The sequence below is a fragment of the Tachyglossus aculeatus genome, chromosome 1, assembly GCF_015852505.1.
Source record: "Tachyglossus aculeatus isolate mTacAcu1 chromosome 1, mTacAcu1.pri, whole genome shotgun sequence".
NCBI classification, from domain to species: Eukaryota; Metazoa; Chordata; class Mammalia; order Monotremata; family Tachyglossidae; genus Tachyglossus; species Tachyglossus aculeatus.
Window position 1 is genome coordinate 26156614 of NC_052066.1, and position 72089 is coordinate 26228702.

At 44.5% G+C, this 72089-nt stretch overlaps 3 non-coding genes across 3 annotated transcripts; 1 reads left to right on the forward strand and 2 right to left on the reverse strand.

Moving 5' to 3' along the window:
• Positions 1-39390: 39390 nt before the first annotated feature.
• LOC119934452 lies at positions 39391-39528 on the reverse strand. Its single transcript, XR_005452938.1, has one exon. It is a non-coding gene; the product is annotated as a small nucleolar RNA SNORA7 (small nucleolar RNA).
• A 2267-nt stretch (positions 39529-41795) lies between these two features.
• Positions 41796-41932, forward strand: LOC119933736. The gene has a single exon (XR_005452614.1). It is a non-coding gene; the product is annotated as a small nucleolar RNA SNORA7 (small nucleolar RNA).
• A 29053-nt stretch (positions 41933-70985) lies between these two features.
• LOC119938306 lies at positions 70986-71089 on the reverse strand. Its single transcript, XR_005454396.1, has one exon. It is a non-coding gene; the product is annotated as a U6 spliceosomal RNA (small nuclear RNA).
• Positions 71090-72089: the final 1000 nt, after the last annotated feature.

Here is a 72089-nt window from a genome sequence, read left to right on the forward strand (position 1 = left end):
AGTTGGCAACATATAGAGACGGTCCCTACCCGACAATGGGCTCACAGTCTAGAAGGGGGAGATAGTCTAGAAGGGGAAGACAGTCTAGAAGGGGGAGACTGCCAACTTGCCAACTTGTACTTCCCAAGCGCTTAGTACGGTGCTCTGCACACAGTAAGTGCTCAATAAATATGATTGATTGACAGTCTAGAAGGGGGAGGTTAAGACTGTGAGCCCCTTGTGGGACAACTTGATGACATTGTAACCTCCCCAGTGCTTTGCACATAGTAAGCGCTTAATAAATGCTATTATTATTATTATTATTACAATGTAACAGAGTTGGTAGAAACAAAGACCACAAAAGACCTTACAGCCTAGAGCCGAATGGCTGATTATCTTGTATCCATATCTACTCCAGTGCTTAGCACAGTGCTTGGCATGTGACATTAATAATAATAAATGTTAATCAATCAATCAATTGTATTTATTGAGTGCTTACTGTGTGCAGAGCACTGTACTAAGCGCTTGGGAAGTACAAGTTGGCAACATATAGAGACAGGCCCTACCCAACAGTGGGTTCACAGTCTAGAAGAGTGGGCTCACAGTCTAGAAGGACTCACACTGTTAAGTGCTCACACTGTATTAAGCCCTGGGTAGATAATAGTAAGAAGAAAATAATAAGTATTTGTTAAGCACTTACAAAGTGCCAGGCACTGTACTAAGCCCTGGGATCCATACAAGCAAATCAGGTTGGACACAGTCCTTTATCCCGTGTGGGGCTCACGGTCTCAATCCCCATTTTACAGATGAGGTAACTGAAGCACAGAGAAGTTAAGTGACTTACCCAAGGTCACACAGCAGACAAGTGGAGGAACCGGGATTAGAATCCATGACCTTCCAATTTCCAGGCCAAGTGCTCTATCCACTATGCCATGCTGCTTGTCATAGTTAGAGACATAGATATATGTTGCCAATTTGTACTTCCCAAGCGCTTAGTACAGTGCTCTGCACATAGTAAGCGCTCAATAAATACGATTGATGATGATGATGATAGTTATCAGATTGGACAGAGTCCATCTTTCACACAGGGTTCACAAGCTATGAAGACCAGAGTGGTTAAATGACTTGCTCAGTACTGGACTTCCAGTAGGCTAGTGGCACAGCCAGAACTAGATTTAAAATCTCCAGATTCCCAGTTTCGTGCTCTTTCCTCACCCCCTTGCTGCCTAAATACCATCATAATTATGATTATTTCTTGCTCAAAATGTAACTCTCCTTGCTACCATTCTGTAGCCCTGAATAAAATATATGAAGTGTCGAGTTATTCTCACTTCAACTTCCAACCTATAGATAGTGGAGAATTATAGATGGGAGGATTTTAGGGAAGAGTTCTGCTGACTAGGCCAAGGACTATTTGTAAAATCAGCAGCCTCTAGCCACAAAATATGTGTCCCTTGAGGGACAGGTTCCATTTCTAATTCTTACCTCTTAATCAACCAATCAATGGTATTTGTCGAGGGCTTACTGTGGGCACAGTATTATACTAAGTGCTTGGGAAAGTACAATACAATCAAATCTGTAGACCTGTTCCTTGCCCACTATGAATTTACAGCCTGGAGGGGGAGATCGACATTAATGTAAATATACATATACATATATATATATATGTATATGTATATGCATAGATATGTATGTAAGCATACATACGTATATATGTATAATGCATAAATATGTGGCTCTGAGGTTTGGGTGAATTCATTCAATTGTGTTTATTGAGCTTTAACTGCGTGCAGAGCATTGTACTGAGTGCTGACTGCTGAATGCCCAACCTATGTATCATTTTCTGGTGCTTAGCACAATAATAATTATAATAATAATGATGATGATGATGACGATGGTATTTGTTAAGCGCTTACTATGTGCCAAACACTGTCACCTGTCTACATGTTTTGCTTTGTTGTCTGTTTCCCCCTTCTAGACTGTGAGCCCGTTGTTGGGTAGGGACCGTTTCTATATGTCGCCGAATTGGACTTCCCAAGTGCTTAGTACAGTGCTCTGCATACAGTAAGCACTCAGTAAATATGATTGAATGAATGAATGAATGAATGTTCTAAGCACTGGGATACATACAGGGTATTCAGGTTGTCCCACGTGGGGCTGACAGTCTTAATCCCCATTTTACAGATGAGGTAACTGAAGCACAGAGAAGTTAAATGACTTGCCCAAGGTCACACAGCAGACAAGTGGCAGAGCAAGATTAGAACCCATGTCCTCTGACTCCCAAGCCTGTGCTCTTTCCACTAAGCCACACTGCTTCTCTGCAATGCTGTGCACACAATAAGTGCTTAATAAATACTATTATTTTATGGTGGTTATTATGGTGTTTGTTAAGTGCTTACTATGTTCCAGGCACTAAGCACTAAGCCCTGGGGTAGATACAAGTTAATCAGGTTGGACATGGTCCTTGTTCCACACTGGGCTCCCAATAATAATAATGATAATAATGATGGCATTTCTTAAGTGCTTACTATGTGCAAAGCACTGTTCTAAGCGCTGGGGAGGATACAAGGTAATCAGGTTGTCCCCCATGGGGCTCACAGTCTTAATCCCTATTTTGCAGATGGGGTAACTGAGGCTCAAAGAAGTTAAGTGACTTGCCCAAGGTCACACGGCAGACATATGGCAGAGCTGGGATTCAAACCTATGACCTCTGACTCCAAAGCCCATGCTCTTTCCACTGAGCCATGCTGCTTCCCCAGCCAGCACAGTGAGTTAACTGAGGCACAGAGAAGTTAAATGGCTTGCCCAAAGTCACACAGCAGGTACGTGGTGGAGTCAGAATTAGAGCCGAGGTCCTTTGGACTCCCAAACCTGTGAACTATTCACTGCTTCTCTTCTATTACTATTATTACTATGTCTTAACCCAGAGGGAAGACACTTGATCCTAGAGAAGCAGCCTGGCTCAGTGGAAAGAGCCCAGGCTTGGGAGTCAGAGGTCATAGGTTCTAATGTCGACTCGGCCGCTTGTCAATCAATCAATCGTATTTATTGAGCGCTTACTATGTGCAGAGCACTGTACTAAGCGCTTGGGAAGTACAAATTGGCAACACATAGAGACAGTCCCTACCCAACAGTGGGCTCACAGTCTAAAAGGGGGAGACAGAGAACAGAACCAAACATACCAACAAAATAAAATAAATAGGATAGAAATGTACAAGTAAAATAAATAAATAAATAAATAAATAGAGTAATAAATATGTCAGCTGTGTGACTTTGGGCAAGTCACATACCTTCCCTGGGCCTCAGTTACTTCATCTGTAAAATGGATATTAAGACTGTGAGCCCCCCGTGGGACAACGTGATTACCTTGTAACCTGAACAGTGCTTTGCACATAGTAAGCGCTTAATAAGTGTCATTATTATTATTATTATTATTTCTCCTCACAAAGCCAGAGTGAGTGATGTGAAGAGTCATTCTGATCTGGATTCTTCCAGGAGCTATGCTACTGTTCAGTTGTATAGACAGCAGCTACTCCTCTAGACTGTAAGCTCCTTATGGGCAGGGAATGTGTCTACCAACCTCTGTTATATTGCACTCTCCCAAGCACTGATGCTCTGATTGAGGCACATGTACATTATCATCATCATCAATCGCATTTATTGAGAGCTTATGATTGAATGAAATCTGTGTTTCCTTATTCAGGTAGTGCTTAATAAGTTACTGAATGCACTGACTTGTCCCACCAGCAAAGCACTGGGGGAATCTCATTTTCCAGGTGAGAGAATCTTGGCAGGGAATGTGTCAGTTTATTGTTATATTGTACCCTCCCAAGCCTTAGTACCGTGCTCTGAACACAGTAAGTGCTCAATAAATATGATTGATTAAGTTCATTCATTCATTCATTCAATCGTATTTATTGAGTGCTTACTGTGCAGAACACTGTACTAAGCACTTGGGAAGTACAAGTTTGCAACATATAGAGATGGTCCCTACCCAACAGTGGGCTCACAGTCTAGAAGGGGGAGACAGACAACAAAACAAAACATATAAACCAAATAAAATAAATAGAATAAATATGTACAAGCAAAATAGAGTAATAAATATGTACAAACATATATACATATACACAGGTGCTGTGGGGAGGGGAAGGAAGTAAGGCAGGGGGGATGGGGAGGGGGAGGAGGGGGAGAGGAAGGAGGGGGCTCAGTGTGGGAAGGCCTCCTGGAGGAGGTGAGCTCTCAGTAGGGCCTTGAAGGGAGGAAGAGAGCGAGCTTGGTGGATGTGCAGAGGGAGGGCATTCTGGGCCAGGGGGATGACGTGGGCCGGGGGTCGATGGCAGGACAGGCGAGAACGAGGCACGGTCAGGAGATTAGCAGCAGAGGAGTGGAGGGTGTGGGCTGGGCTGGCGAAGAAGCAGCACACTGAAGCAGCATGGCTCAATGGAAAGAGCCCGGGCTTTGGAGTCAGAGATCAGGGGTTCGAATCTTGGCTCCTCCACATGTCTGCTGTGTGACCTTGGGCAAGTCACTTAACTTCTCTGAGCCTCAGTTCCCTCATCTGTAAAATGGGGATTAAGACTGTGAGCCCCATGTGAGACAACCTGATCACCTTATATCCCCCCCAGGGCTTAGAACAGTGCTTTGCACATAGTAAGTGCTTAACAAATGCCATTATTATTATTAAGAAGAGAAGGGAGGTGAGGTAGGAGGGGGCGAGGTGATGGAGAGCCTTGAAGCCCAGGGTGAGGAGTTTTTTCCTGATGCGTGGGTTGATTGGTAGCCACTGGAGATTTTTGAGGAGGGGAGTAACATGCCCAGAGCGTTTCTGCACAAAGACGATCCGAGCAGCGGCATGAAGTATGGATTGAAGTGGGGAGAGACAGGAGGATGGGAGATCGGAGAGGAGGCTGACGCAGTAATCCAGTCAGGAAGGATGAGAGATTGAACGAGCAGGGTAGCAGTTGGGTTGGAGAGGAAAGGGCAGATCTTGGCGATGTTACGGAGGTGAGACCGGCAGGTTTTGGTGACAGATTGGGTGTGAGGGATGAACGAGAGAGCGGAGTCTAGGATGACACTAAGGTTGCAGGCTTGTGAGACGGGAAGGATGGTAGTGCCTTCAACGGTGATGGGAAAGTCAGGGAGAGGGCAGGGTTTTGGAGGGAAGATAAGGAGTTCAGTACATCACCCACCATGATCCGAGGTGAGGGTGGGCAGAGAAGGGGACAACCTGCTACGTCCCTGCTCAATCTCCACTTGGAGGGTGACCTGTTCCCCCTCGCTACTTGGCACAGTCAATCCCCTCCTCCTCCCCCAATCCCCATTTTACAGATGAGGTCACTGAGGCACAGAGAAGTTAAGTGACTTGCCCAAAATTACACAGCTGACAACTGGCAGATCCAGGATTTGACCCTATGACCTCTGACTCTCTTGCACTGTGTTAATTGACTACCGGTCAGTGCTGGTAGGTTTTGATGATTAGAAAAGTACATCTTCCTGGCCATAGTCCTGAAGACTATGAAGTTCATTCATTCAATTCATTCAATTGTATTTACTGAGCACTTATTGTGTGCAGAGCACTGTACTAAGCGCTTGGGAAGCACAAGTTGGCAGCATATAGAGACGGTCCCTACCCAACAGTGGGCTCACAGTCTAGAAGGGGGAGACAGAGAACAAAGCAAAACATGTTAACAAAATAAAATAAATAGAATAAATATGTACAAGTAAAATAGAGTAATAAATACGTACAAACATATATACATATATACAGGTTTTGCGGGGAAGGGAAGGAGGTAAGGTGGGGGGGATGGAGAGGGGGAGGGGGAGAGAGGAAGAAGGGGGCTCAGTGTGGGAAGGCCTCCTGGAGGAGGTGAGCTCTCAGTAGGGCCTTGAAGGGAGGAAGAGAGCTAGCTTGGCGGATGTGGGGAGGGAGGGCATTCCAGGCCAGGGGGATGACATGGGCCAGGGGTCGATGGCGGGACAGGCAAGAACGAGGCAGTGACTCCAGAGGTTGAGAGTGCTAACCTTCTCACTGCACCTAGATCTCCCATAGCTCACTGCCGACTTCTTGCCCCCATCCTGCCTCTGGCCTGGAATGCCCTCAATCCTCATATCAGACAGACAATTGCTCTCCCCTGCTTCAGAGCCTTATTGAAGGCTCCAAGAAGCCTTCTTTAATTAAGCTCTCCTCTCCTCTTCTCCCATTCCCTTCTGGGTTGCCCTGACTTGATCCCTTCATTCATCCCCCCCTACCAGCCCATGGCACTTATGTACATATCTGTAATGTATTTATTTATGTATTCATTTATTTATGCGTATTAATGTGAATGTGAGCTAACTGTGGGCAATGAATATGCCTATTTATCGTTATATTGTACTCTCCCATGCGCTTAGTACAGTGCTTAGCACATAATAAGTACTAAATAAATATGATTGAATGAATGAATGAATACTATCTGCCCCTTTCTTCTCCCTGGGGACAACTCTTTGTTACTATGTCCATGAGATCTGGGTGTCCTGATGAAAGACAGATAATAGTGTGGCAAGCCCTGCTCAGTCAACAAGCTGGGTATTCAGTCTCTCTTAAATGCTGGTGCACATTGTTACACTGTATTCCCCCAAACACTTAGTACAGTGCTCTGCTCACAGTAAGTGCTCAATAAATACAATTGACTGATGGATTGATGTGCCTTCATCTTATTCCCATTTATCTATGTCACACATAATACTACTAATAATGTTATTTGTTCACTCATTCATTCATATTTATTGAGTGCTTACTGTGTGCAGAGCACTGCACTAAGCGCTTGTGAAGTACAAATCAGCAATATATAGAGATGGCCCTACCCAAAAATGGGCTCACAGTCAAGTCACAGTCTTGTTAAGTGCTTACTGTGTGCCAAGCACTGTTCTAATCGTTGGGGTAGATATAAGGTAATCAGGTTGTCCCACATGGTGCTCACAGTCTTAATCCCCCTTTTACAGATTAAGTAACTGAGGCACAGAGAAGTCAAGTGACTTGCCCAAAGTCACACAGCTGGCAGGATTAGAACCTATGATCTCTGACACCCAAGCCCATGCTCTTTCCACTATGCCACGCTGCTTCTCCATCCTTGCTAGTCTCTAATGCAAACCAAGCTTTACATCCAGAGGGCCTTTCTAAACAAATAATAGTGATGGCATTTCCCCAGCAAACACTAAAAGAAAGGGAATATAAAGGAGACACACAGTATTCAATCTTTCAATCATCATATATATTGAGTGCTTACTGTATGCAGAGCACTGTACTATGCGCTTGGGAAAGTCCAATACACTATGCCAATTCCTTTTTCAGTTATGTGATTTTCATGTGGTCTGGTAGTAGTATTAATTGTATTGAGTGCTTACTCTGCAAAGCACTGTACTGAGCCCTGGGACAAAAAAACTATGTGGATATAATAACGATTTCATTTATTAAGCACCTACTATGGGCAAAGTACTGTTCTAAGTGCTGGGGAGGTTACAGGGTGATCAGATGGTCCCACAGGGGGCTTACAGTCTTCATCCCCATTTTACAGATGAGGGAACTGAGGCACAGAGAAGTTAAGTGACTTGCCCAAAGTCACACATCTGACAATTGGTAGAACTGGGATTTGAACTCATGACCTCTGACTCCAGAGCCTGTGCTCTTTTCCACTGAGCCACGCTGCTTCTCTGATGAGCTATCGATACAGTGTATGGCCTAAAAGGACCTCTCAATCTAAAAGGAGTGGAGGGCAGAGGTGGGGTTGGTGCGTAAGGGTAGACAAAAATACAAAGGACGGTGACGATAATGAATATGAAAGGAGCAGCTCAGTCCAACAGTCCCAGAAGTCTTAGCTGAAAGTTTGACAGTGACCTCAAAAGTTCTGAAAGTTGGGATTGCCCTTGTGCTACCACTGACTGATGAGACTGATGGGGAAATGGGAGGCCTAGTCTCTCTGGACTATAAGGTCACTGTGGGCAGGGAATGTGTCTGTTATCTTGTACTCTCCCAAGTGCTTAGTATAGTGCTCTGCACATAGTAAGTGCTCAGTACATATGATTGATTGATTGAGCCCCAGAAGTCAGTAGATATGTGGCACATGCCTGCTGGTCCACTAATTGTCTTCACACCTGGTTTTCTTAGGCATTAGACAAATGAAGACCTAAACATTGTCTAGAGGCAGTCTTTGGGTGATTCTGGATTGTTCATCTAACAAAATATAAAAATAGTGACGATCATGGTATTTGTTCAGTGCTTTCCATGGCATAATGGACAGAGCACTGGCCTGGGAGTTAGAAGGTCGTGGGTTCTAATCCTGGCTCCACCATTTGTCTGCTGTGTGGCCTAGGGCAAGTCACTTCACTTCTCTCTGCCTCAGTTACCCCATCTGTAAAATGGGGATTGAGACTGTGAGCCCCACGTGAGACAGGGACTATGTGCAACGTGATTATCTTGTATCTATCTGATCTTAGAACAGTTCTGGGCACGGAGTAAGCCTTAAGAAACATCACAATTATTATTATTATCATTAATTGCTAGGGCAGATGCAAGATGATCAGGTCCCACATGGGGCTCACAGAACAGGTTTTGAATTCCCATTTTGCAATTGAGGGAACCAAGGCACAGAGAAGTTAAGTGACTTGCCCAAGATCACAAATAAGAAAAGTGATGGAGCCGGGGTTGGAACCCAAACTTTCTGCCTCTCAGGCTCATACTCATTCCACTAGGCTATGCGATAAACTGAGCCATTTGAGGTGACTGATTGACATACATTTCTACCTCAGTCTCCACACCTGTAAATAGGGCCATAGCATTCACATCTTCCGTCATTTAAAGGCCATTCTGAAGAATTATGAGATAATTTAGATACTGTGCTTTGGGCTCCCTGGAGGAAGCCATTATTTTTATTACCACTTCTATTTCACTTCTGCTTGCCCACACCAAAAGAATTGTCAACCAGAATGCACCTCTTTCTAATCAATATTCTGGAAGAAAAATCATGGGTTGTGTCTTTGAGAAGGGTAGTCCCGGGTTCCTAATCCAGCTCACTAAAATCTGCAAGTCCACGGTTTGAATTTCTCAGCAAGGAAGACTTTGATCTTTCCTGAGTATACATTCCTGCAGCAGGGGACTTGACAGAAGCAGTAATATCTGAATTCTTCTAAGACTCTATAAAGACCTCATTCCTGGTGAAAGGATTCTTTAAACATTCAGGATAAATGTATGTGCAATCTGTCACATGTTCACACATTCATTCATACACACACACACACACACACACACCTACTAAATCACCCGCCAAAGAAATGAGACATTAAACATTACGTGGAAATGCAACGTGCAAGATGAATCCAAGCTGAGGAGATGAGCTCCATTTCTTGAGGAAGAGAACACGGATCTCTCCTGAAAGAAGAGATAAACCTAGACTGTGAGCTTGTTGTGGGCAGTTAATGTGCCTGATGTTATATTGTATTCTCCCCAGTGCTTCAGTGCAGTGTTTTGCACACAGTAAGCACTCAATAAATACGATTGAATAAATGAACCTGGAACCAAGACAAAACTGAGAGAGGCAATTCTCCTCATGACTTCACTTCCAATGTTGAAACTGGACCAAGAAGTGATTAAGAACAAGTCTGGGGAAACTCAACATTGAATGGCGTGGAAAGTGAATTCTCTCACTGGGAAGTTTATTCATGGGAATAAACTTTAATGATACCCAGTTCTTCCAGAACACATGTTTCTGCAGCGTGGCTTAGTGGAAAGAGCACGATCTTGGGAGTCAGAGGTCATGGGTTCTAATTCCTCCTCTGCCGCTTGTCAGCTGTATGACTTTGGGCAAGTCACTTAACTTCTCCAGGCCTCAGTTCCCTCATCTGTAAAATGAGGATGAAGACTTTGAATCCTACATGGGACACCCTGATGACCTTGTATCAATCCCAGAGCTTAGAACAGTGCTTGGTTTATAGTAAGTGCTTAACAAATACCCTCTTCATCATTTTCAGCGCTTAGAACAGTGCTTGGCACATAGCACTTAAATATTATCATCATATATTCATTCATTCAATTGTATTTATTGAGCGCTTACTGTGTGCAGAGCACTGTGCTAAGTGCTTTCATCATCACTGGATTGCTCACTGTGGGGAAGGAACTTGTCCACCAACTCTGTTGTACCCTCCCAAACGTTTAGTACAGTGCTTAGCACACAATAAGTACTCAATAAATAAGATTGATGTTTTATTGGCAAGAATTCAACAGCAAAATCAAGCTGTGGGGTGCACACCACAGTATGAGTTTTCCTAAGGGTGGGATTCTGCAGGAATGTCATCCTTGTGTTCTAGAAGAATGGGGTGTGTAGTATAGATAGCTTTGGTTGGGGGTGGGGGAAAGGATATCTTCCAATCTCCATTTCCACTGAGACCCCAGCAAGAGGAAATGGGCTGTAACTGGTTTTGTACTAATTAAGACTTGGAACTAGCATGGCTTAATAGAGCACAGGCCCAGGAGTCAGAAGGATCTGGGTTCTAATCCTGAATTCCATTTGTCTACTGTTTGTTCTTGGGTAAGTCCCTAAACTTCTCAGTGCCTCAGTTACCTCATCTGTAAAATGGGGATTGAGAATATGAGCCCCACATGGGACAGGGACTATGTCCAACCTGATTTGCTTGTATCCACATAGTGAGTGCTTAATAAATACCATAATAATAATAATAATATTGATGATAATAATAATGATAACTGGGTATGTCAGATGCGCACTTACTTGCCTGGTGCCGTGACCCATTTTAGTGCCCTGCGTTGGATGGCTAAATGATCTACCACAGGAGGGATTGAGAACTTTCCATAAGGAAGAAGTTCCCGACAGGGTGGATTGTTAGGTTGTGAACTGGAAATGTGAGAACCTCACCTTTTTTCTGGGGTTTTTGTAAAATAGTAGGGATTCTCATTCATCTGGGAGGGGTTAGATGAACTACTGTGGGAAGCAAGGGGCGGAGAAGATAGTTTCTCTAAGCCCCCTTCAGCCTAAAGCTCGTTCGAGCCTATGATTATTTTCTCATCCTTTGAGGAAACTTTGGAAAAATCAAGGTCAGGACTCCACAAATGAGACCAGAGTCTGAATTGCAATCTCTGGCCCAGATCCCTTCTGGGGAGTTCTGTGGGATTAGGCAAAGAGAATCCTATAACAGCAGCTTCTCTTTCCACCCATGCAATCCTGAGGATAAATACCCTTTCACCTTCTGTACTAATTAAAATTTCAGCAACTTGACTAGGGAGTTTTGAAAGAATGAATCCTACCTAAATTGGCTCTGCCTTGCTCCAGCCTATAAAGATGTCAAAACGGGTATCCCGTCCTTTTCATTTTTCCTTTTAATTTCCTTTAAATTCCAGGCCAGAGGTGGCTAGTGGGGTGATTTTTTGCTTTGATGGACTGATGGATTGCCATTAACTCCCAAGTGGGTGGTCACCTGGTAGAATAAGGAGTGGGTTCCTATAACTCCCATTCCCCCTCTACACATTCTCTCACCCAGAGAAAACTTTCCCTCTATCAATATTTGATGAGGGTAATTTCAAAGACTTGTTTAGTATGATCCGCACATAAGGAGTCCTTCAGAGTATTTATCACGTTCGGGGTATAATTACATTCAAATCCTGAGACACTGTTGCTAGGTTACTGGTGCTTGCAGTTCTATGGTTTTGTATGTGCTCTCCCTCTCTCTCTCCCTGCCTTTGCTCATTCCAGTATCAGGGGCAGGGGAATGACTAGAATTAAACTTAAAAATTCCCTTTAATGAGGCAACAGAAGACTGGCATGTTTTCCCAGAGCACAGGGTCCAGAGCTCACCGCTTTGGGGGGAAACCCACCCGGTGATGTGAGGAAGGTGAGGTGTGAGGGCACCGCTGCTTTGGACCCGATAAGCAGGGAACATGGGAATACTGACTGTCAGAGTGGGAGGCAAAGGATGGAGAGAGGGCACATGGCTGCCACATAAGGCCCCGGAGGGAATCGGAAAGTCCTTGGGAGGAATAATAACCATGTCTCTCCTTCAGCTGTGGAATTCTGATGGGGCGTCCCGGTACGAAGCCTCAGAGGGAAGTGAGGATCCAAGTTGGATGCCCTTTGTGAGGATGTGACTGGCAGGACAATAGAAACCCAAAAATACTGCCAGGGAAGCGACCTTACCTTGAGGAGAAAGCACAGGCTTGGAGTCAGAGGACTTAGGTTCTAATGGAACCCATGCTTCTAATGGAGAAGCAGCATAGGTCCATGGAAAGAGCCTGGGCTTGGGAGTCAGAGGTCATGGGTTCAAATCCCGGCTCCTCCAATTGTCAGCTGTGTGACTTTGGGCAAGTCACTTCACTTCTCTGTGCCTCAGTTACCTCATCTGTAAAATGGGGATTAAGATTGTGAGCCCCATGTGGGACAACCTGATCACCTTGTATTCCCCTAGCACTTACAACAGTGCTTGGCACATAGAAAGTGCTTAACAAATACCATTATTATTATTATTATTATTAATCTTGGCTCTACCATTTCTCTGCTGTGTGTGACTCTGGGTGAATCACTTAACTTCTCAGTGCCCTGGTTTCCTGCTCTGTAAAATGAGGGTTTAATATCAGTTCTCCCTCCTATTTAAACTGGGAACCCCATGTGGGACAGAGACTGTGTCTGATCTCATAATCTTCTATCTAATAATAATAATAATAATGATGGCATTTGGTAAGCGCTTACTATGTGTGAAGCACTGTTCTGAGTGCTGGGGGGGATATAAGGTGATCAAGTTGTCCCATGTGGGGCTCACAGTCTTAATCCCCATTTTCCAGTTGCGGTAACTGAGGCCCAGAGAAGTTAAGTGACTTGCCCAAAGTCACACAGCTGAGAAGCAGCGTGGCTCACTGGAAACAGCATGGGCTTTGGAGTCAGAGGTGACGGGTTCAAATCCCAGCTCCACCAGCTGTCAGCTGTGTGACTTTGGGCAAATCAGTTAACTTCTCTGGGCCTCAGTTACCTCGTCCGTAAAATGGAAATTAAAACTGTGAGCCCCCCATGGGACAACCTGATCACCTTGTAACCTTTCCAGGGCTTAGAACAGTGCTTTGCACATAGTAAGCACTTAACAAATGCCATCATTATTATTATTATTATTATTATTATTATTATGTGGCAGAGTCGGGATTAGAACCGATGACCTCTGACTCCCAAGCCTCTGCTCTTTTCACTGAGCCACGCTGCTTCTCAAGCACGATGCTTATCTACCCCAAGGCTTGGCATAGAAAGTAAGCACTTATCATTTATTATCAACACCCTCCCTCTCTTTACTAGCTATCGTTTGGTGTCCCCATTTAGAGAGAAGGCACCAGACTGACGGTTCAGTCCAGGTTCAGGGACTTTACTACCAGAGGACAGAGACCAGCAAGGAAGAGGCCCGCTGAGATGGGAAGAAAGAGATGCTTGGATAAGTGGGTTGGCTGAGGTAAATTTGGATTGAGTGTGGACGTCTCCACAGCCTCTCCCTGACCTCAACCCACTTCACTTTGCCCTATTGAAATACACTGTATTGAATTCTGTGTTTCCCTTTTCAAATTTTAAATAAGATAGAGCACACAATAAGCCTCAATATTGACAATCCCCTAAGTACAGCTGGAAATAAGCTTAAAAAGCGCACAGCAATTTCTACAGTCGCTATGGAGCAATAATTGCTCTTAAAAAAAATTCACACAATGTCCTCAGTGCAGTCAGCGGGGAACATCGATTGTTGTCAATTTATAATAGCAAAAATAATTAAAGGCTTAGCAGATGGTCATAATATTTACCAACACTCAATATTAGTCCTATACTGGGGCTCAATAATCCAATCGAGGATCTCAAAGCGTAGTACAGACCTGCCCTCGTGGCTTATATTAGGCTATAAAGTAGTCTGATATGCAACTTTAAAAATAAAGAAGTCACCTATTTTGCAGTGCCTATCGAAACAACATCTTACAGGACCTAAATTCAAAGACCTCGCGGCCTGAATGAGTCACCAAGGGAATTTTTGAAATCGACAATTCATTTGTTTATTTATTTTACTTGTACATATCTATTCTATTTATTTTATTTTATTAATATGTTTGGTTTTGTTCTCTGTCTTCCCCTTCTAGACTGTGAGCCCACTGTTGGGTAGGGACTGTCTCTATATGTTGCCAACTTGTACTTCCCAAGTGCTTAGTACAGTGCTCTGCACACTGTAAGCGCTCAATAAATATGATTGATTGATTGATTGATTGACACTCTCTCTGAAGGTTTTAAAACCGAGGTCTGACAATAATCTGTTTCTGTAGGTCTACCTGGAATCCCACCAAGAGACGAGGGAGTGGCCTAGGTAGTCTTTGATAGGTTTTTTTTTTTTTAAATGGTATTTAAGTACTTACTAGGTACCAACCACTGTACTAAGCACCGGGGTAAGATACAAGATAATTAGGTCTGACACAGTCCCTGCTTTGCACATAGTAAGCGCTTAACAAATGTCATCATTATTATTATTATTTGGCTCATAGACTAAGTAAGAGGGAGAACAGTATTAATCCTCATTATGCAGTTGAGGGAACCAAGGCACAGAGAAGTGAAATGACTTGCCCACAGTCATGCAATAGGAAAATGGCTGAGGTAGGATTAGAACCCAGATCCTCAGAATTTCAGGCCTATGCATTTTCCTTTAGGTCATGCTGCTTCTCTAGCTATAGGGTTGTATGTAAACCAATTAAGCCACCCGCTGACTGTTCTGAACTGGGTAACTAATAGCGCATTAATGAGACGATTGCTCAGCTTATCTTGATCTTAGAAAGGAGACGTGTCAATGGAAGTTAGTGATCGACTGCTTGATTTCTCAAAACAAGAAGGGATGTTCACTTACCATAGAAATGTGGTTTTGCAGCCTTGGAAGTCAGTCAATCATATTTACTGAGAAGCAATGTGGCTCAGTGGAAAGAGCACGGGCTTTGGAGTCAGAGGTCATGGGTTCAAATTCCGGCTCTGCCAACTGTCAGCTGTGTGACTTTGGGCAAGTCACTTAACTTCTCTGGGCCTCAGTTACCTCATCTGTAAAATGAGGATGAAGATTGTGAGCCCCCTGTGGGACAACCTGATCACCTTGCAAACTCCCCAGCGCTTAGAACAGTGCTTTGCACATAGTAAGCGCTTAATAAATGCCATTATTATTATTATTATTGGAGTCAGAGGTCATAGGTTCAAATTCCAGCTCTGCCAACTGCCAGCTATGTGACTTTGGGCAAGTCACTTAACTTCTCTGTGCCTCAGTTACCTCATCTGTAAAAAGGGGATTAAGACTGTGAGCCCGCTGTGGGACAACCTGATTGCCTTGTAACCTCCCCAGCACTTAGAACAGTGCTCTGCACATAGTAAGCGCTTAATGAATGCCATCATCATTATTATTATTACTAACTGTGTGCAGCATACTGTACAAAGCACTTGGGAGAGTACAATATAACAATGTAACAGACACATTCCCTGCCCATAACGAGCTTACAGTTTAGAGGGACAGAAAGGCATTAATGTAAATAAATTACAGAAATGTACATTAGAACTGTGAGGCTGGGAGGCGGAGGTGAATAAAGGGAGCTAATCAGGGCGATAGAAGGGAGTAGAAGAAAAGGAAAAGAGGGCTCAGGAAAGGCCTCTTAGAAGAGATGTGTCTTCAATATGACTTTGAGGAGGGGGAAAGTCATTGTCTGTCAGATATGAGGAGTCAGGGCATTCCAGGCCGGAGACAGGACTTGGCCAAATGGTCGGTGGTGGGATAGATAAGATCAAGGTAAAGCGAGAAGGTTAGCATTAGAGGAGTGAAGTGTTTGGGCTGGGTCGTAGCAAGGTGAGATAGTAGGGGGCAAGGTGATTGAGACTCTAACCCATTGCTGGTCCGGATCTTGGGGCTGCTTGGAAATCCAGCTCAGCCTGACAGTTGTGGTTGACAGAGGACTTGCTCTCCTGAAACAGAGACTTTCCCCAGACCAAGATATCAAGAGAGAGGCACAAAAACAGTGACAGACCCCATTAGTGAGACAATGTTCTACAATGTTCAATGTTCTAATGTTCTGTTAGAACATTCTGTTCTAATGTTCAAACTATTAGGAGCTCACTGTGTGGTCAAGAACTGGGCCAAACACTAGAGTAAATACAAGGCAATGGGATCGGACAAAATCTCTATATTGGTCTGACATCCATCTTTTCAGCCACAGCCGTGGAAAGGATCTCACCAGCTGTAAAAACATTTGTGGAAAGAGACAGGTGCGTGTACATGGTTTATCGATTAATTCATTCAGTCATATTAACTGAGTACTTACTGTGTGCACAGTAAGCTCTTGGGAGAGCACAATGAATTAATAGTTACGTTCTCTGCCCGCAATGAGCTTACAGTCTAGAGGAGGCTCAATCAATCAATTGTATTTATTGAACACTTAATAATAATAATAATAATAATGGCATTTGCTAATCACTTACTATGTGCAAAGCACTGTTCTAAGTGCTAGGGTAATAGTAATAATAATGATGGTATTTGTGAAGTGCTTACCAATAATGTTGGTATTTGTTAAGCACTTACTATGTGCCAAGCACTGTTTTAAACGCTGGGAGGGATACAAGGTAATCAAGGTTGTCCCACATGGGGCTCACAGTCTTAATCCCCATTTTGCTAGATGAGGAAACTTCGGCACCGAGAAGTGAAGTAACTTGCCCAAAGTCACACAGCTGACAAGTGGTGGATCTGGGACTAGAACCTATGACTTCTGTTAATTTAGTTTAGTTTTAGTTAGTTACTTTTGTTAGTATGTTTGGTTTTGTTCTCTGTCTCCCCCCTTTTAGACTATTAGCCCACTGTTGGGTAGGGACTGTCTCTATATTTTGCCAACTTGAACTTCCCAAGCACTTAGTACAGTGCTCTGCACACAGTAAGTGCTCAATAAATATGATTGATTGATTGATTGATTGATTCTGACTCCCAAGCCCGGGCTCTTTCCACTGAGCCATGCTGCTTTAATTCTGGTATTTGTTAAGCGCTTACTATGTGCCAAGAACTGTTCTAAGTGCTGGGGTAGGTACAAGGTAATCAGTTGTCCCACGTGGGGCTCACAGCCTTAATCCCCTTTTTACAGATGAGGTAACTGAGGCACAGAGAAGTTAAGTGACTTGACCAAAGTCACACGTATGACAAGCAGCAGAAGCGAGATTAGAACTCACGACCTCTGACTCCCAAGCCCATGCTCTTTTCACTAAGCCACACTGCTTCCCTTGTTATTATATGCAGAGCACTGTATTAAGCGCTTAGGAGAGAACAGTACAACGGAATAAGCAAACATGTTTCCTGCCCATAATGAGCATTGACAATAGTATTTATTGAGAGCTGACTGTGTTCAGAGTATCCTATAGACTGTAAACTCATTGTGGGCAGGGAATGTGTCTGTTCTATTGTTCTATTGTACTCTTCCGCACTCTTAGTACAGTGCTCTAAACTCTAAGAGCTCAATAAATAGGATTGACTGACTACTAAGTGCTTAGAATAGTACAATGCAACAGAGTTGGTGGACATGTTCCCTGCCCATAATAAGCTTACAGTCTAGAGGGAGGCAGAAGCAGGGTGTGTGTGTGTGTGCGTGTGCGCATGTGTGCGTGCGTGCGTGCATGCGTGCGTGTGCGTGCGTGCGTTTGTGATGCTAAGTTTATTTGCCTGGAGGTGAGAGCCCAATTCTAAAGGATGGTGGACGAGGCAGCGTGGCTTAGTGGAAAGAGCCCGGGCTTGGGCTTCAGAAGTCCTGGGTTCTAATCCTGCCTCTGCCACTTGTCAGCTGTGTGACTTTGGGTGAGTCGCTTCACTTCTCCGGGCCTCAGTTCCCTCATCTGTAAAATGGGGATGAAGCCTGGGAGCCCCACATGGGACACCCTGATGACCTTGTGTCTACCCCAGCGCTTAGAACAGTGCTTGGCACATAGTAAGCAGAACACGAGAAGCAGCGTGGCTTAGTGGAAAATAGCCCGGGCTTTGGATTCAGAGGTCATGGGTTCAAATCCTGACTCTGCCAATTAATAATAATAATAATAATGACATTTGTTAAGCACTTACTATGTGCAAAGCACTGTTCTAAGCACTGGGGAGGATACAAGCTGATCAGGTTGTCCCACGTGGGGCTCACAGTCTTCATTCCCATTTTACAGATGAGGGAACTGAGGCCCAGAGAATTTAAGTTACACAGCTGACAATTGGCAGATGTAGGATTAGAACCCAGGACCTCTGAAGCCCAAGCCCATGCTCTTTCCAGTGAGCCATGCTGCTTCTCTGCGAATTATCAGCTGTGTGACTTCGGGTAAGTCACTTAACTTCTCTGGGCCTCAGTTCCCTCATCTGTAAAATGAGGATTGAGACTGTGAGCCCCACATGGGACAACCTGATCACCTCGTAACCCCCCCAGCGCTTCGAACAGTGCTTTGCACATAGTAAGCACTTAATAAATGCCATCATTATTATTGTTATTATTAGTAAGCGTTTAACAGATGCCATCATCATCATCATCAGTTAAGTTGGGAGGAGTCTAATGGAGCGTAGCCTTAAAGCTCACAGGGAAGTTGAGTTGAGCAACTGTCAACTTAAGCAAGGTCCTAAAGGTGGGAACGATGTGGTCAATCAATCAATCAATCGTATTTATTGAGCACTTACTGTGTGCAGAGCACTGTACTAAGCGCTTGGGAAGTACAAGTTGGCAACATATAGAGACAGTCCCTACCCAACAGTGGGCTTACAGTCTAAAAGACTGGTCAAAATGGTGCTAATGCTAGGCAAGCATGTTTTCCAAGAGAGGAGAGGTGGATCTACCTGTCAAAATCTTAGCTTGTCACAGTGGACCTGCTCATGGCAGGCCTTTGGAGAGTCCCTGGAGGCTCTTTCTTCATTCATTCATTCAATCATATTTATTGAGCGCTTACTGTGTGCAGAGCACTGTACTAAGCACTTGGGAAGTACAAGTCGGCAACATATAGAGACTGTCCCTACCCAACAAGGGGCTCACAGTCTAGAAGTGGGAGAGATACAACAAAGCCAAACATGTAGACAGGTGTCAAGATAATCAGAAGAAATAGAATTATAGCTATATGCACATCCTTAACAAAATAAATAGAATAGTAAATATTTATAAGTAAAATAGAGTAATAAATCTGTACAAATATATACAAGTGCTGTGGGGAGAGGAAGGAGGTAGGGCAGGGGGATGGGGAGGAGGAGAGGAAAAAGGGGGCTCAGTCTGGGAAGGCCTCCTGGAGGAGGTGAGCTCTCAGTAGGGCTTTGAAGGGAGGAAGAGGGCTAGCTTGGCAGATGTGAGGAGGGAGGGCATTCCAGGCCAGGGGAAGGACGTGGGCCAGGGGTCTGCGGCAGGACAGGTGAGAATGAGGCACAGTGAGGAGGTTCATTCATTTATTCATTCATTCAATTGTATTTATTGAACACTTACTGTATGCAGAGCACTGTACTAAGCGCTTGGGAAGTACAAGTAAGCAACATATAGAGACAGTCCCTTACCCAACAACGGGCTCACAGTCTGGAAGGGAGACAGGCAAAAAACAAAACGTGGACATGTGTCAAGTCATCAGAATAAATAGAAGTAAAGCTAGATGCACATCATTAACAAAATAAATAGAATAGTAAATATGTACAAGTAAAATAAATAGAGTAATAAATCTGTACAAACATATACAGGTTAGCGGCAGAGGAGCAGAGGGGATTCCCCGGAATGGCTTTGTCAGAGTTCAAAGGGTTAATCCTGCAGCACATGTGAAGTCCAGGACAGATACCTTCCTTTCCTTTGTCAGAGTTTAGAGGATTAGTGAGTGCCTTCTACAGTGCATCCACATGAAGGACGATCTCCTTCCTTTCTTATGCTCTCTATGGATCTCCATTCTAAGTGCAAGGAACTTCTCCATTTGATTTTTTTTTTATTATGTCTATTCTCACTCAGCTTTAGGGAACTAGAATTTCAGGAGATCTTTAACAACCACCTGCTGGAGGCGGATAAAACTTTTTTTTGTCAACCCTTCAGAAATGGCAATGGATAGAGCATGGTCCTGGGATTCAGAAGTTATAACCACAGCTCCGCCTCTTTGTCTACTATGTGATCTTGGGCAAGTCACTTCACTTCTCTATGCCTCAGTTGCCTCATCTGTAAAATGGGGATTGAGTCTCTGAGCCTCACATGGGACAGGGACAACGTCCAACCCGATTTGCTTGTATTCACTCCAGTGCTTAGAACAAGTGCCTGGCACATAGAGCTTAACAGATACCATAATAATAACAATAATAATGAAAATAATAATGATCATTGGATGCTTCTGGTAGGTGGGGGAGAGGGGTGAGACCATTGATTGATCCAGCATGGAGAGCTAGCAATAATTGCGGGGTAGAGTTAATTCCAACTTTAAAGCAAAGAGATGCAACAGTTATCTAAAACAAACTCAGTCGAACAGGTGGAAACTTCCAGGGCCAAGAAACCCCCATCGTGCTATGAAATCCACTGGATGGAAAGCACTGTATTTCAGTTTACTTCACCGTATTTCATGACCTTCTGAGCCCGTTGTTGGGTAGGGACCGTCTCTATATGTACTTGTACTTCCCAAACACTTAGTACAGTGCTCTGCACACAGTAAGTGCTCAATAAATACAATTGAATGAATTCCCAGGCTAGTGTTTTATCCGCTACACCATACAGCTTCTCCAGTATTATCACGCAGTGTAGCGTGTCAAGGTTCTTTCTGGAAAGCTTCCTTTTCTTCCCAGAGAAAGCAGGAGCAGAGAGGCAGGTAACCTCAAGGGTGGTCAGATGACCTCTCTTTGGCCGATCCTTTTCCTCTCTGTAGACCTCCCTGTTGCTTGGTCTAAATCAGATTTTACTGGAGACTGGTAGTGCACTCTTGCTTCAGTGCTTTCTGGCTTAGTGACTCATCTTTTTCTGGTGGTCTGTATCTTTTCCCCCGTAGCTGACCTTTGGTCTACTTTGGAAGCCTGGATTTGGCCTTACACCTGGGCTTGAGTCTTACATCCTGTGTGCAAACCTAATTTTCTTCTTTGCAAGCCTGGGCTTCATTCTTAATTTTTTTATGGCATTTGCTAAGCGCTTCCTATGCGCCAGGCACTGTACTAAGCGCTGGGATAGATACTAGCAAATTGGGTTGGACACAGTCCTGGTCCTACGTGGACCACACAGTCTTAATCCTCACTTTACAGATGAGGTAACTGACATACAGAGAAGTAAAGTAACTTGCCCAGTGTCACACAGCAGCAGAGTGGCAGAGCTGGGATTAGGACACAGTTCTTTCTGAATCCCAAGCCCATGGTCTATCCACTAAGGCCATGCTGCTTTTCCTCCTCCGCAGTCTCGTATTTCTTCTTTCCTTCAGCACATCTCTCCTGGGACATCCTACCAACACCTCAAACCTAGTATGTTCAAAACAGAACTCCTCATATTCCCACCCAAATCTTAACCTCCCCTTCACTTTTCCATCAGCACCGCCACCTTCCCATATCTAACAAGCCCATAATTTTGCCATTATCCTCGACTCTTCCAACTCTCTCCATGATGCCTTCCAATATAGCTTGAATTCCTCTCTCATTCAGCCCACATATTCAGTCTGTCACCAAATCCTGTCGATTTGACCTTCACATCGCTAAAATCCATGCTTTTCTCTCCATCCAAACTGCCTTACAATCTTCCTAACATCTTCAAGGAAACCAACAATTCTGCCTTCTGTTCTATAGCTCTATGAAGGACCAATAGTTCCCAGCCCACTGCCATTCCCCAGTGATATTCCCCCCTCAAAGTTAATCCCTATACTACAGATGAGGTAACTGAGGCCCAGAGAAGTGAAGTGACCAACCCAGGGTCACATAGCAGACCAGTGGCGGAGTCAGGATTAGAACTGAGATCCTTCGGACTCCTAGGCCTGTGCTCTATCCACGAGGCCATGCTGCTTCCTTAACCAAATCCCTCTCAGAGGTGGGGGATAACAAACTTTTTCTGTAAAATGACCATGTTATATAGTAAGTGCTTCATTGATTCCAAAGTTTTATGTGGAAGTCTTGCAGTTAGTCTTCAACAGGTGCAATGATCCCATCCACATTTCTCAGTGTTTCCCCTGCCATTCTAATAATAATAATAATGATGGTATTTGTTGAGCACTTACTATGTGCCAAGTACTGTTCTAAGTGTTGGGGTAGATACAAGGTAATCAGGTTGTCCCACGTGGGGCTCACAGTCTTAATCTCCATTTTACAGATGGGGTAACTGAGGCACAGAGAAGTGAAGCATCTTGCTCAAGGTCACACCACAGGCAAGTGAAAGAACTGGGATTAGAACCCATGTCCTCTGACCCCATCAAGCCCGTGCTCTGTCCACGTTACAGTCAGACAAAAATACAAGTGTTCACCAGGAAAAAACAGCGTTTCTCCACACACATGGATATTCCTGAAAACAGAAGGACATTAAATAGACTCATATACTTTATTAAATTCCACATTCTGTTTCGATTAATTTCATCCCCTGATTTTCACTATGCTTTGATTTTAGAAATATGTCTGGATTCCTTTTGAGACCAGGGCCTGTGGACCAGAGCTTCATATTTTACAAAGCCTCATATGGTATTTTTAGGGACTTTCACTTGTGGCCTTATTCCCAGAATTCCCACAATTAAAAGCTCCTCAAAACATCTCTTCTTGGTGATAAGAAGGGAAAGGTCTCTGCTCAAGGAAAATATTTATTTTTGCTCCGTGGTCTTTGGCTAACAGTGAATCTCAGTGAATCATCTTAGATTCAGCAGTAAGCATCTCTTAGGAAAGACATAAAATACCTTATCTATTTCAACTTCTAAAGGATAAAATAAACTATTTGACTTTCTCCTCTTGCCTGGGGACCGAAGAGAAATAACCCATATCAAACCATACCCAATCTTTCCTTCGCCTTTCTCCAGTCATTCAAAGAACAGATTAATTAATTGGTTTTCTTTTAACTCTATCTTAATTCTTTTGCTTCTGGGCCAGATAAGCCCTGCATTTCAGAGGCCTGAGTAGAAAATTCTGCTATCAGCATTTGTCCTTCATTAATAATGCTCAGGGAGTACAGTAAGTTTTCTACTAATGTCCGGATTGTGCTTCGGAAGACCCTCAAATTAATGAAAACTTACGTTTTAGTTCCCAACCCATGTACGAAATGGTGAGCAAGAACACAACTCCCTTTCTTCTGGCACCATGTTGCGTTGCATTCAGATGAATAATAATAATTATGGTATTTATGTGTTTACTGTGTGCCAAGCACTGTAATGAGCGCTGGGTTAGGTACAAGGTAATCTGGTCAGAAGCAATCCTTGTTCCCCAAGAAGCTCACTGGCTAAGTAGGAGGGAGAACAGGTATTGCATCCCTATTTTACAGATGAGGAAACTGAGGCATGGAGAAGTTAAGTGACTTAACCAAGGTGACACAGCAGGCAAGTGGCAAAACCAGGATTAAAATCCAGGTTCTCTGACATGTTGTTGGAGGAATGTCTCCTTATTCTATAATAATAATGATAATGGTATTTGTTAAGCGCTTACTATGTGCCAAGCACTGAAATACCTGAAATACAAGGTAATCAGGTTGTCCCACATGGGGCTCACAGTCTTAATCCCCATTTTACAGATGAAGGTACTGAGGCACAGAGAAGTTAAGTGACTTGCCCAGTGTCACACAGCTGACAGGTGGCAAAGCCAGGAGTAAGTGCTCAATAAATATGATTGAATGAATGTATTAGAACCCATGACCTCTGACTCCCAAGCCTGGGCTCTTTCCACTGAACCACACTGCTTCTCTAAAACCACATTGTATCCACAGTACATAGTGGAAACACGTGCAATGATAGAATTGGAAGCATTTGCAGACAGAGAATATAGAATTGCCCATAAACATTCCAAGGGAGTATAGTAGACTTGTGATCCTACCAGTTCTGTTTAACATGTTTATGAATAATTCAGGTTCCTTATTTCTCTTCCTCTTCTCTCCCACCATCTGTCTTTTGTCATGTCTGAGTTAATAATGATACGTTAAGTGCTTACAATGTGCCAGGCATTGTACTAAGCACTGGGGTAGATACAAGCAAATCAGGTTCATTCATTCAATCGTAATTATTGAGCACTTACTGTGTCTAGAGCACTGTACTTCGTGCCTGGGATGTACAATTCAACAACAAAGAGAGACAATCCCTGCCCACAAAGTGCTCACAGTATAGAAGGGGGGAGACAGACATCAAAACAAGTAAACAGGCATCAGTAGCAGCATTATAAATAAATAGAATTATAGATGTATACACCTCATTAATAAAAATAAATAGAATTGTAATTAAAGTTTTGTACATATATACACAAGTGCTATGGGGCAGGGAGGGGGGTAGAGCAAATGGAGTGAGGTTGGACACAGTTCCTGTTCCCCATGGGGCTCAGAGTCTTAATCCTCATTTTACAGATGGGGTAACTGAAGCACAGAGAAGTGAAATGATTTGCCCAAGGTCACACAGAAAACAAGTAGAAGAGCTGGAATGAGAACCCGAATTTCAGGCCTGTGCTCTACCAGCTTTTTCATCACCACCACTGCTAGTATTGCCATCAGTTTGGGTCAGAGAAACAGGAAACTGAAACCAGATCCTTTTGCTTTTTGTGAGTGCTCTGATGTTCATTCATTCATTCATTCATTCAGTCATATTTATTGAGCGCTTACTGTGTGCAGAGCACTGTACTAAGTGCTTGGGAAGTACAAGTTGGCAACATATAGAGATAGTCCCTACCCAACAGCGGGCTCACAGTCTAGAAGGGGGAGACATACAACAAAATAAAACATATTAACAAAATAAAATAAATGGAATAAATACGTACAAGTAAAGTAAATAGATAGAGTAATAAAGCTGTACAAATATATATATATACAGGTACTGTGGGGCGGGGAAGGAGGTAAGGTGGAGGGATGGGGAGGAGGAGGAAGCAGAGAGGAAGGAGGGGGCTCAGTGTGGGAAGGCCTCCTGGAGGAGGTGAGCTCTCAGTAGGGCCTTGAAGGGAGGAAGAGAGCTAGCTTGGCGATGGGCAGAGGGAGGGCACTCCAGGCCCGGGGGATGATGTGGGCCGGGGGTCGACTGTGGGACAGGCGAGAACGAGGCCCGGTGAGGAGATTAGCGGCAGAGGAGCGGAGGGTGCGGGCTGGGCTGGAGAAGGAGAGAAGGGAGGGGAGGTAGGAGGGGATGAGGTGATGGACAGCCTTGAAGCCAAGAGTGAGGAGTTTTTGCCTGATGTGTAGGTTGATTGGTAGCCACTGGAGATTTTTGAGGAGGGGAGTAACATACCCAGAGCGTTTCTGGACAAAGACAATCCAGGAAGCGGCGTGAAGTATGGATGGAAGTGGGGAGAGACAAGAGGATGGGAGATCAGAGAGGAGGCTGATGCAGTAATCCAGTTGCGATAGGATGAGAGATTGAACGAGCAGGGCAGCGGTAATAAATGAAGAGGAAAGGGCAGATCTTGGCAATGTTGCGGAGGTGAGACCGGCAGGTTTTGGTGATGGATTGGATGTGAGGGGTGAACAAGAGAGCGGAGCCGAGGATGACACCAAGGTTGTGGGCTTGTGAGAAGGGAAGGATGGTAGTGCCCTCAACAGTGATGGGAAAGTCAGGGAGAGGGCAGGATTTGGGAGGGAAGATAAGGAGTTCAGTCTTGGAGATGTTCCTTATGCTACCTGCACCCCAATATTTTCTAGGGAAAATTATTCATTCATTCTTTCAATCGTATTTATTGAGTGCTTACTGTGTGCAAAGCACTGTACTAAACTTTTGGGAGAGTTCAATATAACAACAAACAGACACATTCCTGCCCACAACGAGCTCACGGTCCAGAGAGCGAGACAAGACTATCACAATCAAAATCTTTCATGTCTCTATCCTTGCTCCTGTCTCTTCCTACGTGCCTTTCTCTTTCTCCCTCCTGCTTCCTTCTTCATTTGGGATAGACACAAGGTCCTCAGCCCTGTCTCAAATGTGACTATTTCCTGTGCTTCTGATAAGAGCTCTGCTCTTCAGCCAAGGGCCGGATCGTCTGCTAAAGTGCAATATAAATGCTAAACAATAACAAGAAGCAGTAAATCCCAGCAGCCAAGAACGTTTGACACTGGCATAATTCACCTGGACATGGACAAAGCATCCAGGCTCCTCTTCACGGAGAAGGACACTTCCAAGGTGACAGACATCTGGGAAGAGAAAAGGTAACCAAGTCAAGGAATAGCACAAACAGCATGTCGAGACACAAGAGAAGGGGATGAGCAGTTGGTACGTCCACTCGGAATACTCAAATATCACTGGTCATTGGATGCCACTGATCACTTGTTCAGTGATCGATTAATCAATTGCTTTTAATAATACTAATACTACTAATAATAACAGTGATGGCATTTATTAAGTGCTTACTATGTGCAAAGCCCTGGTTGAAGTGTTGGGGAGGTTGCGAGGTGATCAGGTTGTCCCACAGGGGGCTCACAGTCTTAATCCCCATTTTATAGATGAGGTAAATGAGGCACATAGAAGTTAAGTGACTTGCCCAAAGTCACACAGCTGACAATTGGTGGAGCTAGGATTTGAACTCATGATCTCTAACTTCAAAGCCCAGGCTCTTTCCACTGAGCCACGCTGCTTTTATTGAATGCTTACTGTATGCAGAGCATTCATTCATTCATTCAATCGTATTTATTGAGCACTTACTGTGTGCAGAGCACTACACTAAGCGATTGGGAAGTTCAAGTTGGCAACATATAGAGATGGTCCCTACCCATCAGTGGGCTCACAGTCTAGAAGAGGGAGACAGAGAACAAAACAAAACATATTAACAAAATAAAATAACTAGAATAAATATGTACAAATAAAATAAATAGAGTAAAAAATACCTACAAACATATATACATATATACAGGTGCTGTGGGGAGGGGAAGGAGGTAAGGCAGGGGGATGGGGAGGGGGAGCAGGGGGAGCAGAACTCTGCAGGAGCAGAGCACTGTACTAAGTGCTCGGGTGAGTACAGTATAACAGAGTTGGTAGACATGTTCCCTGCCCACAACAAGCTTGCAATCTAGAGGGAGAGACAGACATTAATTTAAATAAATAAGCTATGGATATATACATTAGTAATTATGGTATTTGTTAAGTGCTTACTATGTGCCAGGCACTGTTCTAAGCGCCAGGGTACATACATGAAAATCAGGTTGGACACAGTCCCTATCCCACCCAGGGCTCACAGTCTTCATCCCCATTTTACAGATGACAGAACCGAGGCCCAGAGAAGTGAAGTGACTCATCCAAAGTCACACAGCAAAGTGGCGGAGCTGGGATTAGAACCCATGACCTTCTGACTCCCAGGCCCAAATTCTATCCACTAGGCCATGTTGCTTCCCACGTTAGAGCTGTGGGACTGACAGAGGGTGAATAAAGGATGAAAATCAAACTGAAATGGTGATGCAGAAGGGAGTGGGAGAAGAGGGAATAAGGGTTTAGTCAGGGAATGCCTCTTTGAGGAGATGTGTTTTTAATATAGCTTTTAATAAAACTTTGAAGGTGGGGAGAAGGGAAACTCTTAGCAGCACCTTCTCTCTGGAATGGATAACCACACAGATATGAAAGGACAGCTGACCCCCCAAAAGCCCCTCTCTCTAAGAATTTATTCTGATGACTTGACACCTGACCACATGTTTTGTTTTGTTGTCTGTCTCCCCCTTCAATGGACTGTGAGCCCATTGTTGGGTAGGGACTGTCTCTATATGTTGCCAGCTTGTACTTCCCAAGCACTTAGTACAGTGCTCTTCACACAGTAAGCGCTCACTAAATATGATTGAATGAATGAATGAATCCATGGGAGTTGAAAAACCACAATCAGGACACTTCTTATCCCTGACCCAGCTTTTCACACTTAGAAAATATCTTACATTTCACCGTCACTCATTACATGTGCCTTTTATTGCCCAGTGAGTGAGAGAGATTCTCCATCAATCACTGGTAATTTATTGAGCACCTCCTGGGGGAGAGACTCCATACTTAACGATTCCCCTCTAGACTGTAAGCTCATTGTGGGCGGGGAATGTGTCTGTTCTACTGTTAAATTGTACTCTCCCAAGCACTTAGTACAGTGCCTGACTGATTGGAAGGAACATGCTCTCTGCTTTCAATGAATGTACAGTTGAATGGGGAAGATGGACAAAAAAGAATTACAGCTTGCAAAAGCAGGAGGAAGAACACGGAAAAAGGAGTACAAGCACATCAGTATGAAATAGAGGATTAAATTATTTTCCAATTGACTGTATTGGAGAAGCAGCATGGCTTTATTTCTTTGGGCTTAACTTCTCTGGGCCTCAGTTCCCTCATCCGTAAAATGGGGACGAAGTCTGTAAGCCCTATGTGGGACAACCTGATCACCTTGTATCTACCCCAGTGCTTAGAACAGTGCTTTGCACATAGTAAGTGTTTAACAAATGCCATCATCATTATTATCATTGAACACCTCCCATGAGCTGGGCAATGTACTAGGTGCTAGGGAGAGTACAATTAAAGTCAAATAATTAAATTAAATAATTAAAGTACTTTACAATTACATTGTACAAAATTACTTAAAATTTTCCCCAGTGTGGCTTCCTCTCCCCCTCCCCTTAATTTACTGCAAGATTCCACCCATATGAAGGAGATAATTTTTCCTCAGCTGGTCCATTTTGAGGTTCACTAAGTTTCTGGCATGTTGTGTGAGGTTGCGGAAGGAGTCTGATTGTGCTGACTGGTTGTCAGAGGTGACATCTTCAGAACTAAGTTTTGGGATTGCCAAAACCAGGAGGCTCGGTGTTGGAAGTGTAAGGAATGCTATTTCATTCCGGCCTCGAGCACCACCACATTCTGGTCTCTCTGGAAAAGTAATTTTATCTCTCTGTACTTCAGGTGGTTCAGGGATAAAATCGACATCAAAAAGCTTCACCTTTACCTATCTCCTTAGTGTTTTGAGTTTACTAAAATCACCGTTTGTAAATCACTTGGAAATTCAAGGTGCTAATCCTGGTCTGCTTACACCTTGGTCAAGTCACTTCATTTCTCTGTCCCTCAGTTACCTCATCTGTAAAATGGGGACTGTAGTTCTTATGAGGGACAAAAACTGTATCCAACCCCATTACCCTGTATCCACCCCAGTGCTTAGTACAGTGCCTGGCACATAGCAAGCACTTAACAAATACCACAGTTATTACTACCGAAATGCAGAAAGCTATTTTTCTTCTTAATAATAATAAATAATTATGGCATTTATTAAGCACTTACTATGTGCAAAGCACTGTTCTAAGCGCTGGGGAGGTTACAAGTTGATCAGGTTGCCCCACAGGGGGCTCACAGTCTTCATCCCCATTTTACAGATGAGGGAACTGAGGCCCAGAGAAGTTAAGTGACTTGCCCAAAGTCACACAGCTAATTGGTGGAGGCAGGATTCGAACCCATGACCTCTGACTCCAAGGCCCATGCTCTTTTCACTGGGCCACGCTTCTTCATCTCCTTATCATCATCAATGCTATTTATTGATTGCTTTCTGTGTGTAGAGTACTCTACTAAGCACGTGGGAGAGTAGTGTGGCTTAGTGGTTAGAGTCAGAAGGACCTGGGTTCTAATCCCGGCTCCACGACTTAATAATAATAATAATAATAATAATAATAATGTTGGTATTTGTTAAGCGCTTACTATGTGCCAAGCATTGTCCTAAGTGCTGGGGGGGTTACAAGGTAATCAAGTTGTCCCACATGGGGCTCACTCTCTTGGTCCCCAATTTACAGATGAGGTAACTGAGGCACAGAGAAGTTATGTGATTTGCCCTGTCACATAGCTGACTGGTGGCAGAATCAGGATTAGAACCCATGACTTCTGACTCCGAGGCCCATGCTATTTCCACTAAGCCACTTATTGAGCATAGATCATCGTGTGCAGAACACTGTACTAAGCACTTGGGAAAATACTATATAACAATAAACAGACACATTCCCTACCCACAATGAGCTTACAGTCTCTTTAACTAGAATAATAAGTTTCTTTTGGAAATGGCCATTATTTTCCTGCTCCTTTTCCCTCCTTCTGCAAAGTTCTAGTAATTCTTATAGACTTTTCTATTGGCTTTGAATTCTCCTTCTTCCAAAGAGGAGAGGAAAGGGGAGGAGAAAGGGAGAGAAAGTTGTTGTAGCTCTACTTATAAGGGTCGAATAAAGAAGGACAGGTGGCATGGCTTCAAAGAGAAGGGGAGGTGGAGAGGAGCAGGGGGAAAGGGGCTGGGGGAAGAAGAGCCGGGCGGGGCAATAGCTCGTTCATTCTATTCATTCAATCGTATTTATTGAGCACTTACCATGTGTAGAGCACTCTACTAAGCACTGCACTAAGCACTTGAGCGATAACAACATAAAAATAAGCAGACACATTCCCTGCCCACTGTAGATGAAAGTTGGGAGATGAAGGGGAGATGTGGGGGAATTCATCCCTGATGGTTTCTATTTGGTCAGCAAAGTAGATGGCAAGGTCATCAGTTCGGAGATGGGAGGAAGGGGCGGGTGGTCTTTTGGGAGGGGATGAATTGTGCGGAATAGTTGGTGGAGATAAATTACATTGGCATTGATAATAATAATAATGATGGCATTCATTAAGCGCTTACTATGTGCAAAGCACTGTTCTAAGCACTGGGGGATACAATGTGATCAAGTTGTCCCACATGGGGCTCACAGTCTTAATCCCCATTTTTACAGATGAGGTAACTGGGGCTCAGAGAAGTTAAGTGACTTGCCCAAGGTCACACAGCAGACTTGTGGTGAAGTCAGAATTCGAACCCATGACCTCGGACTCCAAAGCCCAGGCTCTTTCCACTGAGGAGAGAGTGTGGCTGAGAAGAAGAGAGGGCAGGCTAGTAGCTAGAGCGTGAGGACACTCTAGCAGATGAGGAATATCAGCCTGGGGTCTGGATTCCTCCTAAGAACGCTCAGTAGCATGAATGGAGGGCCTGCACAGTAGAGAAACCATGTGTCCTAGTGGAGAGACTAGAATGTGAGCCCGTTGTTGGGTAGGGATTGTCTCTATCTGTTGCTGAATTGTACCTTCCAACTGGTTAGTACAGTGCTCAGCACACAGAAAACACTCAATAAATACAATTAAATGAATGAATAAATGGATGAGAGCACAGGCCTGGGATTCAGAGGTTCTGGGTTCTATTCCCGGCTCTGCCACTTGTCTGCTTTGTCATCTTGGACAAGTCACTTAGCTTCTCTGTGCCTCAGTTACCTCATATGTAAACTGGGGATTAAGACTGGGAGCCCTAAGTGCGACAGAGACTGCGATCAACCTGATTATCATGTATCCACCAAAGCGCTTAGTACAGTGCTTGGTGCATAGTAAGTGCTTAACAAATATGTTTTAAAAAAAAGTGGAGATGATTCAGGGTTGTCTGTGCGCTGGCGGCATCAGTCTTCAACTGTATCACAAAGCCAGTTCGACTTAATGGGAAGAGATCCTATTGTTTGAGTTGAGTTGTCAAAGTTTCTCAGGTGGATTAAGGCTTGGATCCAGCACTGCTACCCAAGCAGTGTGGCTCAGTGGAAAGAGCACGGGCTTTGGAGTCAGAGGTCATGGGTTCAAATCCCAGCTCTGCCACATGTCAGCTGTGTGACTTTGGGCAAGTCACATAACTTCTCTGTGCCTCAGTTACCTCATCTGTAAAATGGGGATTAAGATTTTGAGCCGCATGTGGGACAACCTGATCACCTTGTACCCTCCCCGGAGCTTAGAATAGTGCTTTGCACATAGTAAGCGCTTAAAAAATGCCATTATTATTATTAAGAGGGGGTAGAGCAGGGGGAGGAGGTGGGCTTCCCTCTGAAACCAGATTGGGGGTGGGCAGTCGGGGGTTTAGAGCAGTGTACCCCACATTTCCCAGATGATACACTTGAAGAAGCAGTGTGTCTTAGTGGAAAGAGCACAGTTTTGGATGTCAGAGGACATGAGTTCTAATCCCGGCTCTGCCACTTGTCTGCTCTGTGACCTTGGGCAAGTCACTTAACTCCTCCGTGCCTCAGTTACCTCATCTGTAAAATGGGGATTAAGACTGTGAGCCCCACATGGGACAATCTGATAACCTTGTATCTACCCCAGCTCTTAGAACGTGTTTGAAATGTAGTAAGCGCTTAACATGGGGGGGGGAGGGGTCCTTGGGATTTAGACTCATTCATTCATTCATTCACTCAATCGTATTTATTGAGCGCTTACTGTATGCAGAGCACTGTACTAAAAGATGGTACCTACCCAACAATGGGCTCATAGTCTAGAAGGGGGAGACAGAGAACAAAACAAAACATATTAACAAAATAAAATAAATAGAATAAATATGTACAAGTAAAATAAATAAATAAATAGAGTAATAAATACGTGCAAACATATATACATATATACTCCCTCCTCTCTGTCTCTCTAACCCTCAGGGGTGGAAACAGAGTCTGGGCTCTCCTATGGGCTGGGAATGGCTCAAATCACTGGGTTTAGGCAGCCTCCCGATCACATCCTGTTGGGTAGGGACTGTCTCTATGTGTTGCCAACCTGTACTTCCTAAGCGCTTAGTACAGTGCTCTGCACACAGTAAGCGCTCAATAAATACGATTGATGATGATGATGATGATCCACCCACTCCTTCAGTTTTTGCTTCAGTTGTGGAAAGAGCACTTGACTAGTAGTAACTCGACTACATGACAAGAGCACGGGTTTAGGAGTCAGAGGTCGTGGGTTCTAATCCCAGCTCCACCACTTGTCAGCTGTGTGATTTACTATTTGATTTATTTTGTTAATGATGTGCATATACCTATAATTCTATTTGTTCTGACGACTTTGACACCTGTCTACATGTTTTGTTTTGTTGCCTGTCTCCCCCTTCTAGACTGTGAACTCACTGTTGGGTAGGGACTGTCTCTATATGCTGCCGACTTGTACTTCCCAAACGCTAAGTACAGTGTTCTGCACACAGTAAGTGCTCAATAAATATGATTGAATGAATGAATAAATGAAAATCACTTCTCTGTGCCTCAGTTGCCTCATTTGTAAAATGAGGATTAAGACTGTGAGCCCCACGTGCACAACCTGATTACCCTGTATCTACCCCAGTGCTTAGAACAGTGCTTGGCACATAAGTGCTTAACAAAAAACATTATTATCATTATCATTATTATTATTATTATACAATACATACAGTAACATACAGTGGATTCCAAGTGTCCACCACATCCTCTTTCCTACAATCAGAACCAAAGGTGACTACATCACTGGTGCAGGGGATTCATCAATCAGATTTGCCCACCAATCAGATCTTATCGGGGGAACAAATCAGAGGAAGGGACGGAAGAGGTAGATCTGTAAACCAATGTTCTAATCGGAAGAATCTGAACAACGAAGGTTTCCAGGAAGAGCCAGGAACCACATCCAATTCCCACCTGAATATTTTTCCCAGGTGTTAGTGCAGTGCATTACTTATAGTAACACTTCATTGATATTACAACTCCTACCGCTATTTTCATTTGTCGTGGGATTCGTAGACTGGCAGGCCGCAGGCCCGTGGTGTGCTCTGGATTTTGGTCAAGTCGACCTCCCTGCGCATCAGTTTCCTCATCTGCAAAATGGGGATAAGATAGATTGTGAGCACAGAGTGAGATGGCAACTGTAGCCAATCTCATACTTATAATAATGGTAATAATAATAATAATGCCATTTGTTTATTCAATTCATTCGATTGTATTTATTGAGCACTTACTGTGTGCAGAGCACTGTACTAAGCAAAGCGCTTACAATGTGCAATGCACTGTTCTAAGCGCTGGGGAGGTTACAAGGTGGTCAGGTTGTTCCATAGAGGCTCACAGTCTTCATCCCCATTTTACAGATGAGGGAACTGGGGCACAGAGAAGTTAAGTGACTTGCCCAAAGTCACACAGCTGACAATTGGCAGAGCCGGGATTTGAACCCACGACCTCTGACTCCAAAACCCGTGCTCATTCCACTGAGCCACACTGCTTCTTAAGTAAGCCTGGCCCAAGCTGTCTTACCACCCGGCAGCCACTCATTCTCTCATTCAGTCGTATTTAGTTCATTCATTCATTCAACCGTATTTACTGAGTGCTTACTGTGTGCAGAGCACTTGACTAAGCGCTTAATCCCTGTGTTTCTCGGTGGTGCATTTATTACCAAAGCGCCTTACGTAACTTGATTATATTAGAGAAAAAGCATGGCAAGAATCACTTGGGACAACCTGATTACCTTGTGTAACAGGTAATTAGAACAATGCTTGGCACATAGTTAGCGTTTAACAAATACCAACATTATTATTATTATTATTGTTATTATTATTATTGTGTGTTCACCCCAGCACTTAGCACACAGTACCTACTTCAGAAATGTCATAAAAACAGTAATAATAGTAATACTATGACTAGGCTCTTCCTTAGGGCCAGAATTAACACAATAAAGATAAAGACACATTGCCTTGGCTCATTTGTTTTTCTTATGCAGATAGGCTTACTAGATTCCTGTGAATATATACTGATACTTTTAAGATTTGGAAGAAACAACGAAGGGTAAATGCCTTTTTAATTCTAGTCCTATCTAGATAGTTAGTGGGAATAACAGTTTTATTTAAAAGAGATTCCAGCAGTAATCAATTTTTCTAAATCAAATTCTGGGGTCACTGATTATCAATGCAACTACGGGCGTTTCGATGACATTATTTATAGTGTGGTTAATGTGTATGCATAATAAGAAAAAATTATTTACCAAGATGATGAATTTAATATTGGGATTGAAGTAGATTTACTGCCTTGAAAACGTAATTGCTTTTTGATATCAATTAAAGGACTGGTTTCTAAAATCAATAAGAATTTTGAAGAATACCGTGAGTCTGAATTAATGATAAGTAACTTGGATGCATTTTTAAAAACCTATTCGAGCAACTCTCTAGAGCTTTCCGACGTATTTTATGGGTGTTGGGGGAGAATGGTAGAAATATTGAAAAATGATTTCACTGATGCAAAATCGAGTCATAAGATCAGTGCGTGTTGTATCAAGGACTGGGACTGGGTCTCTTACTTAAATTTTACTATCCCGAGAGCCTAGTACAGTGCTTTACATCGGACCCTCAATAAATCCAACTGATTGATCTCATTCAGATTCACAAATGATGCTGTGTTGAACACCAGTAGCTTGAAAAGAGATGAATCAGATGTTCTAGTGGAAAGAGTCAGGGGACCTGAGTTCTAATCCCAGCCCCACCAATTGTCTGCTCTGTGACCTTGGTCAAGTCACTTACCTTTGTGCCTCAGTCCCCTCATCTGCAAAATGGGGATTCAATACTAGTTCCCCTTCCTAGTTAGACTGTGAGGCCCATGTGGACATGATGATCTCGTATCTATAACAGCACTTAGTATAGTACTTGGGGTGTAGTAAGTGCTTTACAAATACTATTATTATCACTATCATTATTATATTAGTGAGTCAGTCAATTGTATTTATCGAGCACTTATTGAGTGCAGAGCACTTGTGGGAGTAAAATGCAACAATAAAAAGACACATTCCCTGCCCACAACAAGCTTACAGTCTCAAAGAGGAGACAGACATTAATATAAATAAATTGCAGATATGTACGTTAAGTGCTGCCATTATCATTCTTATCGCAGGGGTTGTTTTCTAGTTGTTCATTGCACAGCTTTGTTCTCATAGGCCTTCTGAAATTCCATTTCCTCCAGGAGGCGTTCCCCAATTAATTTTATTCTCTCTTGGTCCTATTCTCTCAACTACATTTGTGTTTGTTTTTTAAAACCAGCATTCCCAGGCAACCCCTGGACTCCAGCATGCCAGCGTAACTTCCCAAAGAATAAGCCAACATGTCAAGTGGACTGAAGCAGTGTTGGTTACCAGAGGCAGTTGTATTGGACCGCGGTCATCCCAGACTAACCACCCTGGGCCAGGGGACTCCTCAGCTTAGACAGTACATTTTAGAAGCCCTGATATCCCTCAAGTCCCTCTTTTTGACCCCTCCAAAATCCCACGCTCTCCTTCAGCTCCATCCAGGAGTCAGGTTTCTGCCTCTGCAGCCTCACTTTTGGATGGCCGGGTGCGTTTTTGAAATATGTAGGAGTATTTTTGGGTCAAAAGAGTGTACGGTTCTTGCAAGTGATAATAGTAGGTTCAGTTGCCATCTCCTCATTGCTTAGAGAAGCAGCGTGGCTCAGTGGAAGGAGCCTGGGCTTTGGAGTCAGAGGTCATGGGTTCAAATTCCGGCTTCGCCACTTGTCAGCTGTGGGACTTTGGGAAAGTCACTTCACTTCTCTGGGCCTCAGTTTCGCTCATCTGTAAAATGGGGATGAAGACTGTGAGCCCCATGTGGGACAACCTGATCACCTTGTAACAAGATTGTGAGCCCCATGTGGGACAACCTGATCACCTTGTAACCTCTCCAGCACTTAGAACAGTGCTTTGCACATAGTAAGCGCTTAATGAATGCCATCATCATTATTATTATTAGAGACAACCCTTATTTAATAATTTAGAGATTGGGAGAGTTTTCTTGTCACCCAGTGATTGCTACTTTCAGTTGTTTCCCAGCCTTCTTTTCTACCCTGTGTTGACTCTCTTTCTGGAGATAATCAGATCATCTTGTTCTTGTTCACACCAATTGTCGTCCGAGGTAATCACTTCTTTTCTCTCTGCTACTGATGGTAACTGTTCTGAACTGATCATCCTGCCCTTTACACTTCATTTACTCCAATACCACTGCCATTTAATTGTCCATCCCCATATTTCTGCTCCTGTTAACATTGCCCCGGACAAGTTGCACATCCCAAACTTTATACATGGTGGCTACTCTCAGAGTAACCCTTTGGTACATAAGGATTTATGTGTTCAACTAGCTAGGCACTTATAGTTTTCCTTTTCTTTTATGGTATTTGTTAAAACCTATGTGCCCCACTCTCAGGGTCACACCTGGAGAGCTTCCAGTAGTCTACCAGTCTCAGCTATGGGAGGAAGAGTCGAGCAGACACCTACCCATTCCATTCCTGGCTTGTGCAGTGGCTAGCGAGTGGAAGGCAATCTGCTATGAGTCAAAATTCACCTGTATTGGGCAGCAGCGGCATGGAATACAGTCGAAGGCAGGGACTCAAGTTTACTGCACGGAAGGCGGCGATGGAAAACCACTTCTGGATTTTGACCAAGAAAACTCCATGGATACACTACCGGAATGATTGCAGATGCAGATGTTGCCAATTTGTACTTCCCAAGCGCTTAGTACAGTGCTTTGCACACAGTAAGCGCTCAATAAATACGATTGATGATGATGATGATGGAGGTGGGGCATTCTGGGAGATATGTGTACATGACGTTGCCATGAGTCAGAGACGACTTGGCCGGAAAAGACAAGACATAACTATGTGCTACGCACTGTACTAAGTTCTGGGTTAGGTACAAGTTAATCAGGTTGTATACAGTCCATGTACCACATTCATTCATTCATTCAATCATATTTATTGAGCGCTTACTGTGTGCAGAGTACTGTACTAAGTGCTTGGGAAGTACAAGTTGGCAACATGGGACCTATAGTCTTAATCTTATTTTTATGAAGCAGCATTGCCTAGTAGATAGAGTACAGACGTGGGAGTCAGAAGGACCTGGGTTCTAATCCCAGCTCTGCCACTGCTGTATGGCCTTGGGCAAGTCACATCACTTCTTTGTGCTTCAGTTTCCTTATCTGTAAAATGGGGGTTAAGACGATGAGCTCTTTGTGGGACAGAGACTGTGTCCAACCTGAATAACTTGTTTCTACCCCAGCATTTAGAACAGTGTTTGACACATAGTAAGTGCATAACAAGCACAATTATTATTATTATTATTACTATTATTAATACCCATTTTACAGATGCGGTAACTTTCCATTCTATTCCCTCTAGGCTGTTTGTTGACATATCAATCAATCAATCATATTTATTGAGCGCTTACTGTGTGCAGAGCACTGTACTAAGCGCTTGGGGAATACAAGCTGGCAACATATAGAGACAGCCCCTACCCAACAGTGGGTTCACAGTCTAGAAGGGGGAGACAGAGAACAAAGCCAAACATACTAACAAAATAAAATAAATAGATTAGATAGGTAAAAGTAAAATAAATAAATAGAATAATAAATATGTACAAACATATGTACATATATACAGGTGCTGTGGGGAAGAGAAGGAGGTAAGATGCGTGGGGTGGAGAGGGGGACGAGGGGATGAGGAAGGAAGTGGCTCAGTCTGGGAAGGCCTCTTGGAGGAGATGAGTTCTCAATAGGGCCTTGAAGGGAGGAAGAGAGCTAGCTTGGCGGACGGGCAGAAGGAGGGCATTCCAGGCCCGGGGTAGGACGAGGGCCGGGGGTCGATGGCGGGACAGGAAGGCTGAGTAGGTGCGAATGAGGTTGTCGTTAATGAAACTTGGTGATTACAAGGGCCTTTTTCCCGGGGTGGGGTGTGGGGGAATCAGTTAGGACAGGACCGGGAAGGGGGTTGGGGAGCACTATAAGGAAGGTCGCTTAAGTGTGTGGGGGTGTAAGCAGGGGGCGTCTATAGCGGCGCTCAGAGGAGAGGAGCCTTCCGGGAGCAGCGGGGGCCACGCGGTGTGATGGCGGGCGGGTCTCTCAGGAACGGAGTCCCGGGCGTCTATGGCGGCGCGCTCTGAGGAGAGGATCCTTCCAGGAGCAGCAAGGTCGCGCGGTGTGATGGCGGGCGGGTCTCTCGGGAACGGAGTCCCGGGTGTCTATGGCGGCGCTCTGAGGAGAGGCTCCTTCTGGGAGCAGCGGGGGCCACGCGGTGTGATGGCGGGCGGGCCTCTTGGGAACGGAGTCCCGGGCGTCCATGGCGGGCCTCTCTGGCAATCTGAGGAGAGGATCCTTCCGGGAGCAGCGGGGACCACGCGGTGTGATGGCGGGCGGGCGGACCTCTCGGGAACGGAGTCCCGGGCGTCTATGGTGGCGCGCTCTGAGGAGAGGATCCTTCCGGGAGCAGCGGGAGCCACGCGGTGTGATGGCGGGCGGGCCTCTCGGGAACGGAGTCCTGGGCATCTTGACATATGCTTTCAAGTTGTGTCTGGCCCATAGCAACGCCCTGGACACGTCTCTCCCAGAGCACCCTGCTCTCCATCTGTAATCATTCTGATAATCTATCCATAGAGTTTTCTTGGTAAAAATACAGAAGTGCTTGACCATTGCCTCCTTCCATGCAGTCAACTTGAGTCTCTGCCCTCGACTCTCTCCTGTGCTGCTGTTGCCCAGCACAGGTGAGTTGTGACTTGTAGCAGATTGCTTTCCACTTGCTAGCCACTGCCCAAGCTAGAAACGGAATGGGTAGGCCTCTGCTTGACTCTTCCTCCCATAGCCGAGACTGGTAGGCTACTGGAAACTCTCCAGGTGCGACACTGAGAGAGGCTGTACATTCTTCTTTTAGTCCATCAGTCAGTCAGTCAGTTGTATTTATTGAGCACTTACTGTGTACAGAGTACTGTACTAACTGCTTAGGAGAATACAATGTAGCAATATAACAGACACATTCCCCGCACACGAGACTGTAAGCATCTTGTGAGCAGGGATCTTGTCTACTAACTTTATTGTACTGTACTCGCCCAAGTGCTTTGTACAGTGTTCTGTACATTCTCCTATCTGTAAATAATTTTGTGCCTCTCTCTTCCCTTAGATTGAAAGCTTCTTGAGGGTAGGGATCATATATTTTCTCTCTTCCACGCTCCTCCCAACTGTTTAAAATAGTGCTCAATCTTGACTTATGCCATCAAGTCATTTCTGACCCGTAGCAACTCCATGGCCACATCTTTCCCAGAATGCCCCACCTCCATCTGCAATTGTTCTGACAGTGTATCCCCACTTCTAGTTATCACCCTATCTCCCTCCTACCATTCCTTTCCAAACTCCTAGAATGAGTCATCTACACCCGCTGCCTCAAATTCCTCAACACCAACTCTCTCCTTGACCCCCCTCCAATCTGGCTACCGCCCCCTACACTCCACTGAAACTGCCCTTTAAAAGGTCACCAATTACCTCCTTCTTGCTAAATCCGACGGCTCCTACTCTATCCTAATCCTCCTCGACCTCTCAGCTGCCTTCGACATTGTGGACCACCCCCTTCTCCTCTACACGCTATCCAACCTTGGCTTCACAGACTCCGTCCTCTTCTGGTTCTCCTCATCTCTCCAGCCATTCATTCTCAATCTTCTTTGTGGGCTCCTCCTTCCCCTCCCATCCTCTTACTGTAGGGGTTCCTCAAGGGTCAGTTCTTGGTCCCCTTCTGTTCTCTATGTACACTCACTCCCTTGGTGAACTCATTTGCTCCCATGGCTTCAACTATCATCTCTACGCTGATGACACCCAAATCTACATCTCTGCCCCTGCTCTCTCTCCCTCCCTTCAGGCTCGTGTCTCCTCCTGCCTTCAGAACATCTCCATCTGGATGTCTGCCCGCCATCTAAAACTCAGTATGTCCAAGACTGAACTCCTTATCTTCCCTCCCAAACCCTGCCCTCTCCCTGACTTTCCCATCACTGTAGATGGCACTACCATCTTTCCCGTCTCACAAGCCCGCAACCTCGGTGTCATCCTCGACTCTATTCATTCATTCATTCATTCAGTCATATTTATTGAGTGCTTACTGTGTGCAGAGCACTATACTAAGTGCTTGGGAAGTACAAGTTGGCAATATAAAGAGACAGTCCCTACCCAGCAACAGGCTCACAGTCTCTAAGGGGGAGACAGACAACAAAACAAAACATGTGAGCAGGTGTCAAGTCATCAGAACAAATAGAATTAAAGCTAAATGCACATCATTAACAAAATAAATAGAATAGTAAATATGTACAAGTAAAATAAATAAAGTAATAAATCTGTACAAACATATATACAGGAGCTGTGGGGAGGGGAAGGAGGTAGGGTGGGGGGATGGGGAGGAGGAGTGGAAAAGGGGGGCTCAGTCTGGCAATGCCTCTTGGAGGAGGTGAGCTCTCAGTAGGGCTTTGAAGCGAGGAAGAGAGCTAGCTTGGCGGATATGTGGAGGGAGGGCATTCCAGGCCAGGGGGAGGACGTGGGCCAGGGGTCAATGGTGGGACAGGCAAGAATGAGGTACAGTCAGGAGGTTAGCAGCAGAGGAGCAGAGGGTGCGGGCTGGGCTGTAGAAGGAGAGAAGGGAGGTGAGGTAGGAGGGGGTGAGGTGATGGACAGCCTTGAAGCCGAAAGTGAGGAGTTTTTGCTTGGTGCGTAGGTTGACTGGTAGCCACTTGGAGATTTTTGAGGAGGGGAGTAACATGCCCAGAGCGTTTCTGCACAAAGATGATCCGGGCAGCAGCGTGAAGTATAGACTGAAGTGGGGAGAGACAAGAGGATGGGAGATCGGAGAGGAGGCTGTTGCAGTAATCCAGTCGGGATAGGATGAGTAATTGAACCAGCAAGGTAGCAATTTGGATGGAGAGGAAAGGGCGGCTGTTGGCGATGTTGCGGAGGTGAGACCAGCAGGTTTTGGTGACGGATTGGAAGTGAGGGGTGAACGAGAGAGTGGAGTTGAGGATGACCTCAAGGTTGCGGGTTCGTGAGACGGAAAGGATGGTAGTGCCATCTACAGTGACGGGAAAGTCAGGGAGAGAGCAGGGGTTTGGAGGGAAGATAAGGAGTTCAGTCTTGGACATATTGAGCACTGCCTCTCAGGATTGTACCTGGAGAGTTCCCAGTCCTCTACCAGTCTTGAATATGGGAGGGAGAGTCAGGCAGAGGCCTACCCATTCCATTCCTAGCTTGGGCGTGGCTAGCAAGTGGAAAGAAGTCTGCTACAAGTCCAAACTCACCTGTGCTGGGCAGCAGCAGCATGGGAAAGTCGAGGGCAGAGACTCAAGTTTACTGCATGGAAGGAGGCAGTGGTAAAATACTTCCACATTCTTACCTCACCTCCCTTCTCTCCTTCTACAACCCAGCCCGCACCCTCGGCTCCTCTGCTACTAACCTCCTCACCGTATATATGTTTTGTTTTGTTGTCTGTCTCCCCCTTCTAGACTGTGAGCCCGTTGTTAGGTAGGGACCATCTCTATATGTTGCCAACTTGTACTTTCCAAGCGCTTAGTACAGTGCTCTGCACACAGTAAGTGCTCAATAAATACAATTGAATGAATGAATGAATGAATGAATGAATAAATGTTACTAATCACTCTTTGGGCTGGAAGAGGCCCCAAAGATATATATGCAATTGATTCCTGTCCACTAGTTTTGTTTTGTTGTCTGTCTCCCCCTTTTAGACTGTGAGCCCATTTTTGGGTAGGGATTGTCTCTGTTGCCAAATTGTACATTTCAAGTGCTTAGTACGTGCTCTGCACGCTCAATAAATACGATTGAATGAATGAATGAATAGTGCTCCTGTACTTAGATGGTGAGCCCCAGTCTCCTAGAACGCAAGCTCATTGAGTCATGCATTCATTCATTCATTCATTCAATCATGTATTGAGCACTTTCTGTGCACAGAGAACTGCACTGTTTGGGAGAGTACAGTACAATAATAGACAAACACATTCCCTGTCTTACAGTCAAGAGAGGGGTTTTAGACTGTGAGCCCACTGTTGGGTAGGGACTGTCTCTATATGTTGCCAACTTGTACTTCCCGAGCGCTTAGTACAGTGCTTTGCACACAGTAAGAGCTCAATAAATTTGATTGATTGATTGATTGTTTGATTAATTGATTAATTAATTAGTAAATATAAATGACAGATAGGGTCATAAGTGCTGTGGGACTGGGAGGGGGGATGAACAAATGGAGCAAGTCAGGGTGATGCCTAAGGGAATGTGAGAAGAGGAGAGGAGGGCTTAGTCAGGGAAGGCCTCTTGGAGGAGACGGGCCTTTGATAAGGCTTTGAAAGCCAGGGACAGTCATTGTCTTTCAGACTGGAGGAGAGAGGACGTTCCAGACCAGAGGCAGGACGTGGGCAAAGGGTCAGCAGTGAGGTAGTTGAGATCTAGACACACTGAGAAGATTGACTGTATATATGTATATATGTTTGTACATATTTATTACTCTATTTATTTATTTTACTTGTACATATCTATTCTATTTATTTTATTTTTGTTCTCTGTCTCCCCCTTTTAGACTGTGAGCCCACTGTTGGGTAGGGACTGTCTCTATATGTTGCCAATTTGTACTTCCCAAGCGCTTAGTACAGTGCTCTGCACACAGTAAGTGCTCAATAAATACGATTGATGATGATGATGATGATTGACATTAGGGGAGCGAAGTGTAGGGGCTGGCTTGTAGCAGGAGAGTAGCAAGGTGAGGTGGGAGGGGGCATGATGATTGAGTGCTTCAAAGCCGATGGTGAGGAGTTTTTGTTTGATGCGGAGGTGGATGGGCAACCACTGGAGTTTCTCTAGGTGTGGAGAAAAATTTCCTGAATATTTCTGTAGAAAAATGATCTGGGCAGCAGAGTGAAGTATGGACTGGGGTGGGGGGAGACAGGTGGTCAGCAAGGAGGCTGATTCATTCATTCAATCATATTTATTAAGTGCTTACCTTGCACAGAGGCTGATGCAGTAATCCAGGTAGGATAGGATGAGTGATTGTATTAATGTGGTAGCAGTTTGGATGGAGAGGAAAGGGCAGATTTTTGTGGTGTTGCAAAGGTGGGACAGGCAGGATTGAGTGATGAATTGAGTAAGTGGGCAACGAATGGGTAGGGAACGTGACTGGTAATTCTGTTGTTCGGATCCTGGCTCTGCCACATGTCTGCTGTGTGACCGTGGGCAAGTCACTTAACTTCTCTGAGCCTCAGTTAACTCATCTGTAAAATGGGGATTAAGATTGTGAGCCCCACATGGGACAATCTGATCACCTTGTATCCCCCCAGTGTTTAGAACAGTGCTTTGCACATAGTAAGTGCTTAACAAGTGCCATCATTATCATTATTATTCCAGGTGCTTAGTATGATACTCTGCACATAGTAAGCTCTCAATACAGCGCTTAGAACAGTGCCCAGCGCTTAGAACAGTGCTTTGCACATAGTAAGCACTTAATAAATGCCATTAAAAAAATACAATTAATTGATTGATTGATGTGGGACAAGGACCATTTCCAACCTGATTATCTTTTATCGACTCCAGCACTTAGAACAGTGTTTGACATATAGTAAATACATAGCAAGTCCTATAATAACTATCATTATATTACTTCTGTGGGGGAAAACAATTAAACCAACTTAGGTCAATGGCAGTCTAGTCTTCCAAACTGAAGGTTTCACTTGTGCTAGACATATATTTCTTTGTTGCTTACAAGTGAGTAAAAGAGGAGTTATTCCTTGTTTCCTCTAAATGGTGACTATATGGGATTTTATCAAGTAGGATGATTGTATTTGAGGTTTTATTGATCCAGACAATTATTTGGATACCTAAATGTACAAAGGAATGGGGGTTGGGACAATTGCTTTTCTATCCTGGCTCTAAGCAGATTATAGGATTGTTTGTTCTTTCCTCTACGGAGTGGTTAAGAAAGAGCCTTTAAAAATAATTATTGATTGAAAACTTGCCTTTTCTTAATTGTTCTGTTTGTTGCCTCATTGGGTATAATGGATTGAACGTGGGGCACTATTTCCCTGTCTTTGGTTCAGTGCCAGGCAAGTTTTAGTACCACTTGAAGAAACAGAGGGGGACGGTTCTGGGATGAATAAATATCTAGATGTATCACTGAGCAGAGCAATCCATCTCAACCCTTTTCCAGGGCAGCTGCAGAACTTGAGAAAAGAATGAGGGATGGGGTGGGAGGAATGTTTATTTATTCAGCAACACAGATGCTATACATCTTAGACCGTGGTCCCTGTGAGGGCCACAAACTGTGCCTAATCTGAATTTCTTGCATCTCTTCCCATGCTTAGCACAGTGTTTGGCACATGATAAGCGCTTCTTAATAAATGCCACTTAAAAAAAGATATTCATTCATTCAATCATATTTATTGAGCACTTACTGCGTGCAGAGCACTGTATTAAGCGCTTGGGAAGTGCAGGTCGGTATCATACAGAGACAGTCCCTACCCAAAAATGGGCTCACAGTCTAGAAGTGGGAGACAGACAAAAAACCAAAACAAAACATGTAGACATCTGACCAGTGGGAAAATTAAGGCTTCCAGAAGGAAGGTTTCATTTTAGGAGCAGATGGATGATATAGACAGTTTCAAGTGAATGCGCTAGTTGTTGGGGTGTATCCTTCTATGCTGGTTTCCTGAAAGCCAGTGGGCAGTTTCATGTGGATAGAAAGGTCACTGTTTGTCTCCCATCTAGCTGGCTTAGCTCTGGTCTTTCCCTCATCATCATCAATCATATTTATTGAGCGCTTACTATGTGCAGAGCACTGTACTAAGCGCTTACTTCCCTCTGACACAGAGAGACAGAGGTGGGCCTCAGAGCGGGTGCAGTTGCTGAGAGTTGGATGGGGAAGGAACTGGGGTAATAATAATGGTATTGGTTAATTAATTTAATTAATTTAATTGTTAATTAATTGTTGAACTTACTATGTTCCAAGTACTGTTCTAAGCGCTGGGGTAGATACAAGATAATCAGGTTGGACACAGTCCCTGTCACGTATTTTACAGATGAGGTAACTGAGGCACAGAGAAGTGAAGTGACTTGCTCAAGGTCACACACCGGACAAGTGGCGGAGTCCGGATTAGAACCCACGTCCTCTGGCTCTCGGGCCCCTGCTCTTGCCACTAGGCCATGCTGCTTCTTGCTTTGCCTCTTCTTCTGACGTGCTCCCTTTATTCTTTCTGCCTCCCAGCCTGACAGTACCTATGTAGAAATCTGTAATTTATTTGTTTATATTATTATCTGTCTCCCCCTCTAGACTGGAAGCTCATGGGGGGCATTCACTCATTCAGTCGTATTTATCGAGTGCTTAGTGTGTGCAGGGCACTGTGATAAGCATTTGGGAGAGTACAATACAATAATGAGCAGACATATTCCCTGCCCACAACGAGCATACGGTCTAGAGGGGGAGACAGATGTTAACATAAATAAATAAATTACAGATATCATCATCATCATCATCAATCGCATTTATTGAGCGCTTACTGTGTGCAGAGCACTGTACTAAGCGCTTGGGAAGTACAAGTTGTCAACATATAGAGACAGTCCCTACCCAACAGTGGGCTCACAGTCTAAAAGATATATACATAGGTGCTGTGGGGCTGGGAAGGGGGATGAATAAAGGCAGGGAGTGTGTCTGTTTACTCAGTGCTTGGAACAGTGCTTAGCACTTAGAGCAGTGCTTTGCACATGGTAAGCGCTTAACAAATACCATTATTATTATTATTATTATTATTATTATTATTATTATACTGTACTTGCCCAAGCATTTAATACAGTGTTCCACAAACAGTACGCACTGTATAAATACGAATGAATGACTCCAACCTCCCTGCTGCTATGGCTCCAGGGCTTTATCTTCTCTATCAGATATGGCAGGATGGAGGATGATTTTTGTGACTGCTTTTCCCTTCCCTTGATGCTAGGGTTCAGTGTGACTGACCTCCCACCTCCCCAGGAGCAACTATCAAATTGGCAGCAGCCGCAGTGGAATGGCAGCAGTGGAAGCATATCGCATCCACAGTTCAAAGATTCTTTGGAGGTGAGAGGGAAAGGAGGGGGTGGCTCATTCTGACCCTAAACCTGTTGCACAGAGGCACTGGACTAAACTCTTCATTGTGACCAGAATGTAGTTGAATCATCATTTCAGAAAGTTAATGATTCTTAGGGCTGGAAGGCCCTGCAGAGTTCATTTTGTCCATCCATCTGCCTCCAAGCCATCAATGGTAATTATTGAGTGTATCCTGAATGCAAAGGACTGCACTAAGCATTCAGAAGAATGCGACATAAGCAAGACCCATGTTCCCTACCATCATGGGGCTTCCAATGTAATGGGGAAGTCAGACCAAAGCTGTTTACAAAGAGTAGGGGAAGGTGGAAGAAGATGACATTCATTTTTTTTAATGGTATTTCTTAAGCGCTTTCTATAAACCAGACACTGTACTAAACCTTGGGATTAATACAAGCTAATCAGACTGGACACAGTCCATCCCACATGGGGCTCACGGTATTAATCCTCAATTTAATAATAATGATAACAATGATGCTATTTGTTAAGCGTTACTATGTGCTAAGTGCTTAGTACAGTGCTTTGCACACAGTAAGCACTCAATAAATACAATTGAATGAATGAATGAATGCCAAGCACTGTTCTAAGCACTGGGGTAGATGCCAACTTGCCAACTTATGTTGCCAACTTGTACTTCCCAAGCGCATAGTACAGTGCTCTGCACACAGTAAGCGCTTAATAAATACGATTGAATGAATGAATGAATGAATGCAAGGTGATCAGGTTGTCCCATGTGGGGCTCACAGATTAAATCCCTATTTTAAAGTTGAGGGAACTGAGGCATAGAGAAGTTCAGTGGCTTGCCCGAGGTCACACAGCAGATGAGCACATAGTAAGTGCTTAATAAATGCCGTCATTATTATTATTATTATAAGTGGCAGACCAGGGATTAGAACACATGACCTCAGACTTCCAAGGCCCGTGCTCTTTCCACTAAGGCACACTACTTCTCATAAGTGAATTAATAATTGAATATATACCTGAATTAATAATTGAATATATAATTGAACATTCGTATGTAAATATGTACTGAGAATGGGGATGAAATATATAATAATAATTATTATTATTAGGTATTCGTCAAGTGCTCACTATGTGGCAGGCACTAGTCTGAGCGCCAGGATGGATGCAAGCAAATAGGGTTAGACACATTTCCTGCCCCATAGAAGGTTCAGAGTCTTAACCCCCAATTTACAGATGAGGTAACTGAGACCCAGAGAAGTGATGTGACTTGCCCAAGTTCACCCAGCTAACGAGTGTTAGAGGCAGGATTAGAACTCAGGTCCTTCTGACTCCCAGGCCTGTGCTCCATCCACTAGGCAAAGCTGCTTCTCATAAGTGTCCCCTGCAGAATCATCCTTAAGCCATCTCTGACGGACCTACAGAAAAGAAATTCCACATCCTACGGTAATGAATTAGAAAGATAACATGAAAAATGGATGTGGGTTCGAGATCCTGCCAACTAGAAGGTACTCTTAGCATTAAGAAGTTCGAGTTATTTTCAAAGCTAAAGGAATCATCTGAAATTCTTATGAAAACTTGCTTAGATGTAGACAGTATAACTAGTGGGTAGTGCTTCCTATTGTGCTCTGGCATGGGAAGTTGAACTCGTTTCTGTTGCTGTCTTTCTCCATCCAGGGCTCCTCCTCATCCTCCTTGTCCTCCTCATCCTCCTCATCTTCATTCTCTTCCTCCTCCTCCTCATCTTCTCCTCTCCTCATCCTCATCCACCTCCTCCTCCACCTCCTCCTCCACCTCCTCAATGTCCTCCTCACCCTCTTATTTCTCCTCTTCATCCTCCTCATCCTCCTCTCCTCTTCTTTCTCATCATCCTCCTCGTTCTCCTCATTCTTCTCATCATCCTCCTCATCTTCCTCATTCTTCCCATCTTCCTCTTCATCATCCTCCTCATTCCTCTCCCCATCCTTCCCATCCCTCTCCTCCTCCTCCTTTTTGTCATCCTCCTCATCCCACTCCTCCTCTCCCTCCTCCCCTTCCTCCTCCCAAAATGCTCCAATTCTGTAAAAGCACATTTTCCCCCCACATTGAATTTGTATGCACAACCCCAAATTGTACAATTTGTCCAACAGGCAACCCAAGCCAGGCTGCCCTGGGCCTCCCTGAGACTTCAGTGTTCAGTTCTGCTGAACAAACAGAAACTAGCTTTGCGGCAATCCACTTACCCCCTCCTTCTTCCTACCTTGCCCCCTCCTACCTCACCTCTCAGCTCCACTACTACAACCCAGCCCACACACTTTGCTTCTCTAATGATTGAATAATTGAATGAATGAGTGAATGAATGGAAAATGCCAACCTACTCACTTTATCTGAATCTCGTCTATCTTGCAGGGAGCTCTCTCCCACAACCTGCCTCTGGCCTGCAATGCCCCCTCTCCACAAATCTAACAGACAACCACTGTCCCCCACTTCAAAACATTATTGAAGGCATGTCTCCTCCAAGAGGCCTTCCCTGACTAAGCCCTCCTTTCCTCGTCTCCCATTCCCTTCTGCATCACCCTGACCTGCTCCTTTAATAATAATGATAATAATAATAATGATGGCATTTATTAAGTGCTTACTTTATGCAAAGTACCATTCTAAACACTGGGGAGGTTACAAGGTGATCAGGTTGTCCCACGGAGGGCTCACAGTCTTCATCCCCATTTTACAGATGAGGTAACTGAGGCCCAGGGAAGTGAAGTGACTTACCCAAAGTCACACAGCTGACAAGTGGTGGGGCTACGATTTGAACCCAGGACCTCCGACTCCAAAGCACATGTTCTTTCCACAGAGCCAAGCTGTTTCTCCCCGAGCTCCACAACACTTATATGCATATCTGTAATTTTGGAGCAGTGCTTTGCACATAGTAAGCGCTTAATAAATGCCATTATTATTATTGTTATTATTCATACCAATTTCTAGCTCCCCTTCTAGGAAGTAAGTTCGTTGTGGACAGGGAGTGTGTCTGTCATATTGTACCCACCCAAGTGTTTTGTACAGTGCTCTGCACACAGTAAGTGCTCCATACAAATGATAGACTATGATGCCAGCTGGGATGGGCTCTTCTTGCCTTGGGAATGGATGTGTGTGTGTGTGTGTGTGTGTGTGTGTGTGTGTGTGTGTGTGTGTGTGTGTGTCCAGGAGGTGGCAACAGGAGAGAGAAAGGAGCCCAGATCCACATTACGTAACTCCTGGAGTGGGATTTGCAGCTGGCTGGAGGTAATAGCAATAATCATGTCTTGGCCAATGACCTAGGCCAAGAGGAAAAGGGATCTGAAGGGATAGTAATTATGGCTTTTCTTAAGTAATTACTATGTGCCAAGCTCTGTGCTAAGAGTTGGGGTGGATGCAAGATAATGAAATAATGAGTTAGCTTTAAGCTAATCAGGCCAAGAAAAAGTAAACAAAGTTGTGAACAAAAAATCACACTAAAAGATCATGCAAGTGAACCGCTTCAGAAATAAAACATTCAAGTACCCTAAACAGAGTAGAACCATTCTGAAAAGACAGCTATTAGGGCAGCCAAAATACAGACAGCTCTTACAACTCAATCAATCCATGAACGAGAGCATTTATTGAGCACTGACTGAGTAAATCTGATGTCTGCTTTCACACATTTGCAATCTAGAAGGAGAGATGGACACCAAAATAACAGGAGGAAATAATAGAGGTTACATAAGAGGTTAATACCGGCTCTGCCGTTTGTCTGCTGTGTGACCTTGGGTAAGTCACATCACTTCTCTGTGCCTCAGTTACCACATCTGTAAAATGGGGGTGAAGACTGTGAGCCCCATGTGGGAGGAAGGGAGAATGGGTATTACATCCCCAATTTACAGTCGAGAAAACTGAGGCATAGAGATTTTAAGTAACTTCATTCATTCATTCATTCATTCATTCATATTTATTGAGCGCTTACTGTGTGCAGAGCACTGTATTAAGTGTTTGTGAAGTACAAGTTGGCAACATATAGAGACGGTCCCTACCCAACAGCGGGCTCACTGTCTAGAAGGGGGAGACAGACAACAAAACAAAACATACAGCGGGTCCTCACTGTCTAAATTAGGAGAGAAAATGGGTATTTAATCCAATTTCACCTTAGAGGAAAGTCATGCACAGAGACTTTAAGTAACTTGCCCATGGTCACACAGCAAGTAAGTGGCAGAACTTGGATTAGGGAATCCAGGTCCTCTGACTCCCTTATTCGTAATCCTTCCACCTGGCCATGCTGCTTCTCCTAGGAGTTCTGCATCCTTCTCTTGTCCAGTGTTCCTCAGCAGAATCAATCAGTGAAAGAAGTGGGAATGGGGAAAGAAAGGGGAGGGGGAGAGAGGGAGAAAATGCCGAAGTCATAAAATGGAAGGGAATTGAAGAAGTAATTTTCCTTTTAAATAAAATTAGGGAAGGGTGCCTGCCTTGGTATAGGGAAGAAGGATGGCTTAATAGCAAGAGAATGGGCTTAGGAGTCAGAGGTCATGGGTTGGAATCCCGGCTCCGCCGCTTATCAGCTGTGTGACTTTAGGCAAGTCACTTAACTTCCCTGGGCCTCAGTTCCCTCATCTGTAAAATGGGGATGAAGGCTGTGAGCCCCACGTAGGACAATCCGATTACCTTGTATCTACCCCGGTTTTAGAACAGTGTTCGGCACATAGTAAGCTCTTAACAAACACCAACATTATTATTATTTTTAAAATCCCTTACCTCACATAGATTCTTCCTACTGTTCTCTTGGAATCTCATTGTTGCCGCTCTGTAAGAGAGAGAATGAAATACAAATCACCTCTCCTGCCCTAACCCCATTCATTCATTCAGTCAGTCATATTTATTGAGCGCTTACTGTGTGCAGAGCACTGTACTAAGTGCTTGGGAAGTACAAGTCGGCAACACATTGGCAATCCCAATTTCATAGGCACAATCAAGGCTCTCTAGGAGGATTGTTCTGTCTGGCCCCCAAGGATTCTGAGAAATGTTTGGAAGGGGAAGCTCTAAGCCCTTGGAAACTCACCCCATCTCCTCCCTCTGCAAGATAACCACATCGTTAAATTTGCTTCCCTCTTCTAGATTAGATGTTTTGACTAGATTTGAAGTTTTCCGAAGGCAGGGATCATGTCCACTAACTATTGTACTCTCTCAAGTTCTTGGTTTGGTACTCTGAACAAATCAGTCAAGAAATAAATAGTATTCATTGAGTGACTATAGTGTGGGGAACACTATACTAAGCGCTTGGGAGAGGACAATACAGGAGAATTGGAAAACATGATCCCTGCCCACAAGGAGCTCACCTAAAGGAAGAAATTAATCAATTCATTAATTAATTTGGTAAAGAATTAATTAAGCAATGAATCAGTGGTCATGGAACCTAGATTCTAATCCTGGCTCTTCCATTTCCCACTGCAGGACTTTGGGTAGGTCACTTAAGTGCTTGCATCTCAGTTTCTTCTTTGGTAAATGTGGTGCTGTGTTACCTGTTTTCACTCCCTCGTAGACTGTTAGCCCCATGTGAGACAGAGGAAGTGTCTGACCTGATTATCTTCCACATACCCTAACACTTAGTACAGTGCAGGGCACATAATAAGTGCTTCACAAATACTATTATTATTAATATAATCACTCTGGACCCTACTTTCTTTGGAGCCCAGATGGATGTGCAGGACCTGGTTAGGACAATAGTTGAAGGAGTTTCTTCTCCTGAAGCTCAGACCACTACTCCCATTCATTCATTCATTCATTCATTCATTCATTCAATCGTATTTATTGAGCGCTTACTGTGTGTAGAGCACTGTACTAAGCACTTGGGAAGTACAAGTTGGCAACATATAGAGACGGTCCCTACCCAACAGCGGGCTCACAGTCTAAAAGGGGGAGACAGACAACAAAACAAAACATGTTAACAAAATAAAATAAATAGAATAAATATGTACTAGTAAAATGAATAAATAAATAGAGTAATAAATACGTACAAACATATATACATATATACAGGTGCTGGGGGGAGGGGAAGGAGGTAACACGGGGGGATCGGGAGGGGGAGGAGGGGGAGAGGAATGAGGGGGTTTTAAAAATTTCAATTTTTTCAGCTGGCTAGTAGAGCTATAATGTTGGTGCTGCCACTTTCTGCTTCTGGTATTGACTGTCCGGTCTGATTTCTCATGAAATTCTCAGAAATTTCTCATTTCTTTGGGCCTATTAATGAACAAATGAAGACAGCAAGGAAGAGTGCCCATCACAGACAACTCTCCTAGAATATCTTGAGCAATAGCTCAATAGCAATAGCTGAGTAACACATGCTGGAAGTGGTAGCAGAAGTCAGACTCTTAATTCCCACAAAAGTTGCCACCCAGATTTTCATCCCAGGTCTCCAGGGCAAGGTCCTAAGCCAGTCTAGCCCCTGCGCTTTGAGTTCAGCGTGGAAAGCGCTCCTTAAACTCACCCAAACACCTAGGACCAAGTGTCACCCCTTTTTATTGAAATAGTATTTGTTAAGCAGGTACTATGTTCTAAGCACAGGGGTAGATACAAGTTAATCTGATTGAACACAATCCCTGTCCCACCTGAGGGTCACTGTCTAAGGAAGAGGGAGTGTGATTTAATCCCCATTTTACAGATGAGGTAACTGGGGCACAGAGAAGTGAAGTGACTTGCCCAAGGTCACACCACAGACATGTAGCAGAGCTGGGATTAGAACAAATAATAATAATATGTTCCAGGCACCGTACTAAGCTTTTGGGTGGATACAGGCAAATTGGATTGGACCCAGTCCCTGCCCCACGTGGGGCTCACGGTCTCAATCCCCATTTTACAATGAGGGAACTGATCACAATAAAAATAATAATAATAATGATAATTAAAGTGTTTGTTAAGCACTTACGATGTGCCAAGCACTGTTCTAAATGCTGGGGTACATACAAGTAATCAGATTGTCCCACGTGGGGCTCACAATCTTAATCCCCATTTTCCAGATGAGGTAACTGAGGGCCAGAGAAGGTCACACAGCAGCCCAAGATCACAGAACAGATGAGTGGCGGTACCGGGATTAGAACCTATGACCTGATTCCCAGGCCCGTGCTCTAACCACTATGCCATATTGCTTCTCACGTCTCCCTTTTTCACTAGGCCACGCTATTTCTCTAATTTTAGCCAAGGCCCAGTCCTCAAGCACTTTCAGGAACTCACGAGCATCATCAGAGAGGGTTCTTCCCAGGGCACCCTCAAACTCTGCATCCCCTGGAAGAGGGAAGATGACACATTTGGTTGTACGGGCCATGGCTCCCCCATTTCCCTTCTGTCTGCTGTTCAGAGCATTCATTCTTCAATAGGATTTGTTCCCTTTTTCTCATCCCTCCCTCAACCTCACATCACATAGGTATATGTCCATAATTTTTTTTAAAAATAGTATTTGTTAAGAATTACTATGTGCCTGGCACTGTTCTAAGCACTGGAGTAGTTCATTCATTCATTCACTCAATCGTATTTATTGAGCGCCTACTGTGTGCAGAGCACTGTACTAAACGCTTGGGAAGTACAAATTGGCAACATATAGAGACGGTCCCTACCCAACAGAGGGCTCACAGTCTAGAAGGGGGAGACAGAAAACAAAGCAAACCATATTAACAAAATAAAATAAATAGAATAGTAAATACAAGTAAAGTACAAGTACAATAAATAGAGTAATAAATACGTACAAACACATATGCAGGTGCTGTGGGGAGAAGAAGGAGGTAAGGCGGGGGGTATGTGGAGGGGGAGTAGGGGGAGAGGAGGGGAGAGTAGTTATGGGGGAAGTAGTGTGGCTCAGTGGAAAGAGCCCAGGCTTTGGAGTCAAAGGTCATCGGTTCAAATCCCGGCTCTGCCACTTGTCAGCTGTGTGACTTTGGGCAAGTCACTTAACTTCTCTGTGCCTCAGTTCCCTCATCTGGAAAATGGGGATTAAGACTGTGAACCCCACGTGGGACAACCTGATCGCCTTGTAAACTCCCCACCTCTTAGAACAGTGCTTTGCACACAGTAAGCGCTTAATAAATGCCATCATTATTATTATTATTACAAGGTAATCCAGTTAGACACAGTCCCTGTTCCACATAGGGGCTCACGATCTTAACCCTATTTTGCAGATGAGATAACTGAGGCCCCGAGAAGGTAAGTGACTTGCCCAACTTAACACAGCAGACAAATGGCCGAGCAGGATTAGAACCCAGGTCCCGCTGACTCACAGGCCTGTGCTTTAATCATTAGTCCATATTGTCTCCCCTTCTGGACTGTAAACTCATTGTGGGCAGGGAAGAGGTCTCCCAACCCTGTTACAGTATTCTCTCCCAAGTGCTTTGTGCAATGCTCTGAGTACAGTAGATACTCCATAGATATGATTGATTGATTGATTGATTGATTGATTGTCAATTTGTTGTTCCCCTCTCAGGGTCGCACCTGGAGAGTTTCCAGTCCTTGTACCAGTCTTGACTATGGGAGGGAGAGTCAAGCAGAGGCCTATCTAGTCCATTCCTAGCTTGGGCAGTGGTTAGCGAGTGGAAGGCCATCTGTTACAAGGCAAAACTCCCCTGTGCTGGGCAGCAGCAGCATGGGAGAGAGTCGAGGGTGGAGACTCAAATTTACTGCTCAGAAGGATGCAATGGTAAACCGCTTCCAGATTTTGACCAAGAAAACTCCGTTGGCTCCACATCAGAATGATTGCAGATGGAGGTGGGGGCGTTCTGGGAGAGATGTGTCTGTGGTGTCGCTACGGGTCGGAGACGACTCGACAGCGTGAGACAAGTTTGTTGTGGGCAGGGAATGTGTCTGATATATTGTTGTGCTGTACTCTCCCAGGGCCTTACTACAATGCTCTGCAGAGAGTGAGGGTTCAAGAAATATGATAGAGTGGTTGATTCAGAGAAGCAGCGTGGCTCAGTGGAAAGAGCCCGGGCTTTGGAGTCAGACGTCATGGGTTCAATCCTCGGCTCTGCCACTTGTCAGCTGTGTGACTTTGGGCAAGTCACTTCATTTCTCTGGGCCTCAGTTACCTCACTGTAAAATGGGGATTAAGAGTGTGAGCCCCTTATGGGATAACCTGATCACCTTGTAACCTCCCCAGCATTTTGAATAGTGCTTTTAGACCGTGAGCCCACTCTTTTAGACTGTGAGCCCACTGTTGCGTAGGGACTGTCTCTATATGTTGCCAATTTGTACTTCCCAAGCGCTTAGTACAGTGCTCTGCACATAGTAAGCGCTCAATAAATACAATTGATGATGATGATGATGCTTGCACATAGTGAGTGCTTAATAAATTCCATTATCATTATTATTATTATCATTATTATTTGGTAGACATGATCTCTGTCCACAACAAGCCTGCAGTCTATTCATTCATTCAATCGTATTTATTGAGCGCTTACTGTGTGCAGAGCACTGTACTAAGCGCTTGGGGGGAAGTCCAAGTTGGCAACATATAGAGACGGTCCCTACCCAACAGTGGGCTCACAGTCTAGAAGGGGGAGAATATATGATTCTCAAAGCTTTCTGTGAAGCAGAAATAAAGCTTCAAAGTGTCAGGCGGGGAGGGAGGCTTTCATGATATTTAGCATTTACAACTACAAACAAAACTTTCAGAATACATGCAGCATATAGTCAGTAGTAACAGCTCTAGAGATGCCTGGTCAGTAATATGACTTCTGCTTAGACTATGAGCTCCATATGGTAGGGAACATGTATACCAACTCTCCCAGGTGCTCTGCCCACAGTAAGTGCTCAATAAATACCACTGATTGATTTACTGATTTCTGAGGAAGACTCCCACAGATGCAAAGAAAAGGGAATTTGATCTCTTCTGTCCATTTGCTATTATGAACACTCCAGGACGAGGGCGGAAGAGGGGACTCTGGCCTATCCTTCCTGTCCCTTCCCCCCACAGGATACATTTCTCAACTGGGGTTATGCCCATAGAGTAACCAGAATCAAGAAATGAATGTGCATAATAATAATACTAATTATGATACTTGTTAAGTGCCTACTATGTGTCAAGTACTGTTTCAAGCGCTGGGGAAGATACAAGTTAATCAGGTTGGACACAGTCCAACGAGTCCAACTCGTGGGGCTCACGTCCTTAATCCCCATTTTATAGATGTGGTAACTGAGGCCCAGAGAAGATGAGTGACTTCCCCAAGGTCATCATCATCATCATCAATCGTATTTATTGAGCGCTTACTATGTGCAGAGCACTGTACTAAGCGCTTGGGAAGTACAAATTGGCAACATATACAGACAGTCCCTACCCAACATTGGGCTCACAGTCTAAAAGGGGGAGACAGAGAAAAAAAAAACAAACATACTAACAAAATAAAATAGAATAGATATGTACAAGTAAAATAAATAAATAAATAAATAGAGTAATAAATATGTACAAGCATATATACATATATACAGGTGCTGTGGGGAAGGGAAGGAGGTAAGATGGAGGGGATGGAGAGGGGGACGAGGGGGACAGGAAGGAAGGGGCTCAGTCTGGGAAGGCCTCCTGGAGGAGGTGAGCTATCAGTAGGGCCTTGAAGGGAGGAAGAGAACTAGCTTGGCGGATGGGCAGAGGGAGGGCATTCCAGGCCCGGGGGGTGACGTGGGCCGGGGGTCGATGGCGGGACAGGCGAGAGCGAGGTACGGTAAAGAGATTAGCGGCGGAGGAGCCGAGGGTGCGGGCTGGGCTGGAGAAGGAGAGAAGGGAGGTGAGGTAGGAGGGGGCGACGTGATGAACAGCCTTGAAGCCCAGGGTGAGGAGTTTCTGCCTGATGCGCAGATTGATTGGTAACCACTGGAGATTTTTGAGGAGCGGAGTAATATGCCCAGAGCGTTTCTGGACAAAGATAATCTGGGCAGCAACATGAAGTATGAATTGAAGTGGAGAGAGACACGAGGATGGGAGATCAGAGAGAAGGCTGATGCAGTAGTCCAGACGGGGTAGGATGAGAGCTTGAATGAGCAGGGTAGCAGTTGGGATGGAGAGGAAAGGGCGGATCTTGGCAATGTTGCGGAGCTGAGACCGGCAGGTTTTGGTGACGGCTTGGATGTGAGGGGTGAATGAGAGAGCGGAGTCGAGGATGACACCAAGGTTGCGGGCTTGTGAGACGGGAAGGATGGTAGTGCCGTCAACAGAGATGGGAAAGTCGGGGAGAGGGCAGGGTTTGGGAGGGAAGACAAGGAGTTCAGTCTTGGACATGTTGAGCTTTAGGTGGCGGGCAGACATCCAGATGGAGATGTCCTGAAGGCAGAAGGAGATGCGAGCCTGGAGAGAGGGGGAGAGAGCAGGGGCAGAGATGTAGATCTGGGTGTCATCAGCGTAGAGATGATAGTTGAAGCCGTGGGAGCGAATGAGGTCACCAAGGGAGTGCGTGTAGATCGAGAACAGAAGGGGACCAAGCACTGAACCTTGGGGAACCCCCACAGTGAGAGAATGGGAGGGGGAGGAGGAGCCTGTAAAAGAGACTGAGAAAGAACGACTGGAGAGGTAAGAGGAGAACCAGGAGAGGACGGAGTCTGTGAAGCCAAGGTCAGATAGCGTGTTGAGGAGAAGGGGGTGGTCCACAGTGTCGAAGGCAGCTGAGAGGTCGAGGAGGATTAGGACAGAGTATGGGCCGTTGGATTTGGCAAGCCAGTGGACTTGTGGTGGAGTCAGAATTCGAACCCAGGTCTTTCTGACTCCCAGGCACCTGCGTCTATCAAGTAAGCACCCAAGCATGAGAAAGTACTTTTTATTTAGCAATTACCAACTGGGTCCTTCTCATGTTCCCAGGACTAAATTGGATATGTTCTTTCTCCTCAGCTCGGGGCCATAATTAGGGAAGATGAATGACCGGAGGAGACGAGACCCACTTAGTTTCTGAACGTTTATAATTAGCAATACATTTGTCACGGTGAAACGTTCTGTTCCAGCTGAGGGAAGACAAGCCCTACCCAGCCAAGTGAGGCCTCGCAATATACTGTGGATTCAAACATCTGGAGAAGTAGCATTCAACATTTGAGAATGATAATACTGATAATGATATTTGTTAAGTAGCATTCAACATTTGAGAATGATAATACTGATAATGGTATTTGTTAAGCACTTCCTAGGTGCTAAACACTGTTCTAAGCACTGGGGTAATAATAATAATAATAATAATAGCATTTATTAAGCACTTACTATGTGCAAAGCACTGTTCTAAGCGCTGGGGGGATACAAGGTAACCAGGTTGTCCCACGTGGGGCTCACAGTCTTCATCCCCATTTTACAGATGAGGTAAGTGAGGCCCAGAGAAGTGAAGTGACTTGCCCAAAGTCACACAGCTGACAAGTGGCGGAGCCGGGATTAGAACTATTTTGTTAATATGTTTTGTTTTGTTCTCTGTCTCCCCCTTCTAGACTGTGAACCCACTGTTGGGTAGGGACCGTCTCTATATGTTGACAACTTGTACTTCCCAAGCGCTTAGTACAGCGCTCTGCACACAGTAAGCACTCAATAAATATGACTGATTGATTGATTGATTGACCTGTGACTCCCAAACCCGGGCTCTTTCCACTAAGCCAAGGGAGAGGCAGCATGGTGTAGTGGATAGTACACGAGCCTGGGAGTTAGAAGGTCATGGTCTCTAATTCTGGCTCCGCTACTTGTGTGCTGGGTGACCTTGGGCAAGTTGCTTCACTTCTCTGGACCTCAGTTACCTCATCTGTAAAATGGGGATTGAGGCTTTAAGCCTCATGAGGGACAGGGACTGTGTCCAACCCAATTTCTTTGTATCTACCCTAGCGCTTAGTACAGTGTCTGGCATACAGTAAGCACTTAACAAATACCATTATTATTATTATCATTTGGCACTTTCAGGCGTGAGGGTTCTTTTGACCAAAAAGATCCAAATAAATACAAAGTTTATCTTTTGTCTTCGATATGATTAAAGGTTCTGCTAGAACAGTGTCTGCAAAAGTAGACTGAGCTTAAGAGATCAATCAATCAATCAATCATATTTATTGAGCACTTACTGTGTGCAGAGCACTGTACTAAGTGCTTGGGAAGTACCAATTGGCAACATATAGAGACGGTTCCTACCCAACAGTGGGCTCACAGTCTAGAAGGGGGAGACAGAAAACAAAACAAAACATATGAGCAAAATAAAATAAATAGAATAGATATGTACAAGTAAAATAAATAAATAAATAGAGTAATAAATATGTACAAACATATATACATATATACAGGTGCTGTGGGGAAGGGAAGGAGGTAAGGCGGGGGGTATGGAGAGGGGGAGGAGGGGGAAGATCAAGCAAAGGGAAAAGCTTAATTTTTAGTGGAAGTCCAACATTGAGTACTGGTCCTGCGTTTCAACCCGTAGTATATAGCATTTTCATGACCTCTAGAATCTGTCCTTCTCCCCCAAATCTGCCCTTTCCCTACCCCATCCAAGCCACTACCATGCTGATCCAAACACTTATCATTTCCGACCTTGACTCCTCACTGACCTCCCAGCCTCCTGTCTTCCCACTCTCCCCTCTCCAGTCCAGTGCTCTGCACATAGTAAGCGCTCAATAAAAAGCATTCCTTGATTCCTTGATTGATCTTTTCCCAATTTTTACATCTGGGGAAACAGAGGCACAGAAAACTGAGAATGTGAAGCATTGTGGTCTAGTGGATAGAGCCTGGGCCAATCAATCAATTGTATTTATTGAGTGCTTACTGTGTGCAGAGCACTGTACTAAGTGCTTGGGAAGTACAAGTTGGCAATAGTCAGAAGGTCCTGGGTTCTAATCCTAGCTCAGCCGCTTGCCTGCAGTGTGAACTTGAGCAAGGGACTTAACTTCTCTGTCCCTCAGTTACCACATCTGTAAAATGGTAATTGACATTCTGAGACCTATGTGGGACACGGAATGTGTCCAACCTGATTAGGTTGTATCTACCACAGCACTTAGTACCGTGCCTGGCACATAATAAGAGCTTAAAAATTGCCATAAAAAATGAAGTTAGGTGACTTGTTCAAGGTTCCACAGCAGGAAAATGGCAAAGCTAGGATTAAACCCAGGTGTCCTGAATGCCTACCTCTAGGTCTTTCCATACACCACACTGCCTCTAAATTAATGCATAAATAGTAGCAGATGTAAATCCATCTGTATATTGTTGTTACAGTACTTATGGAGAAGAAATGTGCTAGATAATTTTCCTTGGAAGAAGTGGGAATTTCAGGAGAGCTTTGAAGCTGGGAAAGGATGTGGAGCTTGAAAGGCCAGGTACATGGAGAGGGAAGGGTGTAGAGAAAGATTTGGGGCAAAGAAATTTGGGGAAGATGATGATGATAATATTTGTTGAGTTCTTGCTATGCATCAGGTACTGTGCTAAGCACTGGGGTAGATGCAAGGTAATCAGTTTGGACACAGTCCATGTCCCACATGCAGTTTACAATGTTTATCCTCATTCTACAGATGAGTTAACAGAGGCATAGAGAAGTTAAGTGACTTACCCAAGGTCACAAAGCAGAAAAGTGGTAGAGGCAGGATTAGAACCCAGGTCCCCTGACTCTCAGGTCTGTGTTCAATCCACTAGGCTATGCCGCTTCTCTCGCTGTTTAATATTCCCTTTCTTCTCTTCTCCTACCTTGAATTTATTATAGTGCCTGTCTCTCTGCCTAGTATGTAAACTCTTGGAGGGGAGGGCAGGGCAGAGACTGTGTCTTCTGACTTTATTGTACTCTCCCAAGTCCATAGTATACATATCTTTCTCTGCAAACTGTGGGTGCTTAATAAATACTGTTGATTGTTTGATTTGGGGAATTAAAGGAATATAGAGAGTGAGGTGGCTAGGTCCCCAACACTTAATAAGGCTGGGGTAGTCAGTCAGTCAGTCTGTCAATCTTATTTATTGAGCGCTTACTGTGTGCAGAGCACTGTACTAAGCACTTGGGAAGTACAAGTTGGCAACATATAGAGACAGTCCCTACCCAACAGTGGGCTCACAGTCTAAAAGGGGTAGATACAAGATCATCAAATCCTACAGCTATTTCACAGTCTAGGTACAAGGGAGAACAGGTATTGATTCCCCATTTTGCAAATATGGAAACTGAGACAAAGAGAAATTAAGCGACTTGCCCAAAATCACAGAGCAGGTAAGTGGTGGAGATGTTAATTAGAACCCAGGACCTCTGACTCCCATTAGGCAACACTGCTTCTCTAATGAGCAGAAAGTGAGCTAGGGAAGAAGGAATGAGCTAGTGGAGGGCCTTTTAGAATGGTCAGGCGTGTCTGTTTGACACAAAGAGAAGCAGGTATCCTTGGAGATTTTTGAGGAGTGCAGAAATGTAACCATCTGAACACTTCATCCCCATGATGCTGGTGAGTAGACGAATATTTCCAAGGTTGACTTTTTTCTTTTAATCATTTGCGAGGTTTCATTTAGGCGATTTCTATAAAGTGTTTTGGGTGTGTTGGGAATAAAAGCTAAGGTAAACAACAAGTCATTATTAAAAGTGTCTGAAATTTTACCAGACAGGTTTATTTTGAGACTCGGTGCTTAGTGCTGTAAAGAGGGACTGATTCCAGGGGGAAGAAAAGTGTGATAATGGAAACTGTGAGGCTACTTGAAATTCAGATACTGAGTATAAAACGGTCAGTTGTAAAAATGATCAGAAAAGCGCGTGTTTTGGATTTGGCCTGTTTCGACCTGTGTAACGAGTCCTGGCTACAGTGCTGATTGCTTTTTTTTTTAATGGTATTTCTTAAGAACTTACTGTGTGCCAGACACACCGCACTAAGCTGAGGGACAAGTAGATACAATCAAGTAGGACACAATCCTTGTCCCACATAGATCTCACAATCTTAATTCCCGTTTTACAGATGAGGAAACTGAGGCACAGAGAAGTAAAGTGACTTGCCCAAGGTGACACAGCAGATGCGCGGAATTAGAGCCCAGGTCCTTCTGACTCCAGGCCTGAATTTTATCCAAAAGGCCACACTGCTTCTTGTATCAAGTCCCAAGACACCAGTCTCCACATGTGGCTCAGTTCAGAAAGGGCTCAGGCCACATTTCCAGGAAGCACTACATTGCCTCCTGCCCATTGTTTTCCCCAGTGCACTGCAGATAATAATAACTGTGGTATCTGTTAAGAGCTTACTATGTGCCAGGCACTGTACTTAGCGCTGAGGTAGATATAAGATAATTGGGTTGGACACAGTCCCTGCTCCATATGGGGCTCACAGTCTCAATCCCCTTTAACAGATTAGGTAATTGAAACACAGAGAAGTAAAGTGACTTGCCCAAAGTTACACAGCAGACACATGGCAGAGCTGGGATTAGAACTCGGGTCTTTCTGACTCCCAGGGCTGCGCTGCGTGGCTTAGTGGAAGGAGCCTGTGCTTGGGAGTCAGAGGTTGTGGGTTCTAATCCTGGCTCCACCACTTATCAGCTGTGTGACTTTGGGCAAGTCACTGTGCCTAGATTACTTCCTCTGTAAAATAGGGATTAAGACTGGAAGCCCCACGTGGGATAACCTAATTACCTAGTATCTACTTCAGTGCTTAGAACAGTGCTTGGCACACAGTAAGTGCTTAACAAATGCCATCATCATCATCACTAGGCCACATTGCTTCTGTTCCTGCAGCCCACCGAGACCCCCAACATTTGCCCAAACCCACTGTTGTTGTGAAGCACAATCACAGCCAAGGGGTCTTAGCCTGACCAGCCCAGATGCCAGACTAAACAGGCGGTGATATGGGGTCTCTGTAGCTGGGCGCTATCCAAGCTGGCCCAAACTGCGCTGGGATGTGCTCAGAACAGTGCTCTGCACATAGTAAGCGCTTAACAAATGCCATCATCATCATCATGTGGCATTTGGGTGTCTGCCCAAACTGCGCTGGGATGTGCTCAGAACAGTGCTCTGCACATAGTAAGCGCTTAACAAATGCCATCATCATCATCATGTGGCATTTGGGTGTCTGCGGATGGGGCCTGAGTCATTCCATAAATACGATTGATTGATTCCAAGAGGAGCATGGGATGGGGCCTGCAGAAGCTTGAAAGGCTAAAATGTGGAGAGCCGGCCATCTTTGGGGAGAGGGATGGTTTTAGATTGAGAGTTGGACAAAGAGGGGAGTTGAGAAAAAAAAAAGTGTTGTGGAGAGGTCAGAAAGGAATGGGGAGCAAAGCAGGGGTTGGAGAATGGTTGCAAAGGGGATCCCCAAACACATACAGATACAGAAATAGTGACTGTCTGCTCCTTAACTGTGTCCCTTATACCAACTCCTGGGGCTAGTGCTGAGTACCTAGAAAGTGCTCAAACATAATCATAATGATGGCATGTACTAAGCACTTACTATGTGCAAAGCACTCTTCAAAGCTCTGACACATTGATAATGACACTAGAGACACACAGGCTTGAATAATATGATTTATTGAGTGCTAGCTCTGTGTAGAGAACTGTGCCTGGCAAAGAACAATAGAGTTGTACAATAGACATCATTCTTGCTCTCAAAGAGTATAATAATAACAGTGATGGTATTTGTTAAGTGCTTAATATATGCCAAGCACTGTTCTAAGCACTTAGGTAGATGCAAGGTAATCAGGTTATACCACATGGGGCTCACAGTCTTAATCTTCATTTTACAGATGAGGTAACTGAGTCACAGAGAAGTTAAGCAGCTTCCCCAAGGTCACACAGCAGACAAGTGGCAGAGCCGGGATTAGAACCCAAGGTCTCTGACTCCCAAGCCCATTCTCTTTCCACTAAGCTACGCTGCTTCTCTAAGCCATGCTGCTTCTCTAGTGGGGTGAGACAGACCCTAAAATGAATTATAGTAGGGGAAAAAATGGTATGTACGAAGAGCTGTGGATTGGAGAGAGTCGGGTGAGCATCTGAATGCTTATGGGATAAGAACTCAGGTGCATTATTGATGCAGTAGGGAGGGAAACAGGATGGGGAGATGAGAGCTTAGTCAGAGAAGGCTTCCTGGAGGAGATGTAATACTAGAAAAGGAGAGGGTAGTGGTCGGCCAGTTATGAAGGGGGAGAGAGTTTCAGGAAGAAGGCAATCAATCGATTAATGCTGAATAAGGAGCTGCCAACTGTGTGCAGAACATTCTACTAAGCGCTTAGGAGAACATCAGCATGGCCTAGTAGATAGATAGTAGATAGAGTAGATAGATAGGCCTGGGATTTGGGAGGACGTGGGTTCTAGTCCCGGCTCCACCAACTGCTTGCTGTGTGAACCTGGATAAGAACAGTAATAATAATAATAATAATAATGGCATTTCTTAAGCGCTTACTATATGCAAAGCACTGTTCTAAGCACTGGGGAGATTACAAGGTGATCAGCTTGTCCCACGGGGGTCTCACAGTCTTAATCTCCTTTTTACAGATGAGGTAACTGAGGCACAGAGAAATTAAGTGACTTGCCCAAAGTCACACTGCTGACAATTGGCAGAGGCGGGATTTGAACCCCTGACCTCTGACTCCAAAGCCCGGGCTCTTTCCACTGAACCACGCTGCCAGTACTTGGCACATAGTAAGTGCTTAATAAATACCATCATTATTATTATTATAACTTTGCTTTTCTGTGCCTCAGTTGCCGGATCTGTAAAATGGGGATTAGGACTGTGAGTCTTGTGTGCAACAGAGACTGTGTCTAACTCGTATATATTTACTATTCTTTTTATTTCATTTTGTTAATATGTTTTGTTTTGTTGTCTGTCTTCCCCTTCTAAACCGTGAGCCCGTTGTTGGGTAGGGACCGTCTCTATAATAATAATAATGTTGGTATTTGTTAAGCGCTTACTATGTGCAAAGCACTGTTCTAAGCGCTGGGGTAGAAACAAGATAATCAGGTTGTCCCACGAGGGGATCACAGTCTTCATCCCCATTTTACAGATGAGGAAACTGAGGCCCAGAGAAGTGCAGTCACTTGCCCAAAGTCACACAGCTGACAAGTGGCAGAGCCGGGATTAGAACCCACGGCCTCTGACTCCAAAGCCTGTGCTCTTTCCACTGAGCCATGCTATGTTGCCAACTTGTACTTCCCAAGCGCTTGGTACAATGCTCTGCACACAGTAAGCGCTCCATAAATAGGATTGAATGAATGAATGAATGAATAACTCAATTACCTTGTATCAACCCCAGAACTTAGTACTGGGCTGGGCACAAAGTAAGCCCTTAACTGATGCCACTATTATTATTATTGTTATTATTACAGTACCATAGAGTTGGAAGAGATGGTCCTTGCCCACAAGGAGCTTACCATCTAGAGGGAAAGCACAAATTGATAAAGAATATTTCCCCACTGCGTCCCAGAGCTCACTGCTTTAGTCAGACCCTCCTGATCTCCTGAGGAATTCCCTGCGGTGTGTCACAAGCAGGGCAAGTGCTCCCGAGAAGCAGCATGGTGTAGTAAAGAGAGCCTGGGCCTGGGAATCAGAAGGTCATGGGTTCTAATCCAGACTCCACCATGTCTGCTGTGTGGCCGTGGGCAAGTCACTTCACTTCTCTGTGCCTCAGTTACCTCATCTGTCAAAAAGGGAGGTTAAGAGTGTGACTCCAATGTGGGACAGGGACCGTGTCCAACCTGATTAACTTGTATCTACCTCAGAGCTTAGAACAGTGCTCGGCACATAGTAAGCACTTAACAAGAACCATAATTATCATCAGTAGATGTATGGGATTGTCTCCGAAGCAGAGCGAACTTCAAATTCAGGTCTAGGGAAATGTATCCAAGTAGTAGGAATTTTAAACTTGATATTCTTTTATAAAATGAAGCATGTGATAGACCCCACGTATTCTAAAAAAAATAGTCTCCATGTGTGATAACATGTCTCTTCATCCTTTTAGGAGGGAAGAGTTCAATCTGATATCCATATTTTCATGAGTAGTTGTGTCAAAAGTAGTCAGAATGTTAATGGTAGACTGTGAGTGCCTCCTCTCAATTGTAAACTACTTATTTTATTGTATTCTCCCAAGCAAGAAGCAGGATGGCCTAGTAGTTGGAGCGTGGCCCTGGGAGTCAGAACTATCTGGGTTCTAATCCCAGCTCTGCAATTTGTCTGCTGTGTGACCTTTGGCAAGTCACTTAACGTCTCTGTGCATCAGTTAACTCACCTGCAAAATGGGGCCTAATCCTGTGAGTCCCATGTGGTCCATGGACTGTGTCCAAGCTGTTTAACTTGTATCTACCTCAGTGCTTAGTAAAGTGCCTGGCACATAGTAAAAACACTTAAAACACCATTTGGAGAAAGTTCTTAGTACACTGCTTTTCACAGTAAACACACAGTAAATACCACTGATTGATTGTTTGTTGCGTGAACACTGTATGCAATATATCATACTAAGTGCTTGGATAAGTACAGCAGAACCTGGAGACATAAAATTATTTTCAAATAGAGTGAACAGAATCAATCATTGAGAGGACAATTGAATGTATTGATATTTACAAGTGAAAAATCCCTCAATCAAAAATGGTGTGTTGGCAGAGGTGGGATTCTAGGAAGGCTCAAATACTTCTAGCATGGCATAGTGGATAGAGCAGGGCCCTGGGAGTTACCAGGTCATGGGTTCGAATCCCAGCCACGTCTGCTGTGTGACCTTGGACAAGTCATTTCACTTCTCTGGGCCTCAGTTACCTCATCTTTTAAAATGGGGATTGAGGTTCTGAGCCCCATGCGGGACGGGAACTGTGTCCAACCCTATTTGCTTGTATCTACCCCAGCACTTAGTACAGTGCCTGGCACATAGTAAGTGCTTAACAAATACCATCATTATTCTAGCCCTCTAATTTTGGACAGTTGGATTTGTAGGGCAGCCCAGAAGGAACTTAATGGAGAGACTCAGAATAAACAATATGTCAAGTCTTATAGATTTTAAGAGTCTTTTCTAGCCCAGTGAATGTTCATTAAATCTTCCTGTACTTTTTTTAATGGTACTCCTTTTGGGCAGGGGGAGTCTGTCTTTTTTCTATCGTACTTTCCCAAGTGCTTAACATAGTGCTTTGCACACAGTGGATGTTCAATAGATTCCATTATCATACCACTAGGTACTCTTCTTCCTTGTTCCCTAGCTCTCCCAGCCACCTTCCTCCCTTTTCAATTCTTTATTTCTTCTCTCTACTCTTCCCGTTTCTTCCTCCGTTTACTCTGGCTCTATGTGGATGCTTAGTTTTTTGTTTATTTTATTTAATTTTTTTAGTGGTATTGGTTAAGCACTTATTCTGTGCCAAGTACTGTTCTAATCAGGTTGGACACAGTCCCTGTTCCACATGGGGATCACAGGAGAGAGTAGGATTTAATCCCCATGGGGATCACAGGAGAGAGTAAGATTTAATCTCCATTATACAGGTGAGGTAAGTGAGGCAAAGAAAAGCAGACAAGTGGCAGAGCAAGGATTAGAACCCAGGTCCTCTGCTCCAGGCCTGTGAACTTTCTACTATAATAATAACAATGACGGCATTTGTTAAGTGCTTACTATGTGCAAAGCATTGTTCTAAGTGCTGGGGTGGGTACAAGGTGATCAGGTTGTCCCAAGTGGAGCTCACAGTCTTAATCCCCATTTTACAGATGAGGAAACTGGGGCCCAGAGAAGTTAAGTGATTTGCCCAGAGTCACGCAGCTGACAAGTGTCGGATTAGCCAGGATTAGAACCCACGATCTCTGACTCCTAAACCCGGGCTCTTTCCACTGAGCCACTCTGCTTCTCTAGGCCATACTGTTTCCCAAATTGCCAACACCAGAGTGGAAACGGACAACAATACTAATTTCTTGTTGGAGAAGCCCCGGACCTATGTGGAAGATCATCTTTTATTTCAATTCTTACTTTTCTGGAGTCAAATTTAGCTCTGGCCCAGCACGCCCCACACCTGTCCCAGCTTCTAGTACTGGGATTAGCCAGTCATTTCAAATTTGGAATCAAAGCCCAAAGAAATTCTAAACATCTTGAGGGAGCATCCCAGAGAGACATGCCGTCAGCCTTCAGCCTTTTGATTTACACTGCTAGTGAGCAATTCAGCCGTTTGGTACCTACTGAGCATTCCAAGCACTGTTCCTGGCTCTCTCTCTGACTTGGACACACCATATATCAGGAGAAGTCCTCTAGCATCCTGGTGTGAGCTACAACGCATTAGGTGCTTCCCATACTCATCCTAAAAGCACCTTCTGATCAATCAGTGAGTGATTTCTACTGAGCACTCACACTGTGCAGAGCACTGAATGAAGCTCTTGGGAGAGTACAATACAACTGGTAATAATAATGATAATAATTGTTTATTTGTTCCGGGCTTACTGTTGGCCAGGCACTGTACTAAGCACTGAGTTGGGTACAAGCAAATTGGGTTGGAAACAGACCCTGTCCACCCATTGGCCTCACAGTCTTAATTCTCATTTTATAGATGACGTATCTGAGTCCCAAAGAAGTGAAGTGACTTACCCAAAGTCACTCAGCAGACAAGTACCAGAGCTGGGTTGAGAAGCCAGGTCCTTCAGACTCCGAGCCTATGCTCTATCCATTAGAACATTTATTTATTCATTGAATCGTATTTACTGAGCACTTAATGTATTTACTGTGAGTGCTTGGAAAGTACAATTTGGAAACAGAGACAATTCGTACCCAACAACAGGCTCACCCTGCTTCTCCTTCTCCATGCTGCCCCGCCTTCGGGGAAGATGTGATCTCTACCTTGAATCACATTACAGTGTAATGGGGAATCTTCTCCCGCTAATTCCCAAGACCCAAAAGGTCCACTATTGTCACTGACCCATTCTGAATCCCAGAGTCCGTCCCCTCTCTCCCACCTCTGACTCTCTCCCCTCGCATGGCACCCTTTCCCTAAGACTCAGAGCATCCTGGCGGGAAAAATAAGAGAACTGGTCGAGCCAAATCAATCAATCAATCAATCAATCGTATTTATTGAGCGCTTACTATGTGCAGAGCACTGTACTAAGCGCTTGGGAAGTACAAATTGGCATCACATAGAGACAGTCCCTACCCAACAGTGGGCTCACAGTCTAAAAGGGGGAGACAGAGAACAGAACCAAACATACCAACAAAATAAAATAAGTAGGATAGAAATGTACAAGTAAAATAAATAAATAAATAAATAGAGTAATAAATATGTACAACCATATATACATATATACAGGTGCTGTGGGGAAGGGAAGGAGGTAAGACGGGGGATGGAGAGGGGGATGAGGGGGAGAGGAAAGAAGGGGCTCAGTCTGGGAAGGCCTCCTGGAGGAGGTGAGCTCTCAGCAGGGCCTTGAAGGGAGGAAGAGAGCTAGCTTGGCGGATGGGCAGAGGGAGGGCATTCCAGGCCCAGGGGATGACGTGGGCCGGGGGTTGATGGCGGGACAGGCGAGAGCGAGGTACAGTGAGGAGATTAGTGGTGGAGGAGCGGAGGGTGCGGGCTGGGCAGTAGAAGGAGAGAAGGGAGGTGAGGTAGGAAGGGGCGAGGTGATGGAGAGCCTTGAAGCCCAGGGTGAGGAGTTTCTGCCTGATGCGCAGATTGATCGGTAGCCATTGGAGGTTTTTGAGGAGGGGAGTAATATGTCCAGAGCATTTCTGGACAAAGATAATCCGGGCAGCAGCATGAAGTATGGATTGAAGTGGAGAGAGACACGAGGATGGGAGATCAGAGAGAAGGCTAGTGCAGTAGTCCAGACGGGATAGCCAAAGCCATCATTGTTATAGAAACATGTCCTATTTTATTTTTCCGGGGGCTGGAGGGGGTTTTCAGATTATAATAATAATGATGACATTTGTTAAGCACTTACTACATGCAAAGCACTGTTCTAAGCACTGGGGGGATACAAGGTGATCAGGTTGTCCCACGTGGGGCTCACAATCTTAATCCCCATTTTATTCATTCAATCATATTTATTGAGCACTTACTGTGTGCAGAGCACTGTACTAAGCACTTGGGAAGTACAAGATGGCAACATATAGAGACAGCCCCTACCCCAAAACGGGCTCACAGTCTAGAAGGGGGAGACAGACAACAAAACAAAGCATGTGGACAGGTGTTAAGTCATCAGAATAAATAGAAGTAAAGCTAGATGCACATCATTAGCAAAATAAATAGAATAGTAAATATGTACAAGTAAAATAAATAGAGTAATAAATCTGTACAAACATATATACACGTGCTGTGGGGAGGGGAAGGACGGAGGGCAGGGGGGATGGGGAGGAGGAGAGGAAAAAGGGGGCTCAGTCTGGGAAGGCCTCCTGGAGGAGGTGAGCTCAGTAGGAAAAAATATGGAACACTTCATGAATTTGCATGTCATCCTTGCACAGGGGCCATGCTAATCTTCTCTGCATCGTTCCAATTTTAGTACATGTACAGATGAGGTAACTGAGGCACAGAGAAGTTAAGTGACTTGCCCAAAGTCACACAGCCGATGTGTTGGAGCCAGGATTAGAACCCATGACCTCTGATTCCCAAGCCTGGGCTCTTTCCACTGAGCCACACTAGTGACCCATGATGGGAGTCAATTGTCTAAGGAGAAATGACCACCACCTGTCCTCTGGCTTCTATTTGGGTGGTAGTAATTGGATGCTGGTATCATAGCTGGGTTCTGTGGCTCTGAAAACAGTGGTGCCAGACTGCGAGCCCACTGTTGGGTAGGGACTGTCTCTATATGTTGCCAACTTGTACTTCCCAAGCGCTTAGTACAGTGCTCTGCACACAGTAAGCGCTCAATAAATACGATTGATTGATTGATTGATTACCCGGGGGTAGCTTTTCTTAAGCTGATCACTGAAAAGTGGCCCGAAGCAGTGGGCTGGAGTCAGAGCACCGTCAAGGCCCAGGGAAGATTTCAAGAAGGAACCTGGCGGCCCAGTCTCCCAGTGCCACCTCCTGTCTCAGCAGGCCACCCTGAGACGCGCTATTGAAATTCCGACTGCCCTTTGCCACGTTGATTAAATTCGGATTTTCTGATGAAATTTGGGAATCGTGAGGTCTAATGGGATCCAGTGATTGACCTTCTGAGCGTGGCTTGGAAATCCTTCATTTTGAATAATTTCAGTCAGCCAACACAGGTGGAGAGGAAATGGGACCGGGTGAATTATGATCGCAAAGTCTGCACGTTCTGTCCGCCCAGAGTCTGGACTGCAGTCATCATTTCTCGAGCCTCGAGGAAGAGTTTTTGCCATGGCAGCGATAGCCAGCTTCAGGAAGCTTTTCATTCATTCAGTCGTATATATTGAGCGCTTCCCGTGTGCAGCGCACTGCACTAAGTGCTTGGAAAATACAATTCACCAATAAAGAGGGAGACAATCCCTACCCACACCGGGTTTATAGTCTAGATGCTTTTCTGCTCCCCCATTTTTAAATCCTGGTTAATAATTACT